General features: G+C 33.8%; 9 protein-coding genes across 14 annotated transcripts in view; 2 read left to right on the forward strand and 7 right to left on the reverse strand.

Moving 5' to 3' along the window:
- Positions 1–1,669: 1,669 nt before the first annotated feature.
- Positions 1,670–2,341, reverse strand: LOC131648571 (uncharacterized mitochondrial protein AtMg00310-like). Its single transcript, XM_058918321.1, has one exon. The coding sequence runs from the start codon at positions 2,339–2,341 to the stop codon at positions 1,670–1,672; it is 672 nt and encodes a 223-aa protein (XP_058774304.1).
- Positions 2,342–12,587: 10,246 nt separating this feature from the next.
- On the reverse strand, positions 12,588–13,034 carry LOC131648581 (paired amphipathic helix protein Sin3-like 1). Its single transcript, XM_058918330.1, has one exon. It carries the CDS (start codon positions 13,032–13,034, stop codon positions 12,588–12,590), a length of 447 nt encoding a protein of 148 aa, XP_058774313.1.
- Positions 13,035–14,473: 1,439 nt separating this feature from the next.
- On the reverse strand, positions 14,474–15,766 carry LOC131648591 (protein bfr2-like). Its single transcript, XM_058918338.1, has one exon. The coding sequence runs from the start codon at positions 15,764–15,766 to the stop codon at positions 14,474–14,476; it is 1,293 nt and encodes a 430-aa protein (XP_058774321.1).
- A 1,793-nt stretch (positions 15,767–17,559) lies between these two features.
- Positions 17,560–21,363, reverse strand: LOC131611559 (uncharacterized). Of its 4 annotated transcripts, XR_009287016.1 has the most exons (6): positions 21,024–21,363; positions 20,758–20,871; positions 20,573–20,675; positions 19,908–20,023; positions 19,040–19,277; positions 17,562–18,924 (listed from the first exon to the last, which is right to left on the reverse strand). XR_009287016.1 is itself a non-coding variant. In XM_058883529.1 (4 exons), the coding sequence occupies exons 1-4, from the start codon at positions 20,595–20,597 to the stop codon at positions 18,916–18,918; spliced, it is 384 nt and encodes a 127-aa protein (XP_058739512.1). In that variant the 5' UTR covers positions 20,598–20,750; the 3' UTR covers positions 17,561–18,915. The 4 variants fall into 4 exon arrangements, 1 of the variants encoding a protein (XP_058739512.1); XR_009287006.1 differs by having other exon boundaries at positions 19,040–20,023; XR_009287022.1 differs by lacking the exon at positions 20,573–20,675 and having other exon boundaries at positions 17,560–18,924; positions 19,040–20,023.
- A 6,904-nt stretch (positions 21,364–28,267) lies between these two features.
- Positions 28,268–30,917, reverse strand: LOC131648598 (uncharacterized). Its single transcript, XM_058918344.1, has 6 exons — positions 30,812–30,917; positions 29,833–30,130; positions 29,614–29,734; positions 29,243–29,533; positions 29,059–29,160; positions 28,268–28,849 (listed from the first exon to the last, which is right to left on the reverse strand). Exons 1-6 carry the CDS (start codon positions 30,915–30,917, stop codon positions 28,268–28,270), a joined length of 1,500 nt encoding a protein of 499 aa, XP_058774327.1.
- Positions 30,918–35,927: 5,010 nt separating this feature from the next.
- Positions 35,928–37,436, reverse strand: LOC131648607 (uncharacterized). Its single transcript, XM_058918354.1, has one exon. The coding sequence runs from the start codon at positions 37,434–37,436 to the stop codon at positions 35,928–35,930; it is 1,509 nt and encodes a 502-aa protein (XP_058774337.1).
- Positions 37,437–44,222: 6,786 nt separating this feature from the next.
- LOC131643450 (uncharacterized) lies at positions 44,223–48,118 on the forward strand. 2 transcript variants are annotated; one of them, XR_009296218.1, is made up of 10 exons: positions 44,223–44,379; positions 45,186–45,308; positions 45,437–45,553; positions 45,661–45,854; positions 45,928–46,033; positions 46,133–46,280; positions 46,376–46,512; positions 47,300–47,466; positions 47,556–47,972; positions 48,012–48,118. XR_009296218.1 is itself a non-coding variant. In XM_058913664.1 (9 exons), exons 2-9 carry the CDS (start codon positions 45,272–45,274, stop codon positions 47,847–47,849), a joined length of 1,200 nt encoding a protein of 399 aa, XP_058769647.1. In that variant the 5' UTR covers positions 44,223–44,379; positions 45,186–45,271; the 3' UTR covers positions 47,850–48,118. The 2 variants fall into 2 exon arrangements, 1 of the variants encoding a protein (XP_058769647.1); XM_058913664.1 differs by having other exon boundaries at positions 47,556–48,118.
- A 357-nt stretch (positions 48,119–48,475) lies between these two features.
- On the forward strand, positions 48,476–51,398 carry LOC131648613 (cysteine-rich receptor-like protein kinase 25; the record flags this gene model as incomplete). The annotated part of the gene is made up of 7 exons (XM_058918358.1): positions 48,476–49,301; positions 49,389–49,535; positions 49,753–49,868; positions 49,994–50,204; positions 50,308–50,545; positions 50,671–50,821; positions 50,930–51,398. Coding segments are annotated over 7 exons (2,031 nt in total), but the record flags the coding sequence as incomplete, so codon positions are not given.
- An 11,255-nt stretch (positions 51,399–62,653) lies between these two features.
- The window catches only part of LOC131643451 (ARM REPEAT PROTEIN INTERACTING WITH ABF2-like), a 12,051-nt gene continuing 3,461 nt past the window's right edge, over positions 62,654–71,243 (reverse strand). The window contains exons 3-19 of one of the 2 annotated variants that reach the window (XM_058913665.1): positions 70,521–70,693; positions 70,316–70,436; positions 70,167–70,241; positions 69,965–70,059; positions 69,758–69,833; positions 66,926–67,033; positions 66,326–66,454; positions 65,653–65,721; positions 65,441–65,500; positions 65,176–65,299; positions 64,921–65,060; positions 64,502–64,565; positions 64,294–64,373; positions 63,849–63,913; positions 63,635–63,752; positions 63,400–63,524; positions 62,654–63,142 (exon numbers count right to left, since the gene is read on the reverse strand). In XM_058913665.1, coding sequence (XP_058769648.1) covers positions 63,055–63,142; positions 63,400–63,524; positions 63,635–63,752; positions 63,849–63,913; positions 64,294–64,373; positions 64,502–64,565; positions 64,921–65,060; positions 65,176–65,299; positions 65,441–65,500; positions 65,653–65,721; positions 66,326–66,454; positions 66,926–67,033; positions 69,758–69,833; positions 69,965–70,059; positions 70,167–70,241; positions 70,316–70,436; positions 70,521–70,693 — 1,710 coding nt within the window. In that variant the 3' untranslated portion in view covers positions 62,654–63,054. The remainder of the gene's footprint in view (positions 63,143–63,399; positions 63,525–63,634; positions 63,753–63,848; positions 63,914–64,293; positions 64,374–64,501; positions 64,566–64,920; positions 65,061–65,175; positions 65,300–65,440; positions 65,501–65,652; positions 65,722–66,325; positions 66,455–66,925; positions 67,034–69,757; positions 69,834–69,964; positions 70,060–70,166; positions 70,242–70,315; positions 70,437–70,520; positions 70,694–71,243) is intronic. The other variant, XM_058913666.1, reaches the window with a different exon arrangement.

Here is a 71,243-nt window from a genome sequence, read left to right on the forward strand (position 1 = left end):
CAAGAAAATATTGAATCTTGAAAGCAAATCTTTGTGCTCTTTAAACAACTCTATCGCTCCTTCTTTGACAGCTTCTATATCAATTCTTCTGGCTTCATAATCACGTATGAGTTTGACAAATTCTTCAAACTTTTCAATCTTATCTTCAAACACAAATCTCACTGTCTTTACATACGCCAATACATCATCAAACGTGTGATCCGTTCTTGTCTCTTGAACTGCTCATATTGAAGACTGAACCAAAACTCAAAGGGTTTAGAGGAAAGAGAGGAGAGGAGTATTAATGGGGTAACTGAGTATATGATATGCTTAGCCTTTATATATAGGGTTAGTAGAAAACTGACAAATGAATTATCTACTAACAAACTCTAACTAACTAAGGGTAAAGACTAAAAATAAATAACCAACAAAAAGTCAAATGAATGAAGGCCTAATAAACATGAGTTGTAATGAAAAAAAGTTCTAATCAGTTCATCATCACAAGAAAGCATTATTATTAGAAAAACAGAAAATGAAAAAATCTCATGAAGAAATTATTATATGCATGGATGTATTAGTTAGTTAATTCTAAGTGTGATTAGTTTCTGAATTAACTACTTAACTGTTTTTTTAATAGGCAATGGATTAATAACCGGAGTAAAAGGGATACTCCGCCCAAGATACAAATGGAAAACTCCTACGTCTCAAAACACGAGAGCGGAAGGATATTCCAATGATAAAAGTTACACGAGTTTACTCTAATGTAAAAAGAACTTAGCCATCTCCAAGCTTTTTCAACGGTCTCCGACCAACAATGAAGGAAACTAAAGTTTTCACCTCTAAAAAGTAAAAACAACGGCATTCCTAGATAACCAAATATTCCAAACCGTAGAAAGCCACACCACCGTCCCGATGACTCTAGAGTTGACACACCTAATCTTAACACAATTATGGAAAAAATTCACAAATTCCTCTCTAGTTAAGGATGTTGCAACTCCTACCCAATCATAAACTTTCCTCTAAATCCGATTGGTCACAACGCAATTAACAAACAAATGCCGATGCGATTCATCCTCCGATAAACAAAGAGCACATCTAGAATCATTGCCCTCTCTCAAAATGCCCCTTTTAACCAAAGCATATTTCGTTGCAAGTTTATTAATAATGAAACGCCAGCCAAAGAAAAGAATCTTTGAAGGAACTTTAATATTCCAAAGTTGAGCTAAAGCTAGAACCGTGGAATTGTCAAGCGGAGGACTAGAAAGTTTCTCTTTAAAAAGGTTATAACACGAACTCACCGAGAAAACACCGCTAGACTCCTTTCTCCACCCAAAAGTATCCTCGCCACTGTTATGCACAGCAGCCTGCCGCTGTTGCAGCTCCGACAGTAGGTCGGACAGGAGCTCCGCGCGCTGCATATCATCAAAATTACCACCACTTCCAGCCGTGTCTGCAGCTTCCACACTAACAGTGTCCACCATTTTATCTAAATGCCAGATCCAAGTGCCAGCCAGACTTGTTTCTTCAGCACTACTAGCCACACCATTGAACATATAACCTACAAAAGAAACTACAGCATGATGATTTCTGGCATAACGATATAACTCCGGGTACGCCTCCATTAGAGTTTGAGGACCGGTCCAGCAAGCATACCAAAATGGTATATCTTTACCACTCCGGACCGTGCACTCTATTGCCCCCGCAAAATGATTGTTTTGAGATTCTCATAATTGTCCGAAATCAAAATGTCTCTCCACCAAATTGAATCCTTTTTACCCACCACCGAAATGTCCCCTATTAAAACCTTCACCTTCACATTACCGTATCTTGCCTCTAAAAGATCCCTCCATACCGCCTCCTTCTCCGTAAGAATCCTCCACTTCCATTTACTAAGTAACGCCACATTCATAATTTCCACGTTTTTCACACCTAACCCTCCTTCTTCTCTAGTTTTGCAAATCGTATCCCAACTAACCCAATTAACCGTTTTTCTAATCTCACATCCACCCCAAAGAAAATTCCTTTGAATGGCTACTATCTCTTTCAACACCTTCTTAGGTGCCTTATAAAAGGAAAGAGAATATAACGGCACCGCATTAAGAACCGAGTTGATCAACACCACCCTACCCGCCATATTAAGATGAATCCCTCTCCACACGGCCAATCTTTTTTTCATCATCAACAACAAATCTCTCCACATCACAAGCTTCCTAGGATCTCCCCCCACTCTCACACCAAGAAATTTGAAAGATAACAAACCGACTTTATAAGAAAGAAAGGTTGAAGCGGCTTCCATAAACCATTGATCAACGTTAATACCGTAGAGGTTACTCTTGTGAAAATTAATGCGGGAACCGGACATCAACTAAAAACCTCTTAGAATAACCTTCACACTCCACAAATTAGCGGTATCTCCCTCGGCTAGAATAATCGTGTCGTCCGCGAATTGTAAGATATCCACTTCTTTCTCACCATTTATCTTAAACCCACGAAATTCTCCCACTTCTTTGGATTTCTTCACTAAAGCCGTAAGGACCTCCATGGCTAGAACAAACAAGAAAGGGGAGAGAGGATCCCCTTGTCTAAGGCCTTTCTCCACTCTAAAATCCTTAGTAGTGCTACCGTTAACAAGAAGGGATAAGGAATTAGAGAAAACGCTTCCTTCCATCCACCTCATCCACCGATCCCCAAACCCCATTCTTCTTAAAATGAATCTCACGAAACTCCAACTTATTCTATCGTAGGCCTTTTCAAAATCCACCTTTAAAACCACACAATTTCTCTTTTCCCTCATAGCTAGATCAAGGATCTCATTAACCACAAGAACACCATCCAAAATATTTCTCTCCGGAATAAAAGCCGATTGGTTTCTCGAGACCAACTTACCAACCACCCTTCTTAATCTAGCCGCCATCAACTTTGCTAAAATCTTGTATAAACTTCCTACTAAACAAATAGGACGATAATCCCTCAAGGATTGCGGATTAGAAACTTTTGGAATTAACGTGATGAAAGAAGAGGTGCAAGCTTTAGTGAGAATAGCTTTCTCATGGAAGTCCCTAACAAAACTTAGGACATCCGATTTAATCACTTCCCAAGATAATTTGAAAAATTCCAAAGAGAAACCGTCCGGACCGGGGCTTTTATTCCCATCACAAGACCAAACCGCCTCCTTCACCTCATCTTCCGAAAAAGAACACTCCAAGGCAATCCTATCTTCCTCGGTTAACCTCTTCAAATCTAGACCCTCCGACACCGGTCTTCCATACTCTTCTTCCTTGAAGAAATCTTGAAAATAACTTCTAATCTCTTCCTTAATGTTATCTACTCCTTCCACCAACCCTTATTTACCTTCCAACGAAGAGATCGCATTACGTCTTTGTCTATCTTTGATTGCGTTATGAAAAAACTTTGAGTTCTTATCCCCTTCGACCAACCAAAGACTCCGAGATTTTTGCCTAAGCATAACTTCTTTGACATTCAATCCTTGCCTTATCTCCTTACTAACTTCTCTTCTTTCAACAACCAAACTATCAATATCTCCCCCAAAATTCTCCACCATTAAACTATCCAACTCGTTCATTTTGTCCACCTCCTCCTCCACCTTAAGGTCTATCCAACCGAACACCTCCCGATTCCACACCCTTAATCTCTCACGTAATCTTTTAAGCTTCTCATACAAGACAAAGTCCCCCCTTCCTTTAACATTTAGCTTCTCCCATTCAACCTTGATAAACTCCTTGAAATCCTTATGCTTATACCAAACATTATTGAACCTAAAAGGCTTAGGTCCCCAATCGATTTTTCCCACATTCAAACGAATAGGCGTATGATCGGATATATCCCTTTTGTCAACTCTTTGATCTATCACTTCCCAATCCTCCATCATATTCCTCGAAATAAGAAAACGATCAAGCCTACTCATAGCCTTCCCATTATCTTTGAACCAAGTAAATCTTCCTCCTACACAATTAACATCTATCAATTCCATATTCTCCACAAAGCTTGCAAACTCTCCCATCCCCCTACGGTCACAGTTGCTGGATGCTCCTACACGCTCTTCGTCATTCAGCACTTCGTTAAAATCCCCGACAATGCACCAATCCTCGTGCCCACGACAATTCTTCAAAGCTAAAAGATCAAACCAAACCAAACTTCTGTCCTTCCTACTACAAAGGGCATAAACATTAACAAGATTATAGCCCTTGCCTTTCCAAGAGATATTAATTCCCACAAAGCCTTTGCCTCGAAAACTATGATTTACCGACAGCGCACCTTTTCTCCACAGTATTACCATACCACCTGCTGCCCCAACAGAATTGCAGGCAGTCCAATCCACCTCCTTACCGCCCCAGAAATCCCTAGCAAAAGAATCATTGAAGCATTCTAATTTTGTTTCTTGTAAGAAACAAACATCTATTTTATTCAAATGAATTAAAAAACTAACTCTCTTCCTTTTGGAAGAAATGCCTCCTCCCCTTATGTTGCAAGACATAAGATTCATAAAGACAGATTCTTGAGCTCCTTCTTACCCTTCGAAACCTCCTTGTCTCTTCTCTTTAAAATCTCAATATCCTTCTCTACATCACCATCTTCCTTCTCGCTCATGATAAGTGCCAAAATGTTGTTATTTTGAGTATATAATTGTGGCACTTATCGATTCTATTCATTCCGTTTTTGTAATAAAATCCCCACTTTTGTGTATATATTCACATTATTTAGTTTTTATATGTTTTATATACCGTTTAATAGTTTTTCCTTTGTTTTTATAGGTATTCATGCTTATTGGAGCCTTGAGGAATAAAGTGTCGAAGGCACGGCTCCGATTGCGCGATTTTGGATCAAATAAGCAAGTTTTGTGCAGAGAGCGCCGCTGAGCGGCGTCTAAGCGCGCTTTCCAGGGGCGAACCAAATTTCCATGGCCGCTAAGCGGTGGTTCTGGCCGCTAAGCGAAGGCCTGTTTACTGTTGTAGATATTTTGTGAATACGTGTAGGCCGCTAAGCGAGATTTGGCCGCTAAGCGGCCGTAGCAGAACTTGCCTTTATATTTCTTTCATTTGAACATTTCTAGGTGATGGTTTTGGAGAGTTTTTGGTTCCAACTCCATCATTTTCACTCTTAGAATAGGATTAGCTTAGAAAACAACACTGGGTCATGCACTTGGAAGATCGGAGGTGGATTTCTCATCAACCGGAGCTGACAACCCGCGAGATGTTTGGTTTATCTTCTCTATTCTCTGTGTATTTCTTTTGTGTTGGGTTTGTTTGTATAGTTACTCGAATCTTATGTATATTTACCGATTATAATGTTATGTTTAACTTGCTTTATAAATCTGTGTTGATATTGTTCTGGATTTTTGCTCTATGCTGGGGATTTGGGGTGCTTTAGAGGTAAACTTCTTGAATCCTTGTCTAGGATGATAATCTGTTGGTTCTGAACTCTAGAGATAGATTTAGAGCTAGCATTCACTGTTTGTATCTGTTCTTAATGCTTTCGTGTTTGAGCGGCGCGCGAGAGATCGCCGACGCGAGAATACGAATGTTCTCGCGACTTCGCGTTAGAGATAACCTTAGTTGTGAGATGATCTCGTTTGTGCTCCAGAGATGGACACTTATGTGAGAGATACGTGATGACATAGATGAGTACTGTGGGTTGAGTATAACGGGTTGGTAAGTGTATGTTTGTGAAGAGTGAATATATTTACATTCCTGATAAGTTATTTCTCTTCTAAGAATGTGTTTATTCTTTTCCTGTCTATATCTTTGTTTACTTTTTGCTCATTCAATCCCGAGCTCGAAACCATAGAAACTATTGAATGGCATCTCTCCATCTCTGTGGACGATAATTCCTGGATCAATATTTCCAAATCTTTCTTTTGTTGCTTGCCCTATACTGCATTCAACAGCTCACCACCCCCAATCTAGCTATGGCAGACCACACCTTCCTTCCCACTTCCGACGCACCCACAACTCTAACATTACTACGAGCTATATTAGAATCAGTGACAGAGTTGCAGTGAGAAAGGGACTCACCAGTGAAGGACGAATCTTCAATTGAATCTGATTCAGAACCCTGGGCGAAACACTTCTTCTTCTTGACGATTCTCCTCGGACCAATGTTCTTGAAGATGGAAGCAGACATCGTAACTTTCTCTCCCAGGTTGCAAACAGACTTTTTCTTTCTTCTAATTTTATTTTCTGGTTAGACGATCGGAACTTGCTACAAGCTTGGTCAAATGAAAGAACTTCTGGAAAGTGGGCCTCTTGCTCCTCACGCTCCTCTGGCCCACCGCCAGTCATCCTATTCTTTTTACCCAAAACTCCCTCTCCACGCTCCCTTCTGGATCCTTCTAATTGGACCTCCTTACCCCCAGGCCCAACATAACACAAGTGGTCCTTTTCTCCTACCGGCCCACTAGGCGAAATACTATGGCCCATAGGAAGTCTAAAAGGAAGAGACTCCCCTACTTTGCTAATATCTATTTGGCTGCCCCTATCATCTTCAGACGCGTCACCATCTATGGGAAGAATTAGGAGAATTTCAAATTGGTCATACCGGTCATTGTGGGGAGTGTAACCTATTGTTGATCATCTACAAAATGAGCATATACTTACTTTTTTGATGGGGCCTAATAAATCTTTTAATCAAGTTCGTGGTCAGATTTTGTTGAAGGATCCTTTGCCTTTAATAAACATTGTTTTAGCCACGATTTCTCAAGATGAGAAACAAAAGGAAGCCGCTGCTACATTGCCTCCAACTGAATCACTAGTTGCTTCTGTTGTTCAAGCAAGTTCTAAGAAATTCGAGAAAGATAGACGAACTTGTGCACATTGAGTTGTTCTTAGGAATCTAATAGAAAAATATTTTAAGCTCCACGATTTTCCTCCTGGATATCAGAAACCTCAGAGTTTAAGGTCATCCAATCAAGCCAACAATTCTAATGATGGTTCTTCAAATAGCAATGTTGTCATACGTCTTCCATGACTTACAATTATCAGCAAATCATTCAGCTCTTACAAGCTCAAATGTTCAAGGCTAGAATATATGAAGCTAGTTCATCAGTGAATTCAGTCATAGGTATGAAGTTTTCCACTCTTTATTCTCATAAATCACATTACTCTAACACTTGGATAATAGATTCAAGTGCCATTCCACATCTGTTGCAATAATTCCATTTTTAAGTCTTATAAACCACTATTACATAAATTTGTCACTCTACCTAATGGCAATCAAGTTTTGGTTCAAGCGATATGTAGAATTACTCTAAAAAATTCTTTGATTCTTCAAGATGTCTTGTATATTCCTATCTTTAATGTAAATTTTATCTCAGTAGGAAAATGATTGCTTATCACTCATCTCAAATTGATTTTTTGATAATGATCATTTTTCAAGTTAATGTTGCTAAGTCAGTCCATAATCTACATAACTCTTGTAAGTCAGTCCACATGTTGATGGAAGAAGTTTACATGAGCCTTAAGACACTCGGTATTGGCGAAATGTTTCATTCGACGTGGCTCTAAGCAGACCACTGTCAATTGTCATCAACTTAACTGCATAATAAACACTTTATTCAAAATGTGGCCAAAACCGTTCAAAAATTGCATAAATGACAATACTACAAACATTCAGTGGAAAATTTTCTAACAAAAAAAGAAAACATATACCATAAGAATCTGCATGCTTCTGCAGCTGTGATGCATATCTGAAAACCTTTCCACACCCAATTTCAGAACATTGAAAATGCTTGTGATTTTCACCACTACTAGTAGGGGTAGGATTTTCATCATGAATCTCGTCGACGCGTCTTTTGAAAGTTTTCTCTTGATGTTGTAGTACTTGACGATTCAAATGGTCCTTTCTTCTCTGACTTGCAACACAGTCATCAAGGGTACCAAAATATGGCCTCCGTTACAAATCACAAAAAAAAAAAACATGTTAAAGCAAGCATAGAAACAATCATGTGATCTTTAGGTTTATGTCTTTCCATGCAAACTAACCATTGATAGAGAATCACTAATAACTGAATTAATTACTAAATTAATAAGTATAAACTATGATAACTCAAAAGCCACAATACACAATTATTCAGAAAAAATTCAAATACAACAATGAAAATTATTGATAAGCAACCTCAAATGAAAGACTTTGCATATGCCGTAAGAATTTTAAAAAACAGCATGTGATAGCGACAATACGATATCGGTAGGTGCCGATACTAATACTGTTTTGTATATTTAAGAATAAATTATATGTTTTGAAAATGATTTTTTTAATTGGTACTTTTATTCAAAATAGATAAGCATTGTAGGATACAAATTCTTCACCTATAATGTCCATAATTCAATAGATGATTTTAACGTGTAAAAGATTAGTTTCATGCAAAAACGTTTATCTTTAGTTCATTCATATTAATATTTTTCATGAAATATTATTCAGGTCCAATACCAAATATAGAATCCCTACATACACAATTATTCAGAAAAAAATTAAATACAACAATGAAAATTATTGTTATCAATGAATTTAATTTAATATAATATTAATGTTCATGACATCAAGTCTACGTTAAGAAAAAATTTTACATGAATTTTTACAAGGATAATAAAACATGAGTGTGCAAAGGCAATGTTATTAAAAATTGTGAAATTTGTTTAAATTTTGAGTCCGTGCACGCCTATACCAGTAAAATTTTCTTTAATGGCTCTGTTTTTATAGTATATTCAATTCAAATTCAAATTCAAATTCAAATTGAAATCATTTCATGAACACTAATGATTCAAAAATTGCAAAAGAAAAAGAAAATGTATTACAACATTCATACCTATAATTTTACTCACACCAAGGGCCTTGGTGTGAGCAAAATTTTTGGTATGAATGTTCTAATATATTTTATTTTCTTTTGCAATTTTGATTTATTAGAGTACATGAGCCGATTTTGATTTGAATTTGACATGTTACCAAAAAACAAAGTCATTAAAGGAAGTTTACAAGTATAGCTATGTCATTGACTCAAAAGTTTGGACAAGTTTTATAATTTTTTTATTGGTAACATTGCCTTTGCATACTCCTACTTATGACTCATGTAGAAATTAGGTAAATATTAATAAAAACAATTCAATGGTATTGTGCATTTTTTAAGTTGTTGTCTAATGTTGATAAGTTTTGTAAAATGTGATTTTATATGATACAATGCCTACTTGATAATTCACGTGTTTTTATTAATTATTTTATACTATTACATGTTTTTCAAACGCAAACATGTGGATGAAGAGGGAACAAAAAACAGGTGAAATGACCTAAAACAAACACCTTTCACACCATTTTGGGGGTCCGGCGAGTTAACAACCTAGATACAAATTAACCATGGATATAAATTCCCTAATAACTGAATTAATTACTAAATTAATAAGTATAAACCATGATAACTCAAAAACATTATACACTGTTATTCCGAAAAAAATCAAATAGGACAATGAAAATTATTATTAAACATTTACCTCAAGAGAATGACTTAGCATAAGCTGCAACAAATAAGAATATTTTTTGAAAGTAGCACCACACTCTTCATATGTATTAGCTTTCAAAGCAGCAACTTTTAGTTTCTCCACCTCCTAAAATCCAGAGCAAAAGGTTAATCACAAGTTCTTGAATTTCATAGATATGATTAATCCACCCAATTAGCTAATTATTGATTAGAGAAGTTTCAATCTTAAGAATAAGAAACCTGAAGATCAAATAATTATTTCTACAAAAAATAATACCTTGTGTTTGGAATTGACGTGAGAGGTGATTAGTGTTAACATAGAAAAAACGGTTCTGATCTGAGTTCTCTATTAGAAACGGAAAGGGCCAAATTTATAGACTTAGCAATACAACTGACTACCTGGAAAATAGGAAACTGAGTCACACACTAACAGCACATCTTAAATGTGTGCGAGAAAATAGAAATTGAAAGCAACAGCCAACAACAGTTAATTAAGGTTATTTTGGACCTACGTACTCATATTGCAGTATGGGCAGAAATGTCATCTAATATATTTGAATTTTCGTAATTAATGGCTCAGCAAAAGCTTCTTCCATAATTTATAAAAAGAATTATAGGGAAATTAAAAAAATCGATCAAAAGGAGATTGAAGTGTGAAACTTTAAAAGCATTGTGCAGATTGAGTGTTAAAGTGAACGAGGCCGGAGTTACAGTTATGAACAATGTTTTAAAAACCTAACTGCCACGGACCGGACGATTTGAACCGGAGGCAAATTAGAACAGGAGAAAACTGGATTGAACGAATAAAAACCTATGCACCTGGATAGATATGGGGGTACTGCTCAAACTGATGAAATAAATTCTTAACTTTTTTGAATAATTTTTTTAATTGGTACTTTCACTAAAAATAGATAAGCAATGGAGAGTAATATTCATTGAAATAACTGTTTTCAAATTGGTATATTTAAATTTCGTAATATAAAATTAAACATGACTTTAGAGTATGATTTCAAGAAAAAAAATTATAAATTCATTGGAAGCACGTGAATTCAGTTCAATAGATTATATTCAATAAAGTAATTTGATTAAGTTGAATATTAAGCATATTTTGTTGATCTTACGTTATGAAATAAAGTAATTAATGGACTAACCGTGTAAAAAATGGAATATATCAATTTGTATTCTCATAGAATTTCCTTACCAAAGGTGGTGTTGGGAAACCAACACCGCCTCTAGACCAAAGAAACTCTTGAGTTGGAACTGCAGGGTCCTGGGTTACCCCATGCAGATCGATCCCTGGTACGGCTCATTCGTACTGAGAACCCCTCTTTAGCCTTAATTACGGAAACTAGGTTGAAGGATGAAGAAATGCAAAGGATTGTGGTGAAACTGGGTTTAACTGTAGTCGGTCAGTTGATTGTACTGGTTCTGGTAGGGAGAGATCAGAGGGTCTGTGTTTGATGTGGAAAGAGGAGTTCAATATTCTTGAGAGAAACTCGAGAGTCCAAGTTGCATATTCCTCTAATATTCCAATAAGGAACTTCATGATGATGATGTAGGTGAATGACCACCCTTGGGTCGGGTTCTACTGGCCTTGTTGTTAATTTTCTTTTTAGTACTTTTAGAAATATTATGAATAAAGATGTTATCGTCTTCAGTCGCTTGCGCTGCCAATGTTTGTTGAATTTAAAACCAAACCATTCATGATTATCCAACAATTGAGTGACGTCACAGCCAAGAAATGAGGATGAATATCTGATTTGCAACAAATTGTTGTACTAGTTGTTTTTTATCCATATCAGAGCCTGGAACATCATTCCAAACTGTAACATTTGCTGCTACATTCGAAGACGACTTGATAATATTGTCACTTTCAGCGGCATCCAAATACATCTTACCAATGTTCTCATTCTCATGCACAACTCATTTTGTTGAGCAATTGATTCCAAGACACATGTATTCTGATCCGAATATAGCGATGCATCCGCTATCTCATTGGTGACGTTTGACAATGCATAGTGATACGAAGTACTGGCCTGGCCTGTTGATTAGTTATTATGGGATCATTATCTATTGTTGTTTTAACAGTATTAATTAACAAACATAATGTGATCTTCCCGTGGATCATAGCAGATTGATCAAAATTTATATTAAAGTAGGGTTTTTAGAAGAAAACAGAAGAAAAACTGCTCAAATGGAAGAAAAACTAGTAACATATCACAAGGAGTGCAGTTCTAAGACTAAGAGTGGAAAGAATACCAGGAGGCAAAACGGCTCAAAACTAACCTCGATACCATATCGGCACTTGATTGCACTCGAGTGCATCTAAGGGACTTCGCCACTCCATATCTTAGGGACCTAGGTCCATGTGGAGAGCTTACGCTGCTAAACTTTCCAGTTACAAGAAAAGCATTTAACTCGCATGTTCCAGTTACAAGAAAAACTATTTGAGGTAATTACCATAAACAAACAAACAAAAGCTAATCTTAACTATTCTAAAAGTCAGTATAGTAGAAGGATTTGCTTCTGAGTTATGCGAATTTCCTTTTTGTGTGTAATATGCAACAACTGCATAGTTGTTTGTTGCTGACTTTTTATTTATTTTATTTTGAAGTAACCACATATATAGCCATTTGGTAAGATGCATAATAGCATATCCCTTTAGTTTTGTTAGCAAAAGGCATCTTTATAATTAACACGAAACTGATAAATGCTATATTTAGTTTTGCACACTTTCTTTTAAATATAAGGCAATAAGATTCATTATGATTAAGAGCATCAAATTCAAAACCATTGTACCAATCATATAAACTTTTTAACAAATATTTGAATGTGATTCTGCTCATAGTTCTTATACCAAAAATGAGATTGTATTTTGTATGGCAGAGATTGAAGGTTTCAAGATAACCAACTTTCTTGTATAAAAAATTATTCAATGTACTAGCTAGTTGAAAGAATTCACATTCTGCATAAATATACAATGGAAACAATTGACAAATGATCGAAGAATATCACTATGCAGAAGAATTATTTTGATAAAAGAATTCAAGAAAAAATATCCAAAGGACCCAAGAACCTGTCATTTTACAGATCAACCTATGGATTTCTACTCACATGATTGTAATCAAACTTTTTTTCCTTCATCGTTTTTCGGTTCTTCTTTGACTGTTAATGCACCGCCACCACCTTGATGTTCATCATGATCTTTCGGTTCTTTTTTTACTGTTAATGCACCGCCATCACCTTGATGTTCATCATCTTTGACTGCCAATGCAACATCCTTCTTTTCATCTTCGACCGCAAATGCATCATCATCATCATCATCCAATGGAAGTGAGAATTTGTGTCCCTGAGGCAAGAACATGTTGAATCTTGAAATTAAATCTTTATGCTCTTTAAACAACTCAAATACTCCTTGTTTGAAAACTCCTATATCAATTCTTCTGGCACGCTGGTAATTGTATAGGAGTGTTAAAAACTCGCTATACTTTTCTGTCGTAAGCATAGATTTTGCTTTCGCTACAAACACCATTGCATGACCAAACATGGGATCACTTCTTGAACTGCTCATCTTGAAGGGTGAAACAAAAACTCAAAAGTTTGAGGGGAGAAAGAAGAGGAGAATTAAAGAGATAAATGAGTATTTGAGATACTTTGCGTCTATATATAGAGTAATAAGCCCAACTAACAAATGATAGTCAAGTTGTAAAACTCCATTCAATTGGACAGTCAAGTTTCATATGCCATCCCTTATTTTTTCCAAAATGACTATTTTATTCTTTAAATAAAAAATAAAAGGACTAATTTCAATGTGATTTTAAATCATGCATCTGACTGAATTAGAAACTGCATCAGACAATTTCATTAATGTTGTTCAAATACTTTCATCAAAACTCAAAATTTCATAATCCCAAAATTTAATTTACTTATGATGTAATGAGAAATCTTAACATTAAGTGTTTTTCAAGTGCGTATATCAAACACTTCCCAATATAAATTAATGCTACAACGACTACGCGTCACAACATCCACAATGCCTACAAATGCAACACTAGCAGCCGCAAATGAATCTGCGATTGCAACTGCAAGTTAAAATCATGCTAGAAAGTACCTTACAAACTTGGTACAATAGTTTCAAAAGTAATTAAAATTTCTTTATCAAGTACTTAACAAAGAGATTTAGAATATTCTTTGTGGTTTTGGGGTTGTTTTGAAATGAAGGTGATCGATCCTGTGCAATAGTTTAAATTATTTTGATTAGTGTTTCACATTTGTATAAATGTTTGAAGTAAATTTTTATCTTTGTTTTCACGAAGAATCGAGATAAACACGGCACACTGACATATTAACATCGATAACAATTTTACAAAAAAAACATACATGTATGTGTCGTAATAGACATTGGATGTGTTTTCAGTCAAAAGTGTTACTACTGCATGTGTTTGGAAATATGGATAATAGCATATTATAGCTTTGTCAGCCGAAGGCATCTTACACATTTTGTCACTAGGTAGATCTTGTGTTTCCTTTTTCAGGAATTCAATTGCAAAAATGAAACTTTATAAAGAATATGAAACTGCTAAATGTTATATATAGTGAAAGTGGTAACTTTACTCACTTTCTGTTAATGATAGGTATAGAGCAAAAAGATCCATCATCATTTTAAGTATAAAGACAATTTTCCCAATCATATCAACTTTTTAACAACTATTGAATGTGATTCTATCAAAATGAGAATAATCTTTCTTGTATTATGTAAGGCAGAAAGATGGAATTTTAAAGCTAAGCAACTTGCATGAAAAAAAAAAAAACGAGCTGTGTTGTGAATATCAATTGATACTATTCTATGTATTAGCTGAAAGAATTAGCATTCTGCAGAAGTATTAAAGTATACAATTTACTTCAAATTAACAAATGATGCAACTTGAACACTACTATGCTGAAAAACTTCTTTGATACAACATGTTATTTTAAAGATCAGCCTCCGGATTTCAACTCACATGATTGTAATCAAACTTGTTCTTCATCTTTGACTGCTAATGCATCATCATCACCTTGATGTTCATCATTTTTCTGATCATCTTTGACTGCTAATGCATCATCATCACCTTGATGTTCATCATTTTTCTGATCATCTTTGACTGCTAATGCATCATCATCACCTTGATGTTCATCATTTTTCTGATCATCTTTGACTGCTAATGCATCATCATCACCTTGATGTTCATCATTTTTCTGATCATCTTTGACTGCTAAGGCATTGTCATCACCTCGCCGTTCGCTATTTTTCTGATCATCATTGACTGCTAATGCATCGCCATCACCTTGTTGTTCATCTTCATTATGTTCATCTTCGGCCATTAATGCATCGTAGTCACCTTGTTGTTCATCATTATGTTCATCTTCAACCATTAATGCATTGCCATCACCTTGTTCATCATCTTTCTGTTCATCTTCGACCATTAATGCATCACCATCACCCTGTTGTTCATCATCTTTCTGTTCACCTTTGACTGCTAATGCATCTTGATCACCTTGTTCATCATCTTTAAGTTCATCTTTGGCCGCAAATGCATCATCATCACTTTGTTGCTCATCATCTATGACTGCTAATTCATCACCATCACCTTGATCTTCATCATCTTTGGCCGCTAATGTATCGCCATCACCTTGTTGTTCATCATCTTTCTGTTCATCTTCGACCATTAATGCATCACAATCAGCTTGTTGTTCATCAACTCTCTGTTCACCTTTGACTGCTAATGCATCTTGATCACCTTTTTGTTCATCTTTGTCCGCAAATTCATCATCATTACCTTTTTTCTCATCATCTTTCTGTTCATTTTTCTCAGCAAATGCATCATCTTTACCTTGCTGTTCATCTTCCACCACTAATGCATCATCAACACCTTGTTTTTCATCTTTGACCGCTAGGAGATCACCATCACCTAGCAGTTCATCGTTTTTCTGTTCATCTTCCACCACTAATGCATCATCATCACCTTGGTTTTCATCTTTGACCGCAAACTCATCACCATCACCTTGCTGTTCATCATCCAATGGAAGTGAAATTTCGTTTCCTGGCAGGAAGATATTGAATCTTGAAAGTAAATCTTTGTGCTCTTTAAACAACTCTATCGCTCCTTCTTTCACAGCTTCTATACCAATTCTTCTGGCTTCATAATCACGTATAAGTTTGACAAATTCGTCAAACTTTTCAATCTTATCTTCAAACACAAATCTCACTGTCTTTACATACGCCAATACATCATCAAACGTGTGATCTGTTCTTGAACTGCTCATATTGAAGGCTGAACAAAAACTCAAAAGGTATAAAGGGAAGAGAGGAGAGAGAGGAGTATTAATGGGATAACTGAGTATATGATATGCTTTGCCTTTATATATAGAGTTAGTAGAAAACTAACAAACAAATTATCTAATAACAAACTCTAACTAACTAAGGGTAAGACTACAACTAGATAACTGCACTAGAATACTTGAGAAAATAAGACTAAAATAACCAACAAAAATTCAAATGAATTAAGGCCTAATAAACAAATTTCCTAATCAGTTCATCATCACAAGAAAGCATTATTATTAGAAAAACAAAAAATGAAAAAATCCCATAAAGAAATTATTAAATGCATGGATGTATTAGTTAGTTAATTCTAAGTGTGACTAGTTACTGAATTAACTACTTAACTATAAGTTAGTTAAGCGAGTAACTGTCATGTTTCTTTTTCTGTATTGATGCTTCACATTGTAAACACAAGTTAACATTTAATAATAAATTTCAGTTCGTACTCTAAATTCTGTTAACTGCAATATGATATCAGAAGAAATTTTTTGATTTTCTTCTTGCTTCCGCTTTCATCATCTTCTTCTTTAATTTGTGGTTTCCTTGTTTCTTTCAATGGCGAATCACGATGATAACTTAAATTCACTGCGTCGTGCAATGTTGATGGCAAGAACAAAATTGGTTTTGTTGCTGACACGATTCCAAAACCAGAAGAAAATAGTCCTCAATTCTGTTTTTGGATGCATCACAACAGCATGGTTTCTTGGTGGTTACTCAACTCTCTTTCAAAAGAAATTTCTGCCAGTGTCATATATGTTGAAAATGCTGCAGAAATTTGGAAGGAACTTCAAGATTGTTTTGAATTGAAAAATAGTCTCCTCAGTTGCACGCAGGGAACCTCCACTGTGAGTGCTTATTTATGCGAGATGTCTTGTATATTCCTACCTTTAATGTAAATTTTATCTCAGTAGGAAAATGATTGCTTATCACTCATCTCAAATTGATTTTTTGATAATGATCATTTTCCAATTCAGGACACCCAATGATCCAAGATGATTGGCAAAGGGTAAACTCACTCCAGGACTGTACATTTTTCAACTTAATGTTGCCAAGTCAGTCCCTAGTCTACATAACTCTTGTAATTTTGTTTCTACTTTTGATCATGTTCATTTGTGGCATCATAGGTTAGGATATTTATCTGATTCAATGTTGAAAGTTGCTAACAATAAAACTTTACTTGTTGTCCCTTCTGATTTTAATTCTCAAAACTGTACCATATGTCCTCTTGCAAAATTCAAAAGACTTCCTTTTAATTCTGCAAATCATTTTTCTCCCAACAGTTTTGATCTTATACATGTGATTTATCGGATCCTTGTGGTAGAGCCACCTATGATGGTAAAACTCACTTTTTGACTATTGTTGATGATTGTTGTCGATTTACCTGGATTTATTTGATAACCAACAAATCTAAGTCTCTTGTATAAATTCAATATTAATTCAGTCTTGTAAAGAGTCAATTTGGAAAGGTGATTAAAGCAATCAGGAGTGATAATGCCAAAGAGCCAGCCATGACTCAATTCCTTCAACATACAGGCACCATTCACCAATATGCTTGTCCTTATAGAACTAGGCAAAATTCAGTTGTGGAGGGAAAACATCAACATTTGTTGAATGCAGCTAGATCCTTAATGTGTCATGCAAAGTTGCCACTCAAATTTTGAGGAGATTTCATAGCCACAACCACATTCATCATAAAGAGAACTCCTTTTATGGTCTTAAAGAGTAAGTCCCCTTTTGAATTTCTTTATGACAAAATTCCTACCTGTTCTGATTTTAGAGTTTTTAGATGTTTTTGTTACATTTCCACCATACCTCAGCATAGAAATAAATTTTCTCCTAAAGTTGTCCCATGTGTTTTTCTAGGTTATCTTGTTGGTTTTGAAAGTTTCAAAGTTTATGACTCAAGCCTTTCATGTCTCTAGAGATATTGTTTTCCATGAACACAATTTCCCTTTCGATTCAATGTCTCAAAATAATAGTCATATTGATCCTTTTAGTCAAATAGTCTTACCAGATCCCATTTGTGATGGCCCCACTGATGATCATATTCCTAACATTGAACCTTCGTTTTATCATAAAGATGCCAAAATTCTGAATGGTGCAAGGCCATGAGTGAATAAATAGCAACTCTAAACAGCACCTGGACAGTTCAACATTTACCTCCTGACAAGAAAACCATTGGGTTTAGATGGATATATAATACTAAACTCAATGATGATGGATCATTGGACAAATATAAGGTTAGATTGGTTACAAAGGGATATACTCAGTAACTTGGCCTTGATTTTATAGATATTGTTTCTGCATTAGCAAAATTCACCATTATTTGAGTATTACTCAGCCGGGCATCGTGGAAATTAAATCAACTAGACATCAATAATGCTTTCTTGAATGGGATTGTTAGGTGTCAAAAATGAGTATAATTATATATCAAAAGTTGACAATTTCAAGCCTTTTCATTGTATTTTATTTTGTGATTAAAGTTTCCAATTTTACTTGATAATAGTGTTTATGTGAATAATTTTGATATTTGTAATATGTTTGTTGACTTTGAAGCAAAATCCATAAGCATAAGCATAGGTGTTAAAAAGAATGTCCAGGGGAAGAAGTTTGAAGCCAAGCAAATTGTTGATGTTTCAGCATTTTCGCCGGGCAAGCTGGTGGCGAGGTTGGAGCGAGCTGCCAGGCGAGCACGAGGCGAGAAAGGAGGGAGCTGAGTTTCTCAAATTCCAGCAGCAATTTCGCCTGGCGCGCTTGGAGTGAGGAATTCGCTTGGCAGATCCTGGGTGAAGCCAGATATTTTGACCAAAAATGTGATTTTTGGCCGCTCACCGGACGAATTTGTCCGGGCAGCATGGGTATTTAAGCATCATTTTAGATATTTTTGAGATACTTTACATTTTTCAGTATTCTAAAATGAGAGTTCTAGGTTAAAGATACAAAAATTTCCACGGGAGCTCAAAGTTAAAAGCTTAGTCCCATAGATGTCACAGGTCACATGTTGATGGAAGGAGTTTACATGAGTCTTAAGACACTCGGTATTGGCGAAATGTTTCATTCGACCTGGCTCTAAGCAGACCATTGTCAATTGTCATCAACTTAACTGCATAATAAACACTTAATTCAAAATGTGGCCAAAACCGCCCAAAAATTGAATAAATGACAATACTACAAACATTCCATGAAAAATTTGCTAACAAAAGAAAGAAAACATATACCATAAGAATCCACATGCTTCTGCAGCTGTGATGCATATCTGAAAACCTTTCCACACCCAATTTCAGAACATTGAAAATGCTTGTGATTTGCACCACTACTAGTAGGGGTAGGATTTTCATCATGAATCTCGTCGACGCGTCTTTTGAAAATTTTCTCTTGATGTTGTAGTACTGACGATTCAAATGGTCCTTTCTTCTCTGACTTGCATTACAGTCATCAAGGGTACAAAAATATGGCCTCCGTTACAAATCACAAAAAAAAACATGTTAAAGCAAGCATAGAAACAAGCATGTGATCTTTAGGTTTATGTCTTTCCATGCAAACTAACCATTGATAGAGAATCACTAATAACTTAATTAATTACTAAATTAATAAGTATAAATCATGATAACTCAAAAGCCACATAACACAATTATTCAGAAAAAATTCAAATACAACAATGAAAATTATTGATAAGCAACCTCAAACGAAAGACTTTGCATATGCCGTAAGAATTTTAAAAAACAGTCTGTGATAGACAATACGATATCGGCAGGTGCCGATGCTAATACTGTTATTCATTATTTGTATATTAAAGAATAAATTATATGTTTTGAAAATGATTTTTTTAGTTGGTACTTTTATTCAAAATAGATAAGCATTGTAGGATACAAATTCTTCACCTATAATGTCCATAATTCAATAGATGATTTTAATGTGTAAAGGATTAATTTCCAGCAAAAATGGGTATCTTTAGTTCATTCATATTAGTAATATTTTTCATGAAATATTATTCAGGTCAACACCAAATATAGAATCCCTACCTACACATTTATTCAGAAAAAGATCAAATACAACAATGAAAATTATTGTTAAGCCACTACTTACTCACATGCAACAAATAAGCATGTTCTTTTTTAAATTAACTTCACACTCCTCACGTGTATTAGCTTTCAAAGTACCCTTTGCTCTAGGCTTAGAAGCAACTTTGCTTTCTCCACCTCCTAAAATACAGAGAAAAGGTCAACAACATTACGTCATACAGTACAATATATAAGGATTATAACCACTGATGGCTAATCATCTATAAGGATCATGAAACATGAGTCTGCAAGGCAATGTTACTAAAAATTGTGAAGCTTGTTCAAACTTTGAGCCACTGCACGTCTATACCACTTATGTTTCCTTTAATGCCTTCGTTTTTATAGCATATCCAATTCAATCAAAATCATTCCATGAACCCTAATCAAAATTATACCTACAACTTTATTCACACGAGTAAAGTTGTAGGTATGCAATTTTGATTCATTAAGGTTCTTGAATTGATTTTGATTTGAATTTGACATGTTACCAAACGGAGTCATTAAAGGAAACGTAACAAGTATAGCTATGTCATTGACTCAAAAGTTTGGACAAGTTTTATGATTTTTTGGTAACATTGCCTTTGCATACTCCTACTTCATGATTCTTAATTATTTTATACTACTACAGGTTTTCCAAACACAAACAAATATGTGGATGAAGAGAGTAACAAAAAAAGCAGGTGTAATGACCTGAAACAAACACATATGACACCATTTTGGAGGTCCGGCGCGTCTCCGGTATTAAGTTAACAACTTAGATACAAATTAATCATGAATATAGATTCCCTGATAACTGAATTAATTAATAAATTAATTATTCGTGGTTATTCCGAAAAAATCAAATAGGACAATGAAAATTATTATTAAGCATTTACCTTAAGAGAATGACTTAGCATAAGCTGCAACAAATAAGAATGTTTTTGGAAAGTAGCACCACACTCCTCACATGTATTAGCTTTCAAAGCAGCAACTTTTAGTTTCTCCACCTCCTAAAATCCAGAGCAAAAGGTTAATCACAATTTCTTGAATTTCATAGATATATGATTAATCCACCCAATTAGCTAATTATTGATTAGAGAAGTTTCAATCTTTAGAATAAGAAACCTGTAGATCAAATAATTATTTCAACAAAAAATAATACCTTATGTTTGGAATTGACGGGATAGGTGATTAGTGTTAACACAGAAAAACGGTTCTGATCTGAGTTCTCTATTAGAAACTGAAAGGGCCAAATTTATGGACTTGGCAATGCAACTGACTACCATGAAAATAGGAAACTTAGTCACACACTAACAACCCATCTTATTCGTGTGCGAGAAAATAGAATTGAAAGGATGTGAATAAAATCCGGAGACAAATTAGAACAGGACAAAACTGGATTGAAGGAATCAAAAACCAGCATAGATATGGGGTACTGCTCAACCTGATGAAATAAATTCTTAACTTTTTTGAATAATTTTTTTAATATATTGGTACTTCTATTCAAAATAGATAAGCAATGGAGAGTAATATTCATTGAAATAATTGTTTTCAAATTGGTATATTTAAATATCGTAATATAAAATTAAACATGATTTTAGAGTATGATTTCAACAAAAAAAAAAAGAATTTCCGAAATGCAGGAAAAAGGTGAAAAACCTAGAATACCCCTGACTTCGGAAATGAACTTCCGAAATGCAGGAAAAAGGTGTTTTCGGAGATGCATCTCCGAAAGCGCCTTTTTTTTTAAAAAAATTTGACTTATTTCGGAAATGCACTTCCGAAAACACCATTTCGGAAGTTCATTTCCGAAATACTGCGCGTTTTGCAGATTAAGCAAAACAGCCCCCTCCCCCTAATCATTTACCCTAATCTTCTTCCAAACTCACACCCCAAGAGATTTTTGTGCAAACCAGTTCCAAGCTACCTCAAAGGCTCCAACTACTTGCTCTATTACATTCAAAAGTCCTCAAATCCATTCAATCGGTAAGCATTTTGATTTTAAGATCTATGATTAAAATGTATATTAGGTTGTTTACAAATAGCAAAAAATGTATTAGGTTAGGTTTATACTGATATTTAGGATGTTTAGAATGTGTAGACATAAGTTTGATGTTTGGTTTTGGGGTCTGCCATGGGAGTTGTAGAAAACTCCATCGCAGGGGTGTTTCGGAAGTTCATTTCCGAAAACACCTCCATCCCAGTTTTCGAAAATGAACTTCCGAACTGTATCAGAATTTCAATTATTTTTGTTTCTTCTTTTGTCTCGCATATTAATCGATTTCAATTGTTTACAGGAACATGTCAGGCAACCAACCAGCACGCATCAGACAGGGGAGAGAGTCTCAGACTGCGTCGGCTAGACGCGGGCGGGCGGCGGCGCAGCTGGCGTCGACCCAGGGACGGGGGCAGGGCCGGGGATGCCGTGTGCGAGTTCCCGTGGACGTGGGAGAGGGTACATCTGCTTCAGGATCTAGGAGTCGGCTGGCTCGGGTATCTTCTTCCCGCCAGCGAGAGGAGGAGGAGGAGGTGCCAGTGCCATACTACGAGCCAGAGGGTGTACCGGAGGTTGACCCTCCAGCCGGGGAGGAGGATGAGCAGGAGGATGGCTATCCGGGAGGGCCCTTTGACACTTCCGTGCTGATTCACTACCACGATCACGTCGCTCGGCGGATCTGGGAGGGAGAGGTATTTTTTTAATTTAACCGTTTATTTGTCACCATTTTTTATAATCTCACCGTTTATTTGTCGCTTATTTAATATATGTCCGCTTATTTAATATATGTCGCTTATTTGTTTTTTTTTGTAACAGGAGAGAGAGCCGCTGAAAATGGTCAACCACGCCCGCAAGATTTTCGGTCTGTTTAAACCAGCAGCTGAGTGGTTTAACGACCATGTGCGAGGTTCAGGGCTCAGCGGGCTCTGCATGACGGGGTACACCACCATCAGCACCGGCATGCAGGGGGCATTTGTGGAGCGCTGGCACAAGGAGACGTCCTCTTTCCACTTGCCAGTTGGGGAGATGACGATCACCTTACATGACGTGCAGTGTCTTCTCCACCTGCCGATTAGGGGGCCGCTGTTGCACCACTCCAAGATCCAGAGGGTCGAGGCCATTGAGTGGATGACGCTCTATTTGGGCATGGAGCACGAGGTTTCTCACTTTGAGTGCGCCACGACTTCTGGGCCTCATATCCGGTTCACCACACTGAGCGCCTATTTCGAGCACCACTTGGTGTCGGCGGCCGAATCCGAGGATGCGGGTGACGAGCTGTTCACACACTATCACCGCGGCTGCGCTCTTTGGTGCTGGTACATGCATGTGGTAGGCGCTGCATGCTTTGTGGACAAGAGTGCCAGGTACGTCGACGTGACCTACCTCCGCTACTTCATGGACCTGGATACCATTCACCAGTGGAACTGGGGGGCAGCTACTCTGGCATACCTCTACCAGAAGCTGAATGAGGCCTCCAACTAGAGGACGAGGCAGTTGGTCGGATCCTGCACACTGCTTACGGTACGTTTTATTTTAATACATTATCGTATTTATTTATTTATTTATGTTTCGTATTTATTTTTAATACATTATCGTGTTTCTGTTTCAGAGCTGGATCATCTCCTACTTCTCCCGCATCCACGGCTTTCACATCGATCCTGCGTACGTGGACGCCATGCCCAGGGCCGCCAGATACGATCTCCAGAGGGGGAACGATGCGGTGGGACCATACCGTCTGTACTTGGACCGCACGATGCACGACGACGTCACCTGGAGGCCGTTCGTCGACTACGCTCAGATTGTCCCCTTTGACGGCATTGCTCTATATTCAGGCTGGTTGGCATGCGGGACCGGCATCATGGTCTGGTATCTCCCAGAGCGGTGCATGCGTCAGTTTGGATTCGTGCAGCGGATACCCAGGTCACCGTTTGAGGCTGCTCCCGACACAGTGACCCGAGTGCAGCTCACTGCCATATGGGCGGAGTGGCAGCAGCATGTGGTACCGCAGGAGTACCGTCTCACTCGGGTCACACAGGACTGGCACAGTGAGGAGGGGTACGTCACATGGTTCTACCGGGTGTCCCATCCTCTACTGAGACCCGACGTTCCCGGCGCTCCTAGGCCAGCACATGAGGAGATCCTGGAGAACCAGCAGGTCGAGGATGACCACGCCATTGATCTCCTGCCGATCTGCCAGCGGATAGAGATGCTTGGGCGGGACGCCTTGGATCGGGGTGTCGTTCTTCAGGGCGGTCCAGACGCAGTCACCGTGATGGAGGCGATCGTCACTGATGCGGGCCGTGCGGCGGGGTACAAGCGGCAGAGGAGGGCTCAGGGTGAGAGGGTTAGGCACACCCAGTAGTGGTCGGGTTTATTTATTTTTTGTTTTCGGATTGTATATTGCGCACACTATTACTATTTGGTTCGGTTTGTATATATTATTTGGATTTTATTTATCGTATTAGTATTTTCAGTTTATCTGTTGCTTATTTTATTTGGCGTTTGCGTTTAATTAAAATGCGAGACTGTTTAAGAAAAAACATAAAAAAAAACACAGTTTCTGCATAATTCGGAAATGAACTTCCGAATTCATCCATGGGGTGTTTTCGGAAGTTCATCTCCGAAGACACCCCCCATGAGGTGTTTTCGGAGATGAACTTCCGAATTATGGAAATTTTTTAAATAAAAAAAAAACGCTTCGGAAGTTCATTTCCGAAGCAGGGGTATTTTGGGATTTTCGCTGGAGGTGACCCCCATAGGGAGGTGGCTAAAGAAATTTTCAAAAAAAATTATATATTGGAAGCACGTGAGTTCAGTTCAATAGATTGTATTCAATAAACTAATTTGATGTATTTGAATATTAACCATATTTTGTTGATCTTCCGTTATGAAATAAAGTAATTAATAAAATAAGGGTTTAATGGACTATCCATATAAAAAAATAGGATTATATCAATATGTCATCTTATACAATTAATTAAAAATTGATAATTTGATTTGGTGGGATACATAATCCTTATTAATTGATAGTGTAAAAATTTTTTTTACAGTGTAATTGCATTATCCATTTTCTCATAAAATAAACACGTACTTATTTATCAGAAGAATATATTTAATATTATGCATGGTCCACATGTAATTTTTGCAGTAACTCTTAAAAGTAATTTATATATACTGTTGAAATTGATGCACATTTCTAGAATAGTCTAGCATAAATATATGACAATGTTTAGAGAAAATTAGAATAGTCTAAAGTTGCTACATGTTTCTAGAGTGTTTCAATAAATCTTAGATTAACTAATAGCCTAGAAAGTTTTATGTCAATGTGACGTAGAAAAGACAAACAAAAATCTAGATAGTTCTATTCTAGAAACATCCTCAAACACCTATAAATAAAAAAGCATATGTGTAATTGTATTTAAGCCTTTAAGGTCCAATATCACTAACATCGGAGGCTTCATTCTACTATTACTCTCCTCCTACAACAAATTGATTACTTATGTGTTGTCATGCTCTGATACTAACTCACACACTACTTGCTACTATCTTTCAACTATCAACCAAAGTTTTTTACACTATCCAACTACATTCTAAACTATCACTACTACCTCAAATACCAACAGTGGTATCAGAGCTACGTTCGTTCATTCATAAGACGTAGCAAACTATTTCTTCTTATCACCAACAATTTTATTAAAACTAAAAAAATGAGGTATCTGACTCAAACACAAAGGAGTACAGGTAGCTACACGGTCCGACTCTGTTTGAGTTAAAACCCAAAATTAAAAATGAGAGAGAGGAGTTCAGGTAGCCTAACGGTCCGACTGTTAGCTGAAGATTTCGTTTTATGTTGTTTATCCTTCGAAGGAGTTGAGAATCGAAGGAAAGATGGTTACTGATGGCCATCCCTTAAAAAATGGCTACTGATGGTCATGCTTCGGAAAAATAAAGACTTCTAAGTTCGATGAAGATAAGTGAACGCTGAAAGATTAATGAAAGCATATGTCTTCGGGACTTAGACAAAATTCATAGAATATGTATTCAAGTATTACTACTTAGCGTGTTTTTTAGTAGTGTTTGTTTAATACACTGCCACGCGTCGAAGATGGACTCAGGCGGGAAGATTTGAAATTCGAAGACGGTTTCGTAACCGTTCAACAACAGATGGCTTCGCTGGAAGTTCTGATGAGAAACGTGGCAGCAGATTAGTGTAGGACTGTTAAGGTCGAAACTAGTATAAATAAGAGTCTTAGTGTTAGGATTCTGTGTGTTCATTTTGTACAAATCACTCACATATTTACTCAAGTATCAAGCGTTAAGAGAAAGAGTTCGCTGAGAAAATGTACGTATGACACCACCATTTTAATACATGTGTATTATCTTTTTGTTTTTATCTTTCAGAATTACTGCATTTCGTTTATTTCTTGCCATTTACGTTTCTGCATCTTTACTTTAACGTCATTTACTTTCGAATTACTTTCACGTTATTTACTTTCAAAGTCTTTTATATTTCTGCAGTTTAAGATTCTTTACGTTTCAATTGTCCTTTTAATTTTTACGTCATATCACTTCGATGAAGTCATATTTATATATAACAAAGTGATTGTCGAGACTATTTGTTCTGTTAATCGAACAACGCTTATTGAAGAAGACAAATAATGAATATGGTCAGAACAAACATTGATAACAATCTTCTTGACTATGTGTCCTAGGATCAATCTAGTCGATCCTGCAAGTAACCAAATCATATTTATTATAGTTTGGAAGACTAGCGGTTGTTTACCGGAAATCACCGTAAACACCGACCCACTTAATTTCAAGCCCAACTAATGTCGTAAACCTATGGTAAATAAGGCTCGAGTTCTGATAAAGCACAAGTCCAGTCGATAAAAAAAATTGAGACCTGTGACCTCTGAGGCTCAACTTGAGTACAAGCCTAGGGAGACAAATACATCTGCTAGAGCAAGAAAAGGTCTTTGTCAAAATTCTTCTACAAGAATGACAACGAGACTCATAAACAACTAAGAAGCAACAGTGATCCGTGTCAGAATTATTCAATAAGAACGACAAGGAGATTCACATGCAACTAGACAATAAAAGTGGTCCTTGTTAGAAGTCTTTAACAAGACAAACAAGGAATATCACAAGCGCAACTAAGGAGCGTGAATGATTCTCGTCAAAAGCCTTCAATAATGATGAAAAAGAGTTTAATAACAATCATTGTGACAAGTAGCGTGACAAAGTTGAATTACAGTAGAGGTAATGGTTTTCAAAATAAAATATATTACAGAACATTATCAATGAAGGAGGAGATAGCTTCACAAATTCACATTTGAACAACTATGGAATACACTTGGAGTTATTGAAATATGCATCAAGGAGGAGTGTTGAAATAGATGCACATTTCTAGAAAATTCTAGCATAAATATATGACAATGTTTAGAGAAAACTAGAATAGTCTAAAGTTGCTACATGTTTCTAGAGTGTTCCACTAAATCTTAGATTAACTAATAGCCTAGAAAGTTCTATGTCAATGTAATGTAGAAAAGACAAACAAAAACCTAGATAGTTCTATTCTAGAAACATCCTCAAACACCTATAAATAAAAAAGCATATGTGTAATTGTATTTAAGCCTTTAAGGCCCAATATCAATAACCACTACAAAAAATATTGTCTCCAGCGACATGATAAACACGCCACAAAAATCAATATCACGTCACCCCATTAAATTTGCGACGTGAGAGAATATGTCGCAGGGGGATAGGTGGTAAACTAGTAGTGACATGATTTTCACGTCACTATTTAGTGATATGCAAATCACGTCGCTACATACTACACAGATTCCAGTACAAATTTATGCCACAGCAGACATGCAGCAGGTTTGCAGGGATGGCACGGTCAACGAAGTCAGTTTGTGGCGTGTTTTTCATGTCACTAATTAGTGACGTGGGAATCATGCCACTAAAATACAAATATTTTTCTTATTTTTTGAACCTAGCGACGTGATTTACATATCACAAATGTAGTGACATGTAAATCACGTCACTAAGCGTAATTCGTTTTAAAAAAAAATTAAGTTAGCGACGTGATTTTCATGTCACTATATTTGTGACATGTAAACCACTTCACTAAACAAAATTCTTTTTAATTAAATATAACTCAAATATTATTATTAAAAAAGTTTTTTATTATTAATAAAGAAATGTAATTAATATAATAAAATATAATTAATAAATAATTTAAAAATTGATATTAATAAATAATATTTATTGAATAATATAATAAAAAATAGAAAATAAATAATAAACAAAATATAAATTAAAATGTGTCATACATCAATTAAAATTTAATATCTTACATCCATTAAAATTAAAATTCAAACTAAAATATAATAAATATTACATAATAATTAAGTATCTCCTGGATCGGGAAAATCATCGAGGTTTAAATCTTCATCATCTTGTTGATTTGCCGGTGCACCACCAACTCCAACGTTTCCACCAAACAATTGGTTACCGCTTCCCTGAAATTGCATAAATAGCCGCATTTGCTCCTCCATCTCCGCTTGCCTCTTGGCCATTCTCTCTATTAGGCTTTGTTGCCCCTCCATCTCCGCTTGCCTCTTCGTCATTGCCTCTATTTGCCGTTGTTGCTCCTCTAATTGGGCTTTTAACGCCATCTCACGTTGCTCTGACTCGCGTCTCGCCTCACTTATCGCCAATTGTCTTATTGTTTCCATCATTTGCGGGGACAATTGTGCTGGGCGTGACGTTCCTTCCCCATCTCTTACTCTTTCAAATAAATTTCTATCACCACTTCTCAAGCATCCCGCCATACTTCCACCACCAAAAAAACATCCATTAGGACCTTTTCCGCCAATGACTTCATTCCAAATATAAAAATCAACATCTGGATGAAGCGGTTGTCCTTCGCTAGGAGTAAATTGCGGATTAGTGACCAAAAATTGTACAAGCCTTGCTTGATAATCCTCCTACACATACAATAAAAATATTAAATATAAAACTTAAATAAAAATTAATTTAAATAAAATAAAAATCCGTTGCCACATGATTCTCATGCCACAACTTCTGTTGCCACATGTAAATCATGCGGCAACTTCTTAGTTGCCACGTGAAAATCACGTCACAAAATTGTCATTAAATATAAAAAAATATTCATAAAGTAAATTGAATAACTTACCAAAGCTTGCCGTGTACGCTCATCAACATACTCTCCCGACTTTTTCGTCCGAGTCTCCTTAACTAACTCGACCATGAGTGGTTTTCTCCCCAACCTCTTTTCCTAAATAATAAAATTAAATTTAATTAAATACATATAATAATTAATCAAAACATAACTTCAATATATAAGTGGCAGTAATTACCATGCGCCGCATATGTTCGTAGGTACTTATACTTCCACCAGCATTAACGTGCCCACCTTTTTCAGATGCCCTCATTTTTTTGGCACTTTCAGACTTAGCTTTAAATTCAGGTGTATCCCAATAGACCAGAAGTTTATCAAGAGTTTCTTTGCCCATCCAAGAGGGAATACTACCATCACGCTCCCAACGCTTTCTAACACGTCGTAAGGTGTCAGAAAGTCTTTTTGATGCTCTGATGAAAAAGACTTTTTTAACAACCTTCTCGCTCAAAATATCCCATGTGCACTTTTCCTGTTAACATTAAGATAAACAGTTAGAAAATTAGAACAATATTTTAAATATACAATAGTTAAAAAACAAATTAATTATACCTTAAATTTGTTAAACCAATCATCTCTATTTGGAACTTCTCCAAATCTTGTCCAAGCATCTTTATACATTTGTTGAATCACATAGCTCACACACTTTGCAGATGTTCGACTCGGAGTAAAACTAAACAACAATAATTTGAATTAGCATGCGTTACATATAAATTTATATTAAAAAAGTAAATGTAAACTTAATTAAAAAATTATAAATAAGATACTTACTAATTTCCGACGGGCGTAATATAATATCTGCCACCGACGATTTGAATCTCATCCGGATTATCCTCCCCCCGAAGATTATCGCCATCCAACACAACATCATCCTCAGCCTGCTCAATATCATCCTGATCTGCCTCCACATGATCATCCCCGCCTGGAGGTATATGTGTGGTAGGTGAGGTGTGTGATCCCCCTGTCTGCTGGAAGGATGGGGGCACCTGTGTCGGATGTGAGGTGTGTGATCCCCCTGTCTGCTGTAAGGATGGGGGCACCTGTGTCGGATGTGAGGTGTGTGGGGGACCTGTGGTGGAAAGCTAGGTGGAAAGCTAGGTCTAGCACTCTGCTGGTTCTGCGGCAAAATCAGGATGCATCCGATCAAAGTGCTTCCATGCCTCGCCATCAGATGGATGTCACATAGTACCTGGAATTGTTTTGTTTGTATGATGCCACGTCATATGACTTGCACTATGCATTGAAGCAAACATTCTTTTTAACCTTGGTATAATCGGGAGATAAAACATGGACCTCACTGCTACACGTGTTTGTTGACGGTTAACGGCTTTACTTTGGACTTGATATCTTGGACTTTCACAGAACTTACATTCCTCCAACAATCCATCATTAGTACCAAACTCATTGTCATAAAACAACATGCAACCATTAGTGCAACAATCAATTTTTCTTGCACTTAAACCCAACCTCGACACTAACTTCTTTGCATCATAAAAAGTTTTAGGCAAGTTGTCTTTCATTGCAGTTGAGTCCAACATCATTTTTATGAAGAATTCCAAACACCTATCAGGGACATTCCAATTTGCCTTGGCAGCCAATAATCTCACACACATTGATAACTTTGAATCTGACGACCCCTCAAACAACGGTATATTCATCTCATTCAACAACTGATAAAATCTTTGTGCTTCCTCATTCGGCAACTCTTCCGCATCAAAATCTTCAGGTTGATCATAGGTGACGTTCACACCGAAAGCATACTCAACCATGTCACCCATCAAATTAAAATTTTCCTCGTATTCCATAGTCGGACGACTGCTTGAAGCATGCGTATTGCTAGTCTCTGGTACGTTCATCGGCAGTTGTTCACCATTAGACGTCCAAACCCAATAATTTTCAATGAAACCTCTTCTATACAAATGACGTTCTACTTCCTCTGGGTCACTAATTATACGTCTACAATCACATTTAAGACAAGGGCACCTAACTCCCCCCTTCGCTTCGACAACATTCCTGTGCAAACGCCCACTTTATAAACCCATTAACTCCTTCTATAAAATTGGGTTTAAGTCCACTTCTTCCTGGATACAATCTATCGTACATCCAACTACGATAGTACAAATAATATTCCATACTGCACATATTCAATCATTATCTTTTTAGTAACTATAATTAAAATTTAACTATATTAAATCATTCAACCTACTACATCACATCATGTAACTAAACAAATTTTAAAACAATATCATTTTAAAAGAAGTTATATTAAAAAAAATACTACATCACATTGTTTTTTTCTATACAATGGTGTTTTCTATATCAATTTTTTAATACATATAGACAATTTTTAAAGTAAAATTATATACAACAATCAATTTTAAAAATATTTCAACATAAAGTAAGATTTTATAATCTATTACTATAAAGTCTTTCAACATGTTTTTTTTTACTCTCGTGTTAAATATTTAATCTATTCATATAAATATCATTTTCAAAATATTTTAATTTCTAACTTTTTTTAAATATTAAAAATAGTTAAATTCATATAACTATTTCAACATAAAGTAAGATTTTATAATCTATTACTATAAAGTCTTTCAACATGTTTTTTTTTACTCACGTGTTAAATATTTAATCTATTCATATAAATATCATTTTCAAAATATTTTAATTGCTAACTTTTTTTTAAATATTAAAAATAGTTAAATTCATATAACTATTTCAACATAAAGTAAGATTTTATAATCTATTTCTATAAAGTCTTTCAACATGTTTTTTTTACTCTCGTGTTAAATATTTAATCTATTCATATAAATATCCTTTTCAAAATATTTTAATTTCTAACTTTTTTAAAATTTTTAATACATATTAGTTATCATTTAAAATTGAATTAATTATTAAAAATTAATTCCCCAATCTCTTCCCCAATTTCATTTCTCCAAACTAATATAAAAGATTATTATAAATTCCCATAAAAAATATTATTATAAATTAATAATTTTCTAGAAAATATTAATTTTTATATATTTTTAATAATTATCAATCAAATTTATTATTTTCTTATAAAAAAACTATCAAAAATTATTATAAAAAACATTTCACTTTTTAAATATAGGGATAATAGGTATTTTCCCCCCTACCATATAGGCGAGATTCGGTTTACCCCCCTATTAATTTTTTTTTTGGATTAACCCCTTGAAATATGAAAAGTTCTATGATTTACCCCCCCTAGGACCCCCCTGTAAACTTGTTTTTTTGATTTACCCCCCTGGTTTTTCACTGTTTTTTACACGTTTAGGGGGGTACGCTAAAAATACAGGGGGGTAATCCAAAAAAAATTATTAATAGGGGGTAAACCGAATCTCGCCTATATGGTAGGGGGTAAATACCTATTATCCCTTAAATATAAATACTTTTTAGTAAAAAAAATAACAAACAAATAACTTTTTAAAAAGAAAGTTCCTTATTAAAATAACTTTTTAATAATTCTGTTTTTTTTACATAACTATATATATATATATATATATATATATATATATATATATATATATATATATATATATATATATATATATATATATATATTTAATATTTCTTTACATAATTATATTCCTTATTAAAATAACTTTTTAAATATGTTTTTAATATTCTATTCAAGACATATAATATTTTTTTCAAAAACTTATTTAATAAAATATTCTGTTTTTAATAACTTTTTAAGACATATAATATTCTGTTTTTAATAATTCTTTAAAAAAACTTATTTTTAATAACATTTATAATATATTTTTAATAATTTGTTTTTAATAATATATATATCTATAACATATATAACAAATTACATATAACATATATAACAGACACCACCAAAAATTCATCCATCCATCATACCAATTATATCTTTCATTCATGGTTTCATCAAGCCAATTATATCTTTGTTCATTCAGTTAACAAATTGGACTCAGAATTCATGATTTATATAACATATATATAACATATTATATATAACATATATATATATATATATATATATATATATATATATATATATGTATATATATATATATATATATATATATATATATATATATATATATATATATAACAGATTTATATAACATTAAAGTGTATATAATAAAACAAATTATACCTACAAAAATAAAAAACTATACCTAATAACACATTAAATAAAATATAAATGCTAAAATACCTCTATCTTCCTCTATAATTTCTTCAAATGTTCCTCTGGAAGCTCCTTTCAATGCAAAAAAAATATCTACAACAAACAGATTTTTGTTAGCAACACACAAATAATATTTTATTAAATGGAATAAGGAATTAAAATGGTTTGGAGATATACCTTAATTGAAATGGTGATGTTGGAAGAGATTGGAGAAGGAAATGGGTTTGAGAGAGTTGAAGAAGAAAATGGGTTTGAGAGAGTTGAAGAGGGAAGGAAATGAGAATGAAATGAAGAAAAGAAGACTGTCCGGGAAGACGAAGCAGATTTGGGAGACTTATAAGATATTTAGCGACGTGATTTACACGTCGCCAGTTTCCCACATGTCAATCACGTCGCAAGCCACAACGGTCATATTTAATTGAAATTAATGCACCTCAACGTCATTAATTCCACGTCGCTAGATACACACGTGGGGTTCACGTCGCTAGCATTGCAACGGTCAATAAATGGTCTAATCATTGTCTGTTTGAGTCAGACAACTTTATTACTTTCCCAGCTTTATTATTAGCGACGTGGGATCAATGTCGCTAGTTTGAATTTTAAAATTTTCAAACTCCCCCATTTGAAATCCACCGCCCATTTTAATTTAATTTTTTTTTCAAATAGCGACGTGATCATAATGGCGCTAATTTTTTTAAAAAAATAAATATGCTGACACACACAAATGTATTGTACTTTGTAATATTTTATTAATATAATATGTAGTGACGTGATTATCACGTCGGAACAGCCAAAATTTTAACACATGATAATCACGTCACTATATTAAGCAGCTAGGGAGCTTGTTTCTTGTAGTGAACATTGGAGGCTTCATTCTACTATTACTCTCCTCTTACAACAAATTCATTACTTATGTGTTGTCATGCTCCGATACTAGCTCACACACTACTTGCTACTATTTTTCAACTATCAACCAAAGCTCTTTACACTATCCAACTACATTCTAAACTATCACTACTACCTCAAATACCAAAACATACATTATACAAAATAAAGTGAATCTCTCTCTTTTTATATGAAATTATGTTTTTCGCAGGACATGTGTTGGACATAATGTCTGAGACGATTGTGTATAATTTTTATGACAGATTAAGAGAAACAAGATGATAAATCATAGAATTCAAAGAAATTGAAACTCGGTTCAGTGCAATGACACCTACGTCTTGGGGACTTCCAAACCAAAAAAATAAATCATCTCTCAATAGTATTAGTACAAAGTAATTTAAATGAACAATATTTGTTCAATGTCCCTCTTGCTAATACTACTTGTGTCTTTCTATTTAATACTCCCCTAAATATGAGAATCTCTTCACTTTCTCTCAACCATGCATTAACCCTATTAACCCTATTGATTAATACAAAACTCATAATGATATTAGTTGAATTACAACTCTATCAAAATAAACAACCTCTATAATTTAGATATAAAACTTAGGTGCTATAGAGGTAAAAAAAACAATTATAAAGACTCAAAGAACAAAATTTGATACTCAAGATATAATTTACATTTCTCACTCTCACATAAAAATATGTTTTTTTTTTTAATACAAGTAGAAAGAAAATACGAAAGAGAAAAAAACATCCAAAATCTTCTATTTTCTATTCTCTCAAACATTCATTGCAAAACATAGTCAATGCACCACTCATTAAAGAACAAAATACAAACTTTTCACTATCATACCGTTTTAGTTTTATTTTGATCCTTACAAAAATCTTCTTAAAGAATTGTATATCCTTAAATTGATATAAAACTTGTATGAATTCTTTAAGCTCACAGAAGTTATATTAATCAGTGTTATAAGTTTGATGACTAAGAAAATACATAATTGAGAAGGTTTGCACAAGGAGAAAATTTTCAAGTATCTACAAACAAATCTCACACAATATAAGGATTGGAATAGCCACTTTAGTAAACTAGTATAAATCACTTTTACTATATATCGGTTAAACTTTATTCTCTTTTTTTACTGCATTGTCAATCACATTCTCACACACCAACAACTAAATCATTGAGCATATGAAGCTCTAAATTGCATGATCTATCCATGTTATGTACCCTAAAAAGAGTTGTCTCTCTCTCTCTCTCTCTCTCTCTCTCTCTATGGTTCTCGCACCTCTTAAAGAAATTATTCGAGTTATGGAAACAACTAGGTAAGATATTATGTTTTGATTGTTTCAGCAACAAGCATATGGATCCTTCATCCCGTTCATGGATCGTTTCAATGAAGAGACATTCCAAATCAAAAATTTGTAAAAAATGGTTGAGACCAACACTGCACACTACTGCATGCATGCATTTGACCTTCAATCACAAGTGTTACTAACTACTACATAAATATATCATCACAATTGTACCAATCATAATATCAACTTAATGTGATTCTTTTAAGTATATGGCAATAAGATCCATCATTTGATTATGAGTATCATGACAATTGTACCAATCATAATATCAACTTAATGTGATTCTTCTTCAACTTCTTATAGAAAAATGAGAAACAACTTTCATATAATACGATGCTGAAGAATTTATTTGAAACAACAATTCAAGAAAAAGAACCAAACAATCTATATCACTTTACAGATAAACCTATATGGATTATACATACTCCCATGACTGCAATCAAACTTGTTTTTCTTCATCGTCTTTCTTATCATCTTTCACTGCTAATGCATCATCATCATCACCTTGATGTTCATCATCTTTCTGTTCATCTTTCACTGCTAATGCATCATCATCATCACCTTGATGTTCATCATCTTTCTGTTCATCTTCCACCATTAATGCATCATCATCACCTTGCTGTCCATCATTATGTTCATCTTCGACCACTAACGCACCGTCATCACCTTGATGTTCATCTTTGACCGCTAATGTATCATGATCACCTTGTTGTTCCTCATATTTTTGTTCATCTTTGGTCGCAAATGCATCATCATCCCTTTTTTGTTCATCATCTATGACTGCTAATGCACAGTCATCACCTTGTTGTTCATCATCTTTGATCGCAAATGTATCGCCACCACCTTTCTGTTCATCATCTTTGACCGCAAATGCATCGCCATCACCTTGTTGCTCATCATCTTTTTGTTCTTCTTTTGCTACAAATGCATCGTCACCACTTTGTTGTTCATCATCTTTCTGTTCATCTTCGACCATCAATGCATCGTCATCACCTCGTTGTTCACCATTATGTTCATCTTCGACCACTAATGCATTGACATCATCACCTTGATGTTCATCATCTTTCTGTTCATCTTTGGCCGCAAATGCATCATCATCACTTTGTTGTTCATCATCTATGACTACTAATGCATCATCATCACCTTGATCTTCATCATCTTTGACCACTAATGCATCGCCATCACCTTGTTGTATATCATAGTTCTGTTCATCTTTGAGTTTGACTGCTAGTGCATAGTCGTCACCTTGATGTTCATCATCTTTGACCGCTAATGCATCGCCATTACCTTGATGTTCATCATCTTTGACAGAGAGTGTATCGCCACCACCTTTCTGTTCATCATCTTTGACCGCAAATGCATCGCCATCACCTTGTTGTTCATCAACTTTTTGTTCTTCTTTGGCCGCAAATGCACCGTCACCACCTTGATGTTCATCATCTTTCTGTTCATTTTTGGCCGCAAATGCATCGCCATTACCTTGTTGTTCATCATTTTTCTGATCATCTTTGACCACCAATGCATCGCCATCAACTTGTTGTATATCATTGTTCTGTTCATCTTTGACTGCTAATGCATCATCATCACCTTGATCTTCATCATCTTTGACCACTAATGCATCATCATCACCTTGTTGTTCATCATCTTTCTGTTCATCTTCGACCGCTAATGCATCATCATTACTTCCTTGTTCATCATCCAAAGGAAGTGAGATTTGGTGACCCCGTGGCAAGAAGTTGTTGAATCTTGAAATCAAATCTTCATGCTCTTTAAACAACTCTATCGCTAATTCTTTGACAGCTCCTATATCAACTCTTCTGGCATCGTAATCAATTAGGAGTTGTGAGAATTCTTTATACTTTCCTCTCTTATCTTTCAACACCAATTTTGCTGCCGCCATAAATGCTTCTGCATCTTCATACGTGGGAACTATTCTTGAGCTGCTCATCTTGAAGGCTTGAAACCAAAATTCAAAAGGTATAGAGAGGGAAGAGAGAAGAGGAGTATCAATGAGGTGAATGAGTAAATGAGATGTTTTGGCTATATATAGAGAGTTAGAAGAAAACTAACAAACTAACTATCTATTAACAAACTCTAACTAACTTAAGGTGCATTATAACTAACATGTATTTCTTCATTTCTCTTATTTCTTCTTTTTCTTTTACAGCATTATTAAGTTTGTATTTAATTTCCAGGCTTATAGATCATGTTTCTGTTTTTTTAGACTATATTTCAGGAATATAACTTTATGAAATAACAAAATTTTCTTTGACATAGACTATCACATTTGAATAAAAGAGGCTCTAGTTCTCACATATGTAGGTCTGTTGTTTTAATTGCTATAAAGATCTGAAAAATTAATAAAAATGTAAGTAATATGTGGATTACTCATATTAAAGAGAATATAACAACTTGACCTACATGTCCAAACCTCGCGAATGTGAGAATGATTGAGGGTTCGGACCTAAAGATACCATAGAGTTCGTGATGCTGAACCACTATTTTTTTGCTAACATATGTATTTGTCAGGGCCGGCCCAATGAATCCGAGGCCCTGTTTTAATTTTAAAATATATAATTTTAATAATAAAAAATAAAAATAGACTTAAATTAAAAAATATATGGTTTTAATAATAAAAAATAATACATCAAAAATAAAATTATATACTAATCAAATGAATCATTAAAAAATTGAAAAATATTGTTTAAACATATAATATCATTTCCTACAATTTAAATTTTGTAACACTACATCAAAAGAATTTTTTCCGAACACTTTTAGAAGTAAATTTATCAATTAAATCTTTATATTTTATAATTTCTGAAATATTAATTTTAATTGTTATTTTTGTCAATTCATTAAATAATTTTATCAAACAATTCAGTTTCGTTGTAAAATTGTGTTCCTATATTAAAATATAATATGAGTAAAAATTAGAAATTAATAATAGAAAATATTGACAATTAGTAATTAAAATTAGGAACTAATATAATATCCACGTTAATTTTTCAATATATAATATATAATTAAAGTTGTAGCAACAAATTTTTATTCAAGCATAAACATTAAAATGTGGAAATTTTTTTCGAATAACCAAGTTTTAAAAAAATTATACATAACTAACCTTTATTTCAAGATAATTACCCCAATAATCATGTTTATGGGTGTTATACACGTAGGCGCCATTTTAAATAGCGCCTCCTATTTTTTTTTTTAAAATTTCCAATTACCTGCGGATTTACTTGCGGATCTAATGTTACCTGCGAATTTACCTGCAGAATGTTTTAATGTTTGGTCTGCATGTAAATCCGCAGGTAAATTTTACAGGTAAATCCGCAGGTAACAATGAATCTGCAGGTAACTGAAAAAAATTTTAAAAAAAATAGGAGGACGCCATTTGAAATGGCGCCTACATGTAAAACACCCCAAAACATGGTTATTGAGGTAATTTTCTTGAAATATAGGTTGGTTATATATATTTTTTTAAACTTGGTTATTAAAAAAAAATTCCTTAAAATGTTAAAGCATCGTGAACACCGCCTCTCATTCTCTTTGTGCCTATGGATCTATAACTAGCTACTACTATAGTACATTATTTTTGCTAATTGTAGATAAAATTGCAGAAACAATATAAATTTTGGGCCCTTGAATTTTGGAGCCAGTTCTATAACACGGGCAGCACCGGCAAAAGGTCGGGCCTGGTATTTATTAAAAGTACAAATGTGTGACGACTTTAGTTTTTTTTTCTTAAGCAACTCTTGTATTAAGATTAGGGGTACACCAAACCTTTTACAAGAAAAGAAAGGAAATCTGGTCTACATTACACTAAAATCATGCATATAATAGAGGGTTTTTAAATCACTCATAGAAATTACACTTGATGTTTGAAGATGAGGAAATCCACCACCAAGAGTACCACAATGTCATGTAATATAGTTCATCAATATCCAGCTTTGCATTGTTGAAGATTATATCATTTCTCACCTTCCAAATACACCAACAAAGTGTTAACCATATTGCTACAGAGTTGTTGTTCTTCATCTTGCCCTATAATCACGGTAATCTAATACCGCAGGCTGTTGAATATCAATCCACAAAAATAATCTCCTCTTCAAAGGAACTAACATAGAACAATGCAAGAATATGTGTTCAAAGTCTTCAACCTGCATATCACAAAAAACACACATAGCAATATTCCATCTTTGGAGTTGTCGCCTTGTTGGTAGCCTATCTCTTAACAACCTCCACCCGAAAATCTGGATTTTTGAAGGCACAACTTCTACCCAATTGATGCTGAGACTCTCTTTCAAACTGGTCAAAGGCGACATAACAGTGTGTTGATTAATCATGTTGTACCACGATTTCACACTGAAACAATTCGAGCTATCATACAGTCAAATGAACAGGTCTTTGGTGCTGACAGTAGGTCTGATCCCAACCAAGCATAATTTCAATTCCTCATAATCCTTTGTAGCCGCTCTCCCCAAAATCTCTTCACCTTTAATGAAAACCCAGTCCCATGATTCTCCATTCCATTTTCCAGCATTGAAAATAGAGATATCTTTAGCCATTACTTCATTATAGAGAGTAGGGAATTGAAATGCCAAAGTAGCAACCCCAAGCCATTGATTCTTCAAAAATAGAATGGTTTTTCCATCTCATAGTCTAGATGTAATTTTCTTCATTACTCCTTCTTCCTCACCACACAACTCCATGATGTCTCTCCACCATAGTGACTCCTTTGTAATTGACTTAGGTTCATCACAACCCCACAATCTATTTCTCACAATTTTGTACCTTTCTCAAAGACTTTAAGGTTTTTGCAGGGTTGAGAACTAGCTCACGTGTGGGTGAGAAACTCATGTATGTGCGTATTTATGTGTTGACGTTCTCTCCTTGTCTATCACGATACCAATGTATTTATAATCCCCTGAACCAGGACCCAAGTCTTCCTAGGATGTATCAACCACTCAATGAATAGGTAGTTGACTCCCTTAAATCCAGTGAGCATAGTTAAATCCCACGACTTCCTATGTAACATTTTTTGACCCAATACACGTTCCACACGCGGTCATGTTATGGACGGAGACACTAAAGATCTGAGCGGCGTAAAAAATTGACGACTTAAAGAAAGCGATGGACAAAGTATATGCCTATTGTTCCGCCTTCGTGATATCTTCCAATTATACCACCACTACACAATCCCTAAAGCACGAGGACTCGTAGAGGCATGGGTGTTTTAAAACACGTACTCTCTTCGGGATTTCCACATCAGTCTAGTCAAAGTTTTACTCTTTTCGTCAGTTCTCGAGGCTTAAGATGAACCTTCTGAATGAGGTTTACTGAGCTTTTCCAACGAGATTTAGTTGAGTCCTTGAGGCGAGACTTATTTGAGTCTTTTTTATAAGACTTAGTTGAGTCCCTCAGATGAGACTTAATTGAGTCCCTTAGATGGGACTTAGGTGAGTCTTCTTTATGAGACTTAGTTGAGTGCCTTAAGCAAGACTTAGTTGAATTTTCCTGATGAGACTTAGTTGAGACCCTCAAGTGAAACTTAGTCGAGTCCCTCAGGCAAGACTTAGTTGAGTCTTACTGACGATACTTAGTTAAGTCTCTCAAGTTTGATTCACTCTGGATTATGTTTTTGTTCATCTCTTTATCAGTTAAGTCATTCCTTTTACTTATGTAATCATGTTGATTGTGTGCTTGCTTGTTCATCATTCCTTCCTAGCAATTTTTCCGGCCTTTTTGATTATGCTAAAGAGGAACAGGTATACTCTCACGAGAAGTAAAGCATACTCTCTACTCATGTGAGAAGGAGTTTAAACACTTCAAACTTACTGTCTGTTTTTCCTTTTTACCACTTCCTTAAGATATACGTTTTCATCATCATCATTAAAAAGGGGGAGAATATGGATATCTGTGCTTGCATGTATGAAGATTGCAACTTCAAGTTGACTTTATTTTGATGTTGATTACGCTCTTAAGAGGAGTCATCATCAGTCTTGTTATTCAAGGATATGATTTTTTATCAAGTGATGGTGTTTGTTATGTTACTCGAGTAATATTGGTTGATGTGTTTTCTCAAGAGGTGGTGCTTGACAAGTTGTTTATCACGTAATGGTGTGACTCAACTGATAGTGCTTGACTTATCAAGTGATCGTGTTTAGTATGTTGCGCAAGTGATGGTACTTGATGTTTTTGTCTAAGAGATGGCGATTGACTAGTTGTTTATCAAGTGATGGTGCTTGATATGTTACTTAAGTGGTGGTGCTTGATGTGTTTGCTCAAGTGATGGTTCTTGACAAGTTTTATTAAGTGATGGTGCTTGGTATGTTACTCATGTGATGGTGTTTGATGTGTTTGCTTAAGTGATCGTGCTTGACAAGCTATTTTATTAAGTGATGGTGATTGGTATGTTACTCAAGTGATGGTTCTTGATCAACATGAAGCCTAAGTATCATTGTTATTGTGCTAGGATATCAAGTTATTTATGCGGCATTCGGTAAAGTCATCAAAAATCTCTAATCAAGTAGGTTTCCTAATGATGGAATTTACTATGAAGACTTATCTCAAGCCTTGTGAGAATAAGATTCAAGATGATGGTAATCAACATGGGTTCATCTAAATCCTCATCTAGAAGACTCGAGGTTCTTGTGTAGTACTATAAAGTATGAAAGAGAGGAAACGTAAAATCTCGCCTAATCGTGTCCAACTGAGTGGTTAGTATCTTGTAAAGACACAAGTGTTATGACTAAATCACACACACACTAAAAACATTGAGAAACCTCTTATTTTTTAATTAAAATCACCCCAAAAAAAGTGTTTGGGACATAGCCAGTTAATTAGGGGACTGTTACTTGATTAGGAAAACTTTTTAAGTTTCCTAATTGATTAGATAATATACCTAAACAATTAGATGATGCCTAATCGATTCTATAATGTGTCATACCCTAATTTTTACCCCTAAGATCTCATCTCATTTGCATCTTTGAATTGCATCAAAATCGTAAAATTAGTTGTCTCCTAACCCTCCCATCTTTGAGTTTGCCTTTGTGGAGACCATCAAGCACCTCTATGTGTATCTTTTACCTCTGTGTTTATATGTTTTATGTTTCATTAACCATAATAAAAATCCAAAAATATGCTTTGTTTCTTTTGTTTGTTTGCAAGATAGGGCTTTGAACCAAAAGATCAAATGTGGTTTCCAAATTATGGTTTTGAATCCCCTAGTCTAAAACCGGTCAACCATTGATTTTCAAGGGCTTTTACTCTTGGGACACATCATCTTCAAGCCTCATTCAACTTTGTTTGATTAAGAGAGATTCAAGTTTGGTTGCTTGTTTCTTAAGATATTTCAATAGATTCATGTGTTTATTTACATGACTTCTTCATAAAGTTTCCTCAAGCTTTTGCCAAGTTTCATCAAAGAACATTCAAGAATCAATCATTAGAAGTTCATATGCTAATGTTTTTCTTATTTTCATTTTATAGAAAATCAGCACGTAAAAAAACTCATATTTAATGCATCTCAAGTCAAAAAAATTAAATTTTTGTGAGAGAGATTTTTATAATGTGATAAACTTTATTATAAAAAATCATAAAAAAAAAAAAGAAGTCTAGGTCATAAGAATAATGTGTTTGAATTAGCTAGGGATTAACCGCGGATTGGCTATTAACATAAGTTTTTTGATATTATTTGTTTAAGAAAACTTGTGAAAACAACTTATAAATTTGTTCAAGAGATTTTCTCAACTTATTTTCATAAGTTTTTCCGAATAACTAAGCTTTATTTTTATATTTTAATTTAAAATATAAATATAATAATAATAATAATAATAATAATAATAATAAAATTATACATATTTATTTAAATAAGTCGGTCTCATAAATTTAAAATATTTTTTTATAGTTTTTAGCCTAGTCTTTTTAACTAAATATTCTAATAAAAAAATTTAAACTTTTTATATTAAAAAAATCAGATCGGTCTTTATAAACTATACTGATTGGGTTATCCACCCTTAATTGAAAGAGAAATGTTATTCTTACATCCAAATCTTACACCTACACTGTATTTTACTGTTCACTAATACGGTGAACAGTAAAATATTATCATAATAATTTATTTTTGAAAATATATAATTTTTTTTCATTTTTTATTTAAATTAAGTGGGATATAGATAAAAAAAATGTGATTAACCAACTTCATAGCTTCATTAACCAACATTTTAAATATTAAGGTTAAATAAGTTTTTGGTTATATAAATAGTTTTATTTTTAGTCCGTCCCTGCCTTTAGGCAACGGTTTTAGTTAGTTTTGGCAACGGTTTTTTTTTAAATTGTTGTCTTAAAGTAGAGAGGACTAAAAATGAAAACTGCAATATTTATAGGGACAAAAAACTTATTTAACCCTAAATATTATTAACCAACTTCATAACTACTAAAAATCTGGACGTTTATTAACCAACTTGATAACTTCATTAACCAACATTATACTTTTCATTAACCAACTTTATTTTACTACTAAAAATTAACCAACTTTATTTTACTACTAAAAATTATTTTTAATATATGAACGTTTATTAATCAACTTCATAACTCTATTAACTAACTTTTTACTCTATTTATTTGTAAAAATAACATTAAAAATGTAGTTAACATAAAAAGTTATTATAATAATTAAAATATGTAAATACAGTTGTTACAAAACTAATCAAGCTTAATTTACTCTAGCGTGTTTCTTTGTAAATGTGAGAAGATTCTAAAACAAAACGTAGAAACACAGTGGATCTTGTTTGCAGGTTTTTATTTTTTTATTTTTTCTTCACTACAACCAAACAAAAAAACTGCCCGGAGATCGTATCGGAGTTGCTCGTCGCCGCCGTCGACAGGTTTTACTTTTTTTTCATCTCCTCTCATTTTCTTTCGGAATTTCCTTCAAATCTCCCGGCGCTCGCGCCAGAGTGCGATTCCAGCGAGATTTGCGGCTGCCATAGGCATATCCAGCTCTGTTAATGGCAACGCATCTGATACTCAGATAATTCCACTCCGCATCACAATTCATAACCTAGGTTTTATTTTCAGCTCTTTTGAGTTTCTTGTGATGAACTGAAATACAATCGGATTTGATTAACTATAGGATCTTCTTGTGTTAATTTATAATTTATAAGTTAAGTTTTTAAATAATAAATTAATATTCTGTTATGGAAGAATTATGTTTTTAAATTAACTTATACTTTTCGGCAATCTTCTCATTGTTATAAATGGTTGGATAATGGATATACAGTTTTATAAATTTAAATAACAGCATCTAGTATTTGAAGTGGATGCATCAAAGCTTTCTTAGACGGTGTCACAATGTACACATATATTTGGTTGCAAGAATTTTTAGACTGATGTGAATTTCAGTTATAAGCCGCTGCTACGCAAGCTCTAACTTTAGATTTTTACGTTCCGGCCTAAGTTTATCTGGATTGGTAGTTTGTATATTTGGATATGGAGCTATATTGACATCATCTTCTGCTAGAATTGAGAAGTAGAAAGTTACTAATCAGACTCGCCAGTCACCTCTTCTGCTAGTGTTTGACATCGATGTGTATCACGTCAGAGTCTGTCAAATACTTCTAGAGAACAATTTGTAATTACTTTTTGAGCTTTTGTGCTGACACAAGTGTGATGCCTCACTCTATGATTGCAGGCATCCTCAGGTGAATCTCTGCAACTGCCGTTTTCATCTTAAAATTCCTATTTTTACATAATATTCAAGAGGGAACAAAGTCCAAGATGAACATTGCTATAATTCATCCAGATCTTGGTATAGGTAATAAATGGTTACCCCCACTTACTTCCTATTCTATTCAAACGATGTTTTACAAATTACAATGTTCTTCAATAGATTTCTTTTAAGTACTAATAGTTGATTCCAATGACCTTGTAATTGTTTTGTAGGTGGGGCTGAAAGATTAGTTGTGGATGCAGCTGTTGAACTTGCATCTCATGGTCATAAAGTTCATATTTTTACTGCACATCATGATAAAAATAGATGCTTTGAGGAAACCGTTTCTGGTGAATCTATCTTTGTAACTGTGTCTATTTGTGTATCTCATTTGTTTTTTTTTTAATTGAGAAATTACATTGCCATTAAGATATAGTTTGACTTGTATTGATTTCAGGTATCTTTCCAGTTACTGTTTATGGTTCCTTTCTTCCCCGTCATATATTCTACCGTCTTCATGCATTGTGTGCATATCTCCGGTGCCTTTTTGTTGCTTTCTGTGTTCTTTTCATGTGGCCCTCGTTTGATGTAATACTGGCTGATCAGGTCTCCGTGGTTATCCCCATCTTGAAACTTAAAAGGTCGACAAAGGTAGCAAAATATGTGTGTGTACATTTAAGTTTTGTATCTTCAATTTATCTCAGTTAATTCATTTTCTCGGTAGGTTGTGTTCTACTGTCATTTTCCAGACTTGTTGCTGGCTCAACATTCAACTTTCCTCAGGAGAATGTACAGGAAACCAATAGACTATGCAGAAGAAATCACAACTGGTTTGACCTTGTATCCCTGTTCTATTTTTCTTTTAAGCACTATTATCTTCTCATGTTTATACTGAATCTTGCATCTTATTAAGCATTGCCGAATTGCAGGAATGGCCGATTTGATACTCGTTAACAGCAAATTCACTGCATCTACTTTTGCAAATACTTTTAAGCATCTAAATGCTAAAGGAATTCGACCAGCTGTCCTATACCCAGCAGTCAACGTGGATCAATTCAATGAACCCACTTCCTCTAAGTAAATGACTTGCATGTAGCTTATTATTAAAACCTTGTTTATGATATTTGTTTATAGAGTCACAATTTTGTGTTTTGTTAATGCTTCTGTTGTAGGACAAATTTTCTTTCTATTAACCGCTTTGAAAGGAAGAAGAACATACAATTAGCAATATCTGCTTTTGCTATGCTTTACTCGCCCGACAGAGCTCTAAAACATCGAGATATTACTAATGCTTCTTTGACTGTTGCAGGTGAGCATGTTTTTCTTTTAGCTTTGTATTTACGATCACATTGATAGATATTATGGTGACACTGCATTATAAATTTTCATGGAAGTATCTATCTCGATGTTTGTGTGTCGGACTGAATTTGGTACACTGGTGTCTTCAAGATATAATCTATTCATGTCAACAAAAGTTATATTTGGTTTGTAGTTAAGTTTCACAATTCTTCTATACTCTGTTCCCACCATTTCATGAGACTTTGATGTTTTGCAAAATCTTCTCTATCATGAAATTTTTCGGGAAATTATCTTGTGCCACTTTTTATTACAATCATTTCTCAATCAGATGCATTAGCAGGGGCTTGTTTACAAAAGGATCAAATACTATGTGTTGTAAGATAACGATATTTTATCATGGGTCTTTAATGATTGTCACAATCTATTGTGGTGATGAGTTTAAGTTTTGGAGTCCGCCGATCCAGTTATCCGAAAATTAAATTAGGATTTGGTAGTAGTTGACCCCACCTAGTGGATAAGAGTTGGTCTTTTGTAAAGAAGATTTGCTTGTGTGTGTAAACCTGTAAAAACCATTAATTTTTTTTATTTTCTATCTCCTTGGGGCCTTAGGTTAGTTATATTTGATGGTCTTTCTTCTGACATTGTGCATTTGTTTATAAATAAATGTACTAATTTTCTTGCAGAATAGCTCAGCACCTTGTTTGAACCACCAATACTCTTCTCATTTATTTCATTTTGACGTATTTGTATACATGTCTAATTTTTTAGTTCAAAATCTATTGTCATAAAATTTCCAGGTGGCTTTGATAAACGGTTGAAGGAGAATGTGGAGTACCTAGAAGAGCTTAAAGATTTAGCTAAAAAGGAAGGGGTCTCTGATAAAATAAATTTCATCACATCTTGCTCAACAGATGAAAGGAATGCTCTTCTTTCAGAATGCCTGTGTGTCCTTTACACGCCAGAGGTATGTGGAATCTTGTTAATTATGGTTGTAGAAAATTGATAAAATTTGAATGCAGAAACATAATCTTTACATAATGCTATTTGATACAGAATGAGCACTTTGGCATTGTTCCTTTGGAGGCAATGGCAGCTTATAGACCTGTAATTGCATGTAATAGTGGTGGCCCTGTGGAGTCTATCAAGAATGGTGTAACAGGCTTCCTTTGCGATCCTTCACCGGAAGAGTTTTCGTCAGCAATGGCTAACTTCATAAATGATCCCCTGAGAGCAGAAGAAATGGGCAAGGAAGCTAGGAGGCATGTTGTCGAGTCATTCTCTACAAAGACATTTGGCAATCATTTAAGTAGATATCTTGTTGACATTCACCGGGGAAAGGAGGATTGAGTTTAACATCAGATACCATGGTTTTTGCCTCAAATTGTTAACTTTGTACTTTTATTGTGTATAGACATGCACACACAGTTTAAATCTTAATAATAGAGATGACGGCATCTTCAATGTTGTAAGGTTTGCACATTTAGATGACGGCATCTTCAATGTTGTAAGGTTTGCACATTTAGATGACGACACTTTTAGATGACGACATCTTCAATGTTGTAAGGAATTGTAATTTTTAAGATAAGTTTTATGTGCTATACTAAAATTTACAGCCACCCTAGCATTGTTTTGGTGTAAAACATGTAACATACTCCATTTGTAACTGCAGAAACTAAATCCAACTAACGTTGCTGCATTCTTAAGACTGGATTTGAACCCAAACCCTATAGTTGAATTGAAAAAGTCTCAAACCATCTCATATAATAATTTTCCTAATCGTATTTATGTTCAATGTTGGAGCCAATAATTTTAATGCCTTGATTGACCTTCCAATCTTAAGCCAGTCAATTCAGTCAATAGTGTCGAAGATGTACAAGTATGAACTTGGACTCATTCTATATAAAAGAAAAGGAGAATTGAATATATGTCAGTTTCTCCTAATTACTGTGTTCCAACATGTCCTTTGAACACACACACTCGCCACAAAGACTTTTGCTTCAACTCTTCACACACGCAACAATAACTTTACAAAACAAGGAAAATCAAAGGACTTTGTAACTCAATTGAATAAAACAACCACTTTTATTCAGAATTACTGTCCAAATACAACCACTTTTTCTCCAAATTCAGCCTACCAAACAAATCTCAACAAGCTTCTTTCTCTGCTTTCATCAAATTCCACCAACAAAAATGGCTTCTACTACACCACCGTCGGCCAAAACAACCCCGGAAACACAGTATACGGTGCCTTTCTCTGCCGCGGAGATCTCACAACAAAAGAATGCCAAGACTGTGTTTCCATAGCATCCAAACAAGTCCTTCAAAACTGTCCTAAATCAAAAGAATCAGTTATGTGGTTAGCTGAATGCATGATACGTTACTCAGACCTTTCTTTTTTCAACGTAGCTTCAGAAGCTCCTATGCGTGCTCTCCTGAACACTGCAAGTGTGACGGACCAAAGCCGGTTCATGCAACTTTTAGCAGATACAATGAACGCCGCTACGGTAGAGGCTGTGAATGGTGGAGGTGACAAAAAGTTTGGAACTAAAAAAGCAAATTTTACTAGCTTTCAGAATTTGTATACACTTGCACAGTGTACACCGGATTTGTCAAAGTCAGGATGTGAAAAATGCCTTACAATAGCAACTAATGAATTACCATCTTGCTGTAATGGAAAACAAGGTGGAAGAGTGCTTATTCCTAGTTGTAATATTAGGTATGAGCTTTATCCCTTTTATCACGAGTCGACTGTTCCTGCTCCTGAAGAATCGAGGCCAAATCCACAAGGTGCTGTCAAAGGTACTAAGTTTTTATAACTTTCCATCCTTGCCATTTATGATCTATTTAAAAGGTATGATTAAGTTATAGTTGATTCAATGTATGCAGGAAAAAAATCCCGGAACTCGATAGTGATCATTGTTGCAATAGTATCTCCGGTTGTGATTATCGTATTGCTTACACCGTTAGTCTTATGGATCATATCTGAAAAGAAGAGAAGAAAAATCAATCCAGTGCCTGTGCCTGAAGAAAGCGGTATGGCTAAAAAATTAACTGTTTTGTATCTTCTAACTAGTTCTCTTTTTACTCAAACAAGTATCAGTTGCGAATTGCTATGGATACTGAAGTACATGTAAAAATCATAGAATGTTCTCTTTTTGTCTGAAAGTTTCATTCAAGTTATGCAGTATTCTTGAGTCTGCTAACATATTTTAGAGGACTTACTTTTACTTGGTGTTTTTTTCTTCTGCAGTTGAAATCTCCAGAGTAGAATTCTTGCAATTTGATTTTGATACTATCGTAGCGGCCACAAACAACTTCAGTGATGACAATAAATTGGGAGAAGGGGGATTTGGCGATGTTTACAAGGTATTGTAGGCTTGTAGCACATGTATTTGATCGAAGTTTAGTACATACACACTTTTTGGCTTTTGCTTATATTTAAGACCGAGGGAGTACTAGTTTCGAGTTTTTACTTTAGAGGTTTCTTTCAGGGTATGTTAATTAATGGACAAGAGATTGCTGTGAAGAGGCTATCGAAAAGTTCTGGTCAAGGCATGGACGAATTCAAGAACGAGGTAGTTTTGGTGGCAAAACTACAACACCGAAATCTTGTTAGGATTCTTGGTTTTTGCTTGGACGGGGAAGAAAAGATGCTCGTTTATGAACTCATGCCCAACAAAAGTCTAGACTATTTTCTATTTGGTGTGTGCATCAAAATATTTTTGGTGACCTTATTGATTAAATGTATTCTATTCATTGAAGTATGTATTAACATGTTTGCTTTCGTTCGTTTTATAATACACAGATCCTGAAAAAGCGCATCAGATGAACTGGCCAAGACGATACAAAATAATAGAGGGAGTTGCACGCGGAATACTTTATCTTCATGAAGATTCTCGACTTAGAATCATACACCGCGATCTTAAAGCTAGTAATATATTATTAGATGAGAATATGGATCCTAAAATTGCTGACTTTGGGATGGCAAGAATTTTCTGTGTTGATCAAACCCGAGGAATCACAAAAAGAGTTGTTGGAACATTGTAAGCATCGTTTTCATTTTCCATACACAATTTTTTAACTTGCTTTTCGAAATTAATGGATAAATATGTTCTATCAGTTGAAATTCATGTTGCTCACACTCCATATAAATTTGTTCTGTTTATAGCGGTTACATGTCTCCAGAGTATGCAATGCGTGGAGTGTTCTCTATCAAAACAGATGTGTATAGCTTTGGTGTCCTTGTTCTCGAGATAATTACTGGAAAGAAGATCACGTCCTTCCGTGAATCAGGCTATGCTGAGGACCTCTTGAGCTATGTGAGTTAACTTGATCAAATGTCTAAAGGACTTTTTATCATCTCGTCTGCACTTACGCAACTGTTTCTCGATTTTATACCTTAATATAACAAAATATACTGTGTACAGGTTTGGAAAAAATGGAATGATGGGACACCAATGGAGTTACTTGACATGAGATTGAGAGATTCATACTCAAGAGTTGAAGTAACAAGATGCATCCATGTTGGGTTATGTTGTGTTCAAGAAGATCCAAATCAAAGACCATCCATGCAGACAATAGTTTTATTGCTAAGTAGCCATTCTGTTACTCTTAAACAGCCTCAAAGACCAGCAGGTTATATCAGTAGCAAATCTGATCAAAGCTTTTTAAGAAATGACTTTGAGAATTCAGAAAAATCTACAACTACAAGCAAATCAGCTAGAGTTTCTGTTGATGAAGCATCCATTACTCAGGTGTACCCTCGATGATAGTGCTTCTATGAGCATAATGTATATATTGACAGTTTTTATATTCAAAAAGACTTGAAAAGAAAGAAGAAAAAACTTATCACTTTTAAAATAAAGTATTGGATTAGTGTTTTATGAATGAACGAAATGTGGTTGGAAGGAAAAACAACACAAAAATTCATTCACCAATTGTGAGATGACATACATTATGGTTCTTCCAACTTCCAAGAAACGTTGTGATGAATTAGAAGAAAAAAGTGGCTGTAATGCAGCCACTATCATGCATATTTATACTTCACGTCACGTAATTAAATCGTCTATTAGGAGTCCAAGATGAAAAATGTAGCATATGATGAAATGTTTGATTGACAATAATTTGTGTATATCTATAGATAGGTTGCTGATTCTAAAGTTGTCCGATATTTTCTAGTCCTATATGGATTTCTTTAAATTATTGGAATAAATATATGTTACCCCCGTCATATTAGCGAGTTTTAATTTATCCTCGCTTAAGAAAAAATGTTGTGATCCATCCCTCAACATTTCTAGATTCCGTCAAAAAACACCTTGATGCATAATTTGGTTCAAGATTCTTTATAATTGTCCTGCGTGGCCACTTAGGTTTTGCTAAATGTGCTTTCTTTGCCACGTTGGACCTTGTTTAATGTTAGGGTTCCATCTGCTCTCCTTCTTCTGTCTGCTCATTACTGTTTTTCCACACAAAAATTTCTTTCATCTGCTACTCCTTCTAGCTATCCTTCTTCCGTGTTAGATTTGAGAAACCCTAAAACCTAAAAATGGTTGAAAGTAACAGTGTTGGAAGCCGTGCGAAATTTCAACTGTACCCAAGTGTGGATGCCATCGTACGATGAAGATGTGGGTCGCACACACTGTTTAAAACCGTAATAGGAAGTTTTGGAAATGACGTAACGCATGGATAAGTGCTTGAATCCATGAGTTTTGTGAAAAACATTCGTCACACTATGATTATTGAAGGTAATGCCATTAATGTTGTTAGTGTATGTAGATGGGAAATAGATTAGATAATGAGGTTGTTATGAGTGGTCACTAGATGCCAACTTGGGCAATGGATGAACAATTTCAAGTTATTCACTATTATAACACACATGAATTCATAGTTGACATTGCCAAAAGGTCTTGTACATGTAATTTCTAGGAGTTGGTCGGAATTCCTTGTAGGCATGCTATTTCAGCCTTAGGTTTTAGGCAACAGAATCTAGAAGACTTTGTTGATGAATGTTACTCTAGAGAAAAATATATATGCTCTTTGTTATGATTTTGCTGTGAGTCTCATAAATGGACAGGATATGTGGCATGAAGTTCAGAGTGAAGAGCTTCTACCACCTATGTATAAGAAAGGTCCTGGCAGACCAAGAAAATTAAGGATTAGGGAGTGTGGTGAAGATGGTGCTAGAAGGAGATTGCCTAGTGTGTCTTACAGGTGCACAAAATGTGAGAAGTTTGGTCACGAAGCTCAGTCGTGTAAAAGCACAACACAAGATCCAAATGGGTTGAAGAGATAGGTATAATAACTGTATGTTAATTTATTGTGTATGTGGTATGTCAACATATGTATCTTAACTTATTATATATGTCTGGTAATCTTGTAGAAAACGGTCGAGGCTAGTACAGGAAATCCAGAACAAAGTGAAATAAAAGTATAGACCTAGTAAAACACAATCAACGGAGGTATTTATGTGCTACCTTATGTTCTCCCTATTTTTTAAGTGTTACCTTATCTTATGTGTTGCTTGGATTTTAGATTGATGCAAATCAACCATGTGAAAGAACAACAGGAACTGACTTCTTTGGTGACATTTTTTATGAGCTTATTTCAAGCATTCCTTAAATAAACACAACACATAATGGAATTCCATCTGCTGCAAGTCAACCACCTACTGCAGAAGAGAAAGATGCCACAAAGGGCAAAAAAAAGGGAAATCTAAATCCAATCAACAAAGAGACAAGCCAATAAGAATGAGGTCAAGTGAGAGAAAAGTGGTTTCAAAAACCAATCACATAACCTAGTTCAAACCATGAGCAACCTATGTATTTAACATAAGAAAATGGAGGTATTTTGACACAAGAAGGCCATGGATATCAACATGCAAAGAAGAAAATTAAGTAGTTTTATGTTTGTATGAATTTCCTTAAGTTATGACTTGGTTTTATGTCTGTTTGAACCTTTATGTATGACTTTATTGTTATTCCTTTTGTAATGGCTTTTTCCCTTTAATATTGGCTTCTGCCATTTTGTAATGAATTCTATTAACATGTAATGACTTATGAAGTATTAATCTAATTGCTTTTTACCACTTTTATTGAATGACAAAAAAAAGGCAAACTTCCATTAATTAACTCAACTAGAGCAATGTGGTTTACAACATCAGTTCATAATAGACATCAAACTTCTTATTACGTTACTGAAACAATAAAATACATCATTGAGCTAGACATTAAACTCCCTATTACATAAACTTGTATAATACTGCAAACATAAACCAAGATATCAAAACTGCCTCTTGAAATGAAAAAATTTCCTCTTCATAACTACAATCTTACACTTGGATTTTTTCTAGCTTATTTGTTGTCGTTTCTAACTTCATTGTTGCCACTTCACAGTTTTTGCAACAAGTTTTAGTCTTTGTGAATTCATTCGTGGAGTGAGCAACTTCATCATCCCAAATAAAGAGGTCACAGCTATCCCCATCTACATACACTAATAAAATTAATGGCATAACCTTTAATAATCACAATGTGATGAATGTTTTTCACAAAACTCATGGATCCAAGCACTTACCCCTGCGTTACAAAATTTCCAAAACTTCCTATTACGGTTTTAAACAGTGTTCGCGACCCACATCTTCATCGGAAGATGGCATTCACACTTGGGTACGGTTGAAATTTCAAACGAGTTACTGCTTCCAACACTGTTACTTCCAACCATTTTTAGGTTTTAGGGTTTCTCGAATCTAACACGAAAAAAGGATAGATACAAGAAGAAGTAGCAGATGGAAGAATTTTTTTGTGGAAAAACGAAAATGAATAGATAGAAGAAGAAGAAGAAGAAGAAGAAGAAGAAGAAGAAGAAGAAGAAGAAGAAGAAGAAGAAGAAGAAGAAGAAGAAGAAGAAGGAGATGGAACCCTAACATTAAACAAGGTCCAACGTGGCAAACAAAGCACAAACAACAAAACCTAAGTGGCCACGTAGGACAATTATAGAGAATCTTGAACCAAATTCTACGTCAAGATGTTTTTTTGAGGGAATTTGAAAATGTTGAGGGGCGGATCACAAAAAAAAATCTTAAGATGGGTAAATCAAAACTCGCTAATATGAAAGGGATAACTTGCATTTAACCCTAAATTATTAAACACTTTTAAAAATATTGTGGGGATAAATTCTATTTATGAAATCAACAATATCGTATGTTATTGCTTGAGTTTTTTCGTTGTTACTTTCACTAAGATGACAAACTCAACTGCTTTTTCTTTTTTGATATATGAGAAGGAAAAGAATGTCATAAAGAGACTACTTCTGAAAGCTACGAGTGGGGTGAAGATGATCTTCCATCAAAGAAATCAGCCCCTTTTCATGTAATGTTATTTTACTATTCTCTAATCTCTTTTGTTATGATTCTTTTTAATTTGATTGATTAGTTTCCTTAAATTAGTCTCTTTGAAGTGAATTTTTTCTAGAATTTTTTTATTGATGTAATCCATTGACTTTTGTTCTATGTAATTGCGAAACTAATTATCATCCAATAATGATTATTTTAATTGTATTTTTATTCATCGTCCAGTGAGAAACTAATTTCAAGTTATACTAGAATTCTAACTGTGCCTTGTGTAATTTGAATACTTTGTTGTTCAACTTCTAATGTTGCTAGAAAAAATATATAAATTGTTTGTGATTATGGAAATTTATCGTTGAGATTAAGTGAAATGGGTTACTTTAAGAGAAATTGTGTGTAGTTATTTTGTATATTTATTGTGATACTCCTTTTCATAATGAGTGACTCAGCCACAATTTCACACAGATTAAGAAAAATGAATTAAAGTAAGAGAGAGAATGTGATTTTTACTATATTACCTTTATTATGTATTAGGAATGATGAAATTTTTATTTATTAGAGGGTAGAATTGAAAAAAGTGTATTGGAAATTGAAATGGATCATTCATTTTAGGATATCACTTTATTCCGAATGGGTCATTCATTGTGGGACGGAGTAAGTAATTAGGAAATCAATTGTGTGTTCAAACAGGATTACTAAATATGGTTAGGGGAAATGATTCAAAAATGGGCCTAATCACATTCATTATTAGGCGTAAAGAACGACATCTGTATTCAGTTGGCGTTTGTGTGTATAAAATCATCATGCAATGTTCTACAAAATTAATGGAGTTGTCTTTCATACCCTTGAACCATGTCATGGATGCTCCCTTTAGGGTGAGAACAAAAAACTTGTACTTCATTCTTTCTCTAGCTTCTAGCATTGTTACTTCCAACCATTTTTAGGTTGCAAAACCAGCGTTGGAGCCTGGGAATCATGCTAAACATGACGTTCTTCACCGATGGGAGAAAGAATTGGAGAAGTATTGTCTTGGAGGATGTGAATAGATGATCGAAGATCGTTGATGGTGCTTTGAGTGCAAATTGTCTTTGAATCAACCATTGAATACGCAGCAGAAAAGGGTTACATTACAATTGTGGTTGCTCAGAGTAGTAAGGTTGGCAACGACTGTCATAAAGAAGCCTCTAATGTGGAGGTGACAGTACTCTAATGGATAGAATACTTAAGATAGTATGATATTAAGTTGAAGTTTGCAACTAGAAGTTGAATTGTACTTTGGTGAGACGTGTAGTCACACTTATATAGAGAGAGGACATCTATTGTTGTTTTTGAGTTGTTCGACTTGAAGTGCAGGAGTCGTTGGATGTCGATCAACGATCTTGTTGGAAGGAGAGTAGTGCTCATATGCGTGTTCGGGGATGTAGTAGATCCAGCAATTTGTCAATGATTGATGTGTCTCGACTAAATTGGACTTTTGACCTTCTCAAAACATTAATAAATGATGTTTCTCAAATCTTTCTCAATATTTTAAGCTTACAAAGGAGGGCTAATATTCTAGCAGGAAGAATATTCAAGGAACCAATATTACCATGGAAGTTACATATGAATCTACTTGTGAAACCCAGTTAAATTTGCTACTCATAGACTGGATTAGACATTATTATTCATAAAATATTAAGTTTATATATGTACCACAGTAGCACTTTGTCCTCTCTGACAAAGAATAATAATAATAATTATTATTATTATTATTATTATTATTATTATTATTATTATTATTATTATTATTATTAGCGGGGTACCCGTGCTATCGCACGGGGCCGTTTGGGTTTAATATTACGTGGATAAGATCTATCTTATAAAGTTATTCCGTATATATTTAAACAATACACATATTAATTAGATGACTATCGGAATAAAAATTAAACATGTAGTATGTTAAATAATAGTTAACGATGTAAGAACTAATAATACATCCAAAATTTTAGCTCTTTAACTAAAACAATAATTACTTGTCAGTTTTTAAATATTTTACGGATCATAAACATTCATATAATCACAAATATAAACAAATAATATGTAGCAACCTTTATGCATTGATTAAAGTAATATAACAACATTATACTTATTTGATCCAATATAAAAATACTTAGAACCCGTTTATAAAAACACTTATTTGATCCAACGCTGGGTAAAATAATTTTATAAAAATAATTAGTAGATTTTTCTTGTTTATTTAAATATTTGTAACTTATTTCTGTTTATAAAAATAATTGTATCACCAATATACTTTTCGCATTTATAAAAATATTTTTAACTTATTCACGTTTATAAATATAATTGTATTAATAGTAGACTTATCCCGTTTATAAAGTTATTTGCAATTTATTTTCGTTTATAAAAATAATTGTATCAACAATAGTCTTTTTTCGTTTATAAAAAAAAATTGTATCAACAATATACTTTTTTTGTTTATAAAAATATTTGTAGTTTATTCCCGTTTATAAAAATATTTGTATCAACAATAGATTTATTTTCGTTTATAAAAATATATGTAACTTATTCCCGTTTATTAAATCAATTGTACCAATAGTTGACTATTCCCGTTTATTAAATCAATTGTATCAATAGTTGACTATTCCCGTTTATACAAATATTAGTAATTTATTCCGGTTTAGAAAATCAACTGTATCAACATTAGACTTTTACTTTTTCTCGTTTATAAAAATATTTGTAATTTATTCTCTTTTGTAAAATCAATTGTATCAACAATAGCTTTTTTCCGGTTATAAAAATACTTATAACTTATTCCAGCTTATAAATATAATTGTATCAACATTAGACTTTTACTTTTTCCCGTTTATACAAATATTTGTAATTTATTCCCTTTTATAAAATCAATTGTATCAACAATAGATTTTTTCCGGTTATAAAAATACTTATAACTTATTCCAGCTTATAAATATAATTGTATCAACAATATTTTTTTTCTAATTTATCAAAATATTTATAACTTATTTTCCTTTATTAATATAAGTGTATCAACAATAGTATTTTTCCTTTTATAAAATATTTGTAATTTATTTCTGTTTATAAAATAAGTTAACAGTAAACTTTTCTCCATTTATAAAATATAAAATATTTGTAACTTATTCAAATTTATAAAATATTTGTAACTTATTTGAAAATATTTGTAACCTAATCATTAATTTAAAAATATTTGTATCAACAGTAATTTTTTCCCTTTATAAAAATATTTACATCAAAAATAGATTTTTTTCGTTTATAAAAATGTTTATATCCAAAATACAACTTTTTCCGTATTTAAAAAGAATGTCGTTTTAAAAAAATTGGATCAACAATATACATTAAAAAAATAAAGTAACACTTACTTTTAATTTATGATAAAATAATTTTTTAACTTCTAAATTATAAAAAATTTAGTTTAAAATTTTTATTTTGTTTTCGTATTTTTATAACTTAGATGATTAAAAAATGTTAAATTTTATAATTTAATATTTTAATGTGGGCAACAACTATAATTTATAAATTGGTTCATTAATTGAGGCCAAACTTTTTAAAATAAATGGTAATATTTTTAATTTAAACGTGTTTCATATTCTTATTAATTTTCTCATAAAAATCTAAAACATTAAAAAAATATCTTTTATTTCAAAAAAAAGAATCTCTAATTTTAAATTTGTATAAATGATTAAAACAAAACTAATTTGTAGTATTAAAAACCTAAGGACCAATATATGTTATAAACATATCACATTAAAATAAATAAGTAATAAATTGAAATTACAATATTAAATGATATTTTAACCTTTATTATAGTTGTTATAATTTAATTGCATTTAAGATCTAAACTATTAAAAATTGAAATTGAAACTTAAAAAACTACATTGAAAATTTGCATTTATTAAATGATAATTTGACCATTATTAATTATTTGATTTTGCATTGAAAAGTAAGTGAATTATTCATAAATATGGTAATTTACATTTGTTATTTTTTTAGAAAATGCTATAATATTAATAACATTAATAAAGTTTTAATGATATACATTTCTTACATTTTAAAATAAATATTTTTCATATTTTTATACGTATTTTAAAATAGAATATGTAATATTATAAATTATATATTAATTTTTAATATTTTTATACGTATTTAAAAATAGAAGTAAAGATTTATATTTAAAATTATCAAATTTTAAACTATTTTTAGTAGAGATGTTTCATATATATCTACAAAAGCTCAAAATAAATTAATCAAAGACTGTTTTTGTAAGATTAATTTTTTATATGATTAAATACATACATAAAAATTAAAAATTATATTTAAACATCATTTCATAAAAACGATTAAATTCTTTTATCGGTAGTTACTACTATTTTTTTTATTACGACTTTTATTGTTCTAATGAATGGTTTGAATTAATGTTTGTTATGAAAAATTGAAAAAGAAAAGAAAGTAAAGAGTGAATGATAATTCTTTTTATAGAAAATTGAAAATAAAAATAAAATAATTATTGTCATTAATACTTCATATGAAAATTTGAAGAAAACAAAAAGAAGAAAGTTTAAGAATGTATTTTAAAGTTGCATTTGAAAAATTGAAAAACAAAACAAAACTGTTCAACATCAAATATTTGTTCCCTTTAAATTTTTTTATTCATTACATTAATTTATATGGTTCTTCTTTTATTAACAAACCGCTTATAAAAATAATTTATTAAATTTTGTAGGAGTAAATTTGTTATTATCAGTCAAACAAAACAAATGAACGTGATATATAAATCAAAATATTTTGACAATTAAAATTGTTTTAAAAAATAATTAAACTATAATTTTTCGTCTTTATTTAAACAAATCATAAGTTATATTATTAAAATTTAATTTAATTTTATAATTAAAAAATTATCAAAAAATTAGTTTAAATTAAATGTAAATATCTAATATAATTAATTAAAAGCTAATAGAGATATTTATTATTGTTGTTGTTAACTAACATAAATATTATAATACCTTCAAAATTGTGAAGAATTGGTTCAAAAAAGGTTATAAACATCCGATAGACTTTATATTGGAAGATAATTCGTCAATTCTTTCTTGAACAAATAGACTATATATTTTTTCATTAAATAGTATTAGTAAACATATCATAAATACGAATAAAATATTTACCATTAAAGAATTAAATAGTATTAGGAAATAGATCATAAATAAGAATAAAATATTTACCATTAAAATAATTACTATCCAAAAAACAATAATACATAATTAGAAAGCACAAATTTCTTTTTATTAATTTGTATCACACAGTTATATAGACATTCTTTAAAAGATACACAAATATAGATTAATTATTGAAAAGATATCAACAATGGTGTAATGACCATACACATTCCCTTACCAAATGAAGGAGTCATGATTAGCTTTTACATAACATATCAATTCTAACTAAACAAATTGATGAGAAAGTTATCCACTCTGATTTATTTGATTTGTCAATTAATAGAAGATCTGCCATAAACTCTTCCCATAATCTCTTCAAAACCAATTCCAGCAGCTCGTGTCTGTCCCTGATTTAAAGGAAAATAAAGTCACAATCACATATAACATCATAACTAAAGCATGTCCTAATAATAAACGATTCATCACAATCAGTTAACACCAATTAGAAATGTATATTATTATAATTAAAATTAGACCAAACAGTAAACCAATGCAAGTCATTTTCTACAATATGTCAATGCTGCTATGTTGATATAATTTTATATAGCAGCTTACATGTTCAGTGATGAGGGAAAGAAATAAGTTGTTTTTTTTTATCATTCTAAACATTTTTCGATTTTAAACATTATTTCAATCAATATGTATTAAGTAGCAAGATCGTAAACTCTACCTAAAAAGCAAAATTGTGTATATTAAGTAGCTTTGCAAGAGTAAAGTCACCTGCAAGATCTTTAAAAAGTTGTGTTCATCTTAATCTTTCTTTCTACTAATCAAACTGCAAAATCGGAAATATATAATTGAGATTTTTCATGTAACAATAGAGATAAGATATAAGCATAAAAAGTAGAAAATAATCTAATGCGATAGCACGACTTTTGAACATATCAAGATCGATCTCAGTAGAATCAGTTTCCTGAACTCAATTTGAATACCATCAAGCTCTATCTTGAATCTATCTTTGGAGCTTGCATAAATCATCTTGACTGCAATACACAATAAAACATCAGAATTGATAGGCAGTAAAAAAGAAGATCCATAGTAGACTGATTATTGCAATGAAAAAGAAGAAACACAAGCACAAATTGCCTTGTTTTGGGACTCATTCAACTCATATGACAACCTTTGATATGTTTCATCATCCCTAATAACATTAGTCATCGGAGAACAATAATCACAATCTTCCTCAACCTGCACGAATCCATACATCCATTAGTTGTACAATTTTATTTATTACAGGTATATATAATTTCAAACACAATCAAATCCTTAATATAAAAACAACTTTCTTACCACATCACTGACACGTAAAATCTTCTCGACCAACTTTGAATCTTCATTCATAAGCAGAGCATTCCATGTTCTTCTATTAGGGTTTTATTAGTTAGGAATATAATAAACAAAGACTTTTCCCCCATTCCATCAATGTCAAGGTCTTTAGAAGCAATCTTTTATGCAACATGATTATTAACTGCCTTCAATTCTTCCTTCAGTGATGCACATCTGAAAGCATTTTTTTGTGCCAAAAATTGAGACGACACGGGCTATTGAAATATCCACCGGACTATTGAAATGTAATGTTTAATTTGTTGTTGAAAGCATTTTTATCAATTCTTCCTTCCGTAGATGCACATCTGAAAGCATTTTTTTTTGTGCCAAAAATACGGAAAGTTTTCACGCAAATGTAAAAAAAATTTGTTTCCGGAATAATTTAAAATACTTCTATAGATGCACCTCCAAAATAATTCAATTTTTGGCACAAAAAAAAATGCTTTCAGATGTGCATCTACGGAAGCCGGGGACAAAATTGAAACTTCGCCAGATACCTAAGAGAATCAAAGAGTACATTTAAAATTTCTAAAAATTTAGAGTATTAATTAGATCGTATAATAAAAGAAAAAATACAATTGTATTAGTAAACTAAGGTGACAAGTATTTTAGGACAAATAAGTTTTTTAAATATCACATTTATTTTAGGACAGATCAGATAATAAAATAAGATTTTTAAGCAAATTAAAGTCATATTTCGAACAAAGAAAAAGTTTCAATCTTGTATAATTATATATAAAAAAAAATATGTCTTACCTAGGTTGTTGAAGAATGTTTCAATCTTGGTAAGAATGTTCATGGTTTGATCCAGAAAACAAATTGAACAAGAATTACAATTCGAAGAACTGGTTCATTAATGCAATGAGTATAGATACTTACACACTAATTGACATTTCATATGTATGTAACTTTTGCCGTGTGTGTCTTGATTCACAAACAGTTTAGGAACTTAGGTTTTTCAGTGATTGAAATTGCAAAGACTTATAGTTCTTTAATTCATGAAAGAATTGAGGGTTCTTCACTTTGTGAATTGTAGTGAAGTTCTTGTAGTTCTTGTATATGAAACTAAGCTTCAGAATAAGTTAATCGTTCATAAGGAAATTATCAGTGTATGAAACTAAACTTGGCAATTTGATTATTTTCAATTTGATACTAAATAGTAAATTGTATGTGAAATAAATGTTAGGACCATACGAGTATTCAAAACAAGTATTTGCTACAATAACACTAACAGTTCCATGTTAGGTAACAGGATTTAACGGTCTGGCATAAATCACCCAGCAGTTTAATTTTTGGTATCTAATTGTGATATGTACATTGGGGAAACAATATTTTACATCTATCACCATAAAACTCAATATTCCTAATTCCCTGAATGTACAAATCATATGAGAAATAGAACCCTCACAATATTGCATAAGAAAAAACAACGTTCGTGGAGGCTATTTGCTGTATCTATGATGTGCTAGGGAGAGGAAGAGGTTTACACCACATCAAAGAAAAGGATAAAAAAGAAAGATATTTCTTTTAATCAACCTATTTACCATAAAGGAGAGACCCTCTTCCTGGTTCAACACAAGCAACAACATCTACATTCTGTACATCACAATTGGTTAGAGGTCAAGAATAGAATGGCTGCACATTACTGTCTATGGGAGTTGGCATTTGTAAGAGCGTTAACAAAGTAATTGCGGATCTCTGGAATTGTACGCTGAATCAAAAGAGAGTGCCTGCAGAAAAATTGTGTCTGAATGAACTTTGTCTAAAGCAAAGCAAAAGAGCATAACATAACAGAAAAGAAAAGGAAGCGATGCAAACTATACATCAGTACATGTACTTCACATATCAAAAACCATTTAGGTTAAGAACATGAGTCACCGAAACTACAACAAACATGAAGATAGAGCAATACTAAAGAATGTACTAGTATCAAGTTATTAGTTCAATATAAATGTCCAACATAGAATTGAGGGAATCAGATCAATACCCTGGCCTTGCGCTCAACTTATCAAAGTGCTTCAAGATAAAAAGAATGCATGCATGCCTCAATGATATTGCATTGAAGGCTTCTGAAAGTTCATACATATTCGACACGTTCTCTAGTAATATATCCTGCAACAAGAACATCAGGTCATGAGGCACCCATGTTGCACGCACAAAGAGTCTCTTTAGTAGAAATAGAGGAGTATATATTGTTCATACAACAAATTTTCCTAGCTCACCTGTGCAATTGTGTACTCACAGAGTCTCTTTAGTCCTTCTAAAAGATATTGATCAGCTGCTCGAAGAAGGTCTTGAGCAATATCTGGAGTGACATCAACTGATCCAGTATATATAAATCTGGACAAAGATCAAATAAACTTTAAGATATATCCACAAACTATTAGAAGCTTTCACATAAACTTTTATAAAACATGACTGCAGAATTTATTAGACCTCATCATCAACTCAAAAACCTCCCATCTAATATTTGGGATCTCTATGTCTCTTGCATCCTTCTCCTGTCGTGCATATGCAATAAAATACATTTGTACATCAGAGATATTTCAATCAGTTTCTGATTTGAATTAAAATACATATTTTGATGGTTATACACTTCAATTCAAATTCACCATTCAACTCAGCCAAGTTTCCAGTGAAAGTTGCCCGGAGGTTGAAAGAGCATGAAAATTTAAAATTAAAAAAAAAAAAAAACATTTGATGAAATAATGTAGCTCAATAAAACAAGTAAAGCCAATAAAGCAGTATTTTTTTTTCATTTAGACAACACTTTTTGTAATAAGAAAAAAAAAATTGCTTTGTATGGTATTCTTATTTCTTGGGGGAGCTTCTTTAGGGAAGGGAAAATATTATTTGGTGTGGGAGCTCTGTACATACTCACCCTATAACCACCATCAAACATTGCACGAAACGCATCTGAAGATGCAAGTAGACAAATTCTATGAGCATAAAAACGTTTGCCTGTAAAAAAGAACAGAGATTGCGCGGTTAACTGTAAATGACAACTGAAACTACAATACCATATCAAAGAGAAGGTAGCCATGTAACAGTTTTAAGAGTGAAACAATATGAACAAAAGGGACCATCACCTTCAACCAAAAATGTAACATCGGACAGCGTAGCATTGTTTACAAACTTCTCTCCTAAGTAGACCTGCAAGAAGAATAGTGTATAATCATAGATATTCCAGCCTTTAGGAACACCTCACTCCATTACATAGACAAGATAGAATGAAGAGGGAGCTCAGCAACCAGATTCTTATGCAGGTGGAAGGCATGGAAAACAGCAACACATTGATATTTACTTCTGGTTATTAGACCATCAGATGCTCATTGATGTAAAAAAGGATACAACATTTTCCCATGTCAGAGATCAAAAAGAAAAAACTAACTATTTTGAATTCATAAAGGCTTTAGCCTATTCACATCACAAAAAACGCCTTTGTATTTTAATAAGTCTAAACAGAGATTTTGAAGATTGTGGAAAATCCAACTGGATTTAAGCCTACCTGTGGTGTTGGAGAAGGAGGAGCAGCGTCTACAGGAGACAGAGTTGAAGCTTTATTGGCCAACTTGCATAATGCCACGGCACTATCAAGCTGCTGCTTGGTGCTAGATGAGCAAAGGAGCCCGATAAGCAATTCAAGACCTACATGGACAGATGCTTAACTTTGAAATAGAAGAAGCACAAAAAGGAGTTTATACAAAATGAAACAACAATGATCAAACCCGTTAAAAGTATTTTGCTGAGAAGGTGCATTTACCATGGTGTTCAATAAAAATTCTTCTTTGATCATCTGCAGAACATAGATGCGCAAGAACTAAAGCAATTCGCCTTTGAAAACCTCTTTCTGAAACTCGCATGAGATATAACAGATGGCTCAGCACCTATAAGAAGAAAATTGCTGGATTACAAATTTGAAAGCAAGAACATATAGAACTGATAACTGATACACTAGTTGCACTTTCATCATTTCCCATGCTAGTTTTAACAAAATGCAGAAAAGTAATATTAGTATGATGCCATACACGACCGTGAATCTTCTCCTCTAATCTTTTCAATGTCTTGGAAACACAATCTTTAGTTGCCTGCAATAGAAACCATATCCATATAGGTCAATATACACCCAGGAAGAATCTATTTTCCTCCGTTCGGCAATTCCCTTTTATACAGAAATCCAAGGATAAAAGCAGAACCCCTGAAATCAAAGCTACAAATAGGTATTAAAGAGAAAACTTACTTGAACAATAAACTCTCCTTCCTGTAGTCTTTGAACACCACCTACCCTTATGAAATCAGATACATTATCCTGTAGGGAAAAATAAAAAGGGGAATAATTAATTGATTATGTTTTGAAGTAACCACTACTTAAAATAGAGGATATGTAAACCATAGAATTTAAGTGGGGTGGTTGAAATGGAGGTCTTTGAGTCTGTATGTGATAAAGAAATACTGATCATGTAAAAGTTTAAATCGATGTTGTGGGATGCAGACTGTTGGGTGGTAAAGTGCCAACATGGGAATAAACTCGAAGTATCAAGGATGAGAATATTGTGTTGGATGAGTAGAAATAGTAATACTAGACAAGAGGATTGGAAATGATTACATTAGAGAGAGGAAGTAGATAGGTTTAGGTGGTCTAGAAATGTGTGGAGGAGTCCTGCAGATCTAGTAGAGGGGAGTAGATATCATGGAGAATGGCTCAATCGCTAGAGAGAGGTGAAAGCCAAGAAAAACTATGGGAAAAACATCTAAGAAAGATTGAGGTCAATGGTTTGGGTATTGACAAGAGTTATGACATAATGTTATGGTTTGATCCATGTAGCCGATCCCACCTACTGAAACGAGGCTTGGTTGTTGATGTTGTAAAACTGAAGATGTCCACTTCATTTGAATTTTCAGTTATATCATACCTCATTCTCTGCAAGGCCATAAAGAGCAAAAGCAGCATTATGTTGCAAAGACCCATTTTTTGAGTCAAGAAGCTTGAGCAGTGGCACTAAGCCACCACTGTGTGCAATACCAGCTTGGTTATGTGTGTCCTGAAATTGGAGGAGGGGTAAAACCCAATCATACCAAAAGGAATATTTATATGTTAAAAAGAATCCGGCCTATGTATGGAAACATTGTATTGGAAACATTGTATTGTATATATAGAATGTTGTAATATTGTGATATATTATTATGAATACAGGGGCTCCTTTTATAGAAGAGAATGTAATCAATCAACTCCTTAATTTCAGGAGATATAAGGAAAATAAAATAAACATAAATTTAGAAAAATAAGAAAAAGAAATAATATATTATATTTCAACAGTTACGTTTTATGAGCCCACTAGATATATTGATTAACATTTAACGGGAAGATGGAAATGTATAAGATGCGTTGCAAATCCAAAAAATTATTACAAAAAGAAAGAAAAAATTTACATGTTTCCAGGAATCTAACGGCAAATTACAATCCAAACTTACACAGTTGAATTATAAATAAGCAAGAGAAGAAAGAAAATAACCTGGGCCAATCTCCCTAATGCAAAGGCAGACATTTCTCTGAGTTGTACATCAGAAGACGAAAGCATCTCTATCAAAGGTCGGACAGCACCTCTCTGTACAATGTGAACCTAAACAAACCAAGTGGAACGAATGGTAAGAACTGTGAGCCAGGACATATAGTATATGCTGCACCATCATAGCCACAGGAGTAGCACTAGCACCAATATAATCAATTACTACCTCTGTTTTTTTATTATATGTCACTTTGCAAAAAATAATTGTACCAAATTATAAGTCACTTTACAATACCAATGAAACAATAATGTTTTGGTTCCTATTAGACTGTTTTAGTTCCTATCATACGCTTACTATTTATTACTTTCAATTCTTCTAATTTCTCTTTCTTGTATCATTAATGGAGGATAATTTTGTAAGAATGACTTCACCGCATCCAAACGTGCAGAAATTTTGTGTGTCATGACTTCACTGGCTTCTTTCAATTCTTTTAATTTTTCTTTCTTATATCATAAATTTTGGAGACAGATTGGAAAAGAAAATGTTCACGATTATGGTGTTGTAGCGTCCATACATACCACCACCACTGCCGGAACCATTAGACATTGTGTCTCTCACAATGGTGACCATACTACGACTGGGACCACCACCCAAGCCACTGGATATGGTGGTCCGAAACCCAATGTTCGCGATTATGGTGTCGTACCTTCCATATATACCGCCACCATTGCCAGAACCACTGGACATTGTGTCTCTAACAATGGTGACCATACTACGACTGGGACCACCATCCAATCCACTGGATATGGTGGTCCGAAACCCACACTCTCCGGAGACAGAACTGCCAAACAACAAGTTGCAGGCAACAGTTCATCCACAAAAAAAGCAGATGACAATCTTCGGACATGGGAGAGCATAGGGAGGTAATCAAATTTATGTCAGACAGTCAGAGATATCTTAGCGGGGAAGGTTCTAGAGAACCCAAAAGCAAAATAGGTATTGTGTGAGAATGATGTCTTTAATTCTAATGGGTCTCGTCCAAGTAAATATTTGTTTATTTTTGAAACACTAACAACATAGGCCAGAGTAGAGATAATAGACCTATCTCAATGTAAGGATAGAACATGGGTTCAAGGAAAAAATGGGGCCAGATATTCCAATTCAAAGATTAATTTTATTGAGTATAATGCAAAATGCTTCTAGACCACATCAAAATGTAGGGGACTTCTCCCAGGGTTTCTTAATTTGGGTATTTATTGATTTAGTTATCTCACCAACTTACTTGGACACTACAGTTACACCCATAACTTGTGTATTGTTGGTCAAATGCTTTGAATGGATTGCCATTAGGAAGACTTCTATTTCATATTGTTTACACAGAAAACTCTTCTAAACACTCATTTTGCATGGCCCAAAAGTAAGCAATTAATTGTAATCAGGATCGTGTAACTAACAAAGGGAATGCAAACAGTGTCAACAAATAGTTCTTGAAGTTCATATTCTTGATGCACTTACCTATCCCATATTCTTGAAGTTCATAATTCTTGCCATGAAGGAAAAGAATGATAAAAATAAGATGGTATCAACTTGGTTATTTGCTTATAGAAAGATTTGTTTCATGGATGATATAGTAAGTGACTTCATAATACTTCTGAAAAACTCAATATCAAATGTTGTTGCCATGTTGTTGAGTATTGTAGAAGTTGCAGCAGTAGACAAAATGGTTTCTACGAGAGCTTTTAATTTTCTTTTAGCTCAAACTATAATTGATGACATCATTGTGGAGAATATGAAAGAGGGCAACTACATGAGGCCAACAAAAGGCAGTGGGAATGGGAGGGAAATTGTGTATGTGACTTGGCTGTTTCAAGGGGGGTTGTCAAGCATCCAACAATGGGAGCCAGGGGAACTCAATTTCGCTATAGCAGCAGCTTGTGAATACCGCTGGTGTGATTTGCTCATTTTTTACAGAGCCAAGTTTTCGGTGGATGCAAACTTCAGCATTGAAAACAAGGCTGTATTTGAAGGGGTAGGTAATGATAGAGATCAAATAAGGGTCATAAAGAAAAAGGAAGTATTATGTAATGAGTGTCATAATAATGTATGGTAAATAAAGAGTGAGTTATAATTGATGACATCATTGTGGAGAATATGAAAGAGGGCAACTACATGAGGCCAACAAAAGGCAGTGGGAATGGGAGGGAAATTGTGTATGTGACTTGGCTGTTTCAAGGGGGGTTGTCAAGCATCCAACAATGGGAGCCAGGGGAACTCAATTTCGCTATAGCAGCAGCTTGTGAATACCGCTGGTGTGATTTGCTCATTTTTTACAGAGCCAAGTTTTCGGTGGATGCAAACTTCAGCATTGAAAACAAGGCTGTATTTGAAGGGGTAGGTAATGATAGAGATCAAATAAGGGTCATAAGGAAAAAGGAAGTATTATGTAATGAGTGTCATAATAATGTATGGTAAATAAAGAGTGAGTTAGGATTCTTAGTTGCCATGTTAGTTATATCTTAGTAGTATAAATGGTGATGTGTGAATTGTATCCATTATGTTAGAATATTGAATGAGCCATTATGGTTAGAACATGAAGAATGTGAATTCCTTTTTATATTATTCTCACTCTTCATCTATTGAATATTTTACATTGTTGATATATTTTCTTTACTTCATTTCTTACTTTGGATTTTGGCGTTCCATCGCTTTCAGTACAAGTAATAAATATACAATAAAGGGAAGAGGACTAAACGTGGAAGTTAAGATTGGAGTTTTTCAAAATTTACTCTAAACTAAAGTTTTTCACTATCCTCTCTGGTCGTGAACTTTATATTTACCTTGCAGTCTGAATCAGTTGCTGCGAACTGTCCAAGTAACAATGCCGCTTCCCTCTGACTCTCAGAGCAGCAGGAGCTATTAAAAGTAATTAGAATGCATTAATGGAACATGCTTATCTAATTATATATTGTATAAATTATTGTTAAGAAACAAAAATATTGGAGTCCGTAGCCCTGCAATATTAGAGTCCAAAGCTGATAATATACCCAAGTAATCCAATAACTGGTTGTAGAGCACCAGCAAAAAGAACCTCTTTCTTTATATTAGGAGAAGAGTGAACTAGATTTCCAATCACACCAACCTGTAATACAATCCAATTAATTTCATGTGGCGGATGAGAGATGTACAAATACAGCTCGTAATTATTGCAAAACCTAAAATTTATAACTGAAGCTGCCTTATTCATACCGCTTCATAATGAATAGCAGCATCTTCAGAACGCAACATTAGAATCAGAGTCGGAAGAGCATTGCATTCAACAATCTGGCAATCATGATGTTGTGTTACTAGTTGTATCATATTCAAAACTCAACTTTCAAAATATGACCACCACCTACCTGATTCTTATTTTCATCATTTTTAAAAGCTAGGGTTCTCAGTGCACCAGCAGCAGCTCTTTGCACCTTTGTGTCGGCAGACTCAAGCAAATGAATAAGTGGAGGAATTCCACCTTCCATCCTACACGAAAAGTCCATATAATACTAAGAAAGAAAGAAAATCCAAATTGAGCCTACAAATATGATAGTGCATGAAGAAGCAAACCTGACGCGGGTTTTAATGTTGCTATTCTCGTGTGCAAGATTAGTAACAGCATCTGCAGCCCTACGAATGAGACTATTAATGGCACGAGAAGTTAAGCCATTGTTATGCCTCTTCAAAAGATCAACAAGGTGAGTTAAGGCACCACTGTCAACAATGAGCTGCTGATGTTCTGGCTGTAGAAAACATTTCAAATAAGATAGTAGTTGAGCAATTATACCTTTATTTAGAGATAAATAATTTTGTCCAAAAGAAAAGTAGGCTAAGAGTTATATATATGTGATACATGCCATATATATTATGCAAAATCGGGTGAAAAGTGACACGGTACTCGTCATGGAAGGTGTTGGTACATGAATTTATAAAGGAAATCATATGATACTCTATTCACATCTCATTACCAAAGCTAAAATCAATCATGTTATGCTAATAACAGGATACATAAATGAATGTTTAGAATTCCAAAACCCATAGCAACTAGCAAGAGAAACACTCACCAGAGTCCAAGAATGAATTAAAATGCTGGTTCTTTGTTAGGACCAAAGGAGACAGCTCCCTTCTCCCAATCTATTTTCTATTATTTTAAACCTATGAGAGACATTTGTTTTAACCAAACATTTCAAAAGCATTTTTACTGTTTCATAATTGTTCATCGAAAAAATCAGTAGGTTTTTCGCCGGGTTTAAAGCTCGAGGATTTTTCTTAGTATTTCTAGTTTTTGTTCAA

This window comes from Vicia villosa, linkage group LG1 (genome assembly GCF_029867415.1).
Source record: "Vicia villosa cultivar HV-30 ecotype Madison, WI linkage group LG1, Vvil1.0, whole genome shotgun sequence".
NCBI classification, from domain to species: domain Eukaryota; kingdom Viridiplantae; phylum Streptophyta; class Magnoliopsida; order Fabales; family Fabaceae; genus Vicia; species Vicia villosa.

What these genes read in the sequence shown, in the direction of transcription:
- LOC131648581 (XM_058918330.1), bottom strand. Translation starts at nt 13,034, where the DNA reads ATGAGCAGTTCAAGAAGTGATCCCATGTTTGGTCATGCAATGGTGTTT.
- LOC131611559 (XM_058883529.1), bottom strand. Translation starts at nt 20,597, where the DNA reads ATGGTGTCATATGTGTTTGTTTCAG. An exon ending in GTCATATGTGTTTGTTTCAG is followed by an intron (nt 20,024 to 20,572) that starts GTCATTACACCT and finishes TCTGTATTTTAG; the next exon opens with GAGGTGGAGAAAGCAAAGTT. An exon ending in AACATGCTTATTTGTTGCAT is followed by an intron (nt 19,278 to 19,911) that starts GTGAGTAAGTAG and finishes TTTGTAACGGAG; the next exon opens with GCCATATTTTTGTACCCTTG.
- LOC131643450 (XM_058913664.1), top strand. Translation starts at nt 45,272, where the DNA reads ATGAACATTGCTATAATTCATCCAGATCTTGGTATAG. An exon ending in TCATCCAGATCTTGGTATAG is followed by an intron (nt 45,309 to 45,436) that starts GTAATAAATGGT and finishes ATTGTTTTGTAG; the next exon opens with GTGGGGCTGAAAGATTAGTT. An exon ending in GTGTCCTTTACACGCCAGAG is followed by an intron (nt 47,467 to 47,555) that starts GTATGTGGAATC and finishes TATTTGATACAG; the next exon opens with AATGAGCACTTTGGCATTGT.
- LOC131648591 (XM_058918338.1), bottom strand. Translation starts at nt 15,766, where the DNA reads ATGAGCAGTTCAAGAACAGATCACACGTTTGATGATGTATTGGCGTAT.
- LOC131648571 (XM_058918321.1), bottom strand. Translation starts at nt 2,341, where the DNA reads ATGTCCGGTTCCCGCATTAATTTTCACAAGAGTAACCTCTACGGTATT.
- LOC131648598 (XM_058918344.1), bottom strand. Translation starts at nt 30,917, where the DNA reads ATGAACGTACCAGAGACTAGCAATACGCATGCTTCAAGCAGTCGTCCG. An exon ending in ATTGGTTTAACAAATTTAAG is followed by an intron (nt 29,534 to 29,613) that starts GTATAATTAATT and finishes TAATGTTAACAG; the next exon opens with GAAAAGTGCACATGGGATAT. An exon ending in ACGAACATATGCGGCGCATG is followed by an intron (nt 29,161 to 29,242) that starts GTAATTACTGCC and finishes TTTATTATTTAG; the next exon opens with GAAAAGAGGTTGGGGAGAAA.
- LOC131648607 (XM_058918354.1), bottom strand. Translation starts at nt 37,436, where the DNA reads ATGAGCAGCTCAAGAATAGTTCCCACGTATGAAGATGCAGAAGCATTT.